Source organism: Pseudorca crassidens, chromosome 13 (assembly GCF_039906515.1).
Source record: "Pseudorca crassidens isolate mPseCra1 chromosome 13, mPseCra1.hap1, whole genome shotgun sequence".
In the NCBI taxonomy this organism is placed as follows: Eukaryota; Metazoa; Chordata; class Mammalia; order Artiodactyla; family Delphinidae; genus Pseudorca; species Pseudorca crassidens.
The window spans coordinates 83,432,596-83,504,684 of record NC_090308.1 but is presented as its reverse complement, the minus strand read 5'-3'; positions in this window follow the sequence as shown (position 1 = coordinate 83,504,684).

The window sequence follows — 72,089 nt, the reverse complement described above, 5'->3', positions numbered from 1 at the left end:
TGCCCATGTTTTATGTTTTAGATATTATATTTTACATCTTTTTATTTTGTGTATCCTTTAACTACTCATTGTAGTTATACTTGATTGTATTACTTTTGTCTTTCAAGTTTCATACTAGCTTTTTGAGTGGCTGATTCACTGCCTTTACTATACTTACCTTTACCAGTTTGATAATGATACTTACCCTTACCAGCTATGACCTTTTCTTTTCCAGTTAAAAAAGACTCTTTAATATTTCTTATATGGCAGGCTTAGTGGTGGAGAAATACTTTAATATTTGCTTGTCTGGGGAAAATTTTATCTCTTCTTCCATTCTGAATGAATACCATGTCAGGTAGTGTATTCTTCGTTGCAAGATTTTTCCTTTGAGCAGTTTAAATATATCATGCCATTCCCTTTTGGCCTGCAAAGTTTCTGTTGAAAGATCAATTGATAGTCTAATAGTAGTTTCCTAGTATGTGACTAGTTGTATTCTCTTGCTCCCTTTAATATTCTCTCTCTATCTTTAGCCTTTGCCATTTTAATTGTGTCTGGCTGTAGATTTTTTTGGGTTCATCTTATTTGGGAATCTGTGCTTCCTGGAACTGGGTATGTTTCCTTCTCCAGACTAGAAAAATTTTCAGCTTTTTCCTCAATAAGTTTTTTGACATTTCCTCTCTCTCTTCCCATCTGGGTTTGCTATAGTAAGAATGTTAATATGTTTGAAGTTTTGCCATAGGTCCCTGAAATAGCCTCATTTAAAAAAATTTTTTTTCACTGTTCTGATTGAGCAGTTTCCACTATTGTATCTTCCAGATTGTTGATCTGTTCTTCTGTGTCATCTAATCTGCTATTGACTCCTTCTAGTTTATTTTTCATTCCAGTTATTGTATTGTACAGCTCTGATTGTTTCTTTCTTATATTTTGTAACTGTTGAAGTTCTCCCTGTGCTCCTCCATTATTCCCCAGTGTTAGGTGGGCATTTTTATGACCATTACTTAGAACTGTTTATCACTGAAACTACTTATATCTGTTTCATTAGAGGTTTTCATTCTCCCCTAGGATTTTATTGTGTTCTTTTATTTTGTACATGTTCATCTGTCTCCACATATTTTTGGCTTTCTGTGTCTATGTCTATAAATCAGGTGAAACATCTACCTCACACAGTCTTGACGTTGTGACCTTATGTAAGAGTGAACCCTGTGTAGATTGGTTGTTTCAGGCAGTTTTGGCAGCCCAGCTGATATTGGAGTACGCATGGCCTGTGGGTATCTGAGGTGTAGCATGCTGTTGTTTCCTTGGTGGGACATCTGGTGCAGGCCAGGGGATTCCTGGGGTTCATTGTGCCAAGGCCACCTTGACAAGACAGCTGGAGCTATGGCCAGTGTCTAGGGAGGCTGGGGAACATCATTCTGGGGTGGGCTTGGGAAGATAACTATAGCTGGTGCTGGCCAAAGACCTGGAACCTGCTAGGATGGCTTTGGCAAGCTAGCTTGAGTGCCTGGACCACACTCCTTTCTGTGCTAAGTGGAAGCAGAAGGCAAAAAATGATGCTCTCAATTGATTCCAAACCCAGAGAGAGTTCCAGCTTTTTCCTGCCCATTTGGTAGACACTCTAGAGATAGCAAAGGCATCCCCTTCACCTATAGTCTAGGTGCCCTTTAAACCACTGTTTTTTCACTCTTCTCCATGGCAGGCAAGTCTGTGTATGGGCCCATCAGTGATAGCTCTCCTATTCAGTTTATCACATCTGGGCAGGGTTCCCATCAATACTGTAGTTCCTCTATCATTTGTTGTGCAGCAGCTAGTGTTCAATCATCCCTCAGTTCTTCTTCAGTAAGAACTGCTCTATATGCAGGTGTTGATTTGATATTCCATGGGAGGAGCTGAGTTCTGGGTCTTTCTAGGCCACCATCTTGGTCTCTATCTCATTAACTTTTCAATTTACCCTTTTTCATTACTCACTCCCCAAAGTAAATCTACTTAATAACTCCACTCCTCTCTCAACACACCTTTTCCTTTCTTACCTGTTTTTATTTTTATTGTATAATTGGTTTAAAATATTATTAGTTTCAGATGTATGACATGGAGAGTCAATAGTTTTATATATTATACTCCATTTAAAATTATTACAAAATAATGGCTATATTCCCTGTGCTATACAATGTATCTTTGTTGATTTTTTATTTTATACATGGTAGTTTGTAACTCTTAGTCTCATACTCCTATCTTGTCCATCCCACCTTTCCCCTCCCCACTGGTAACCAGTAGTTTCTTCTCTATATCCATGAGTTTCTTTCTGTTTTGTTATATACATTAGTCTGTTTTAGTTTTTAGATTCTACATACAAGTAATAACAGAGAATATTTGTCTATCTCTGTCTGGCTTATTTCACTGAACATAATACTCTCTAGGTCCATTCACATTGTTGAAAATGGCAGAATTTCATTCTTTTTTATGGCCAAGTAACATTCCATTATATATAATGGAATATTACACACACACACACACACACACCACATCTTCCTTATCCATTTTTTTTTGATGTTACCTTTCTTTCACATCTTGGCTATTGTACACAGTGCTGCTGTGAATATTGGAGTGCATGTATCTTTTCAAATTAGTGCTTTTTTTTTTTTCAGATGTATACCCAGTAGTGGAATTGCTGGATCATATAATAGTTCTATTTGTAGCTTTTTGTGGCACCTCCATACTGTTTTCCATAGTGGCTGCACCAATTTACATTGCCACTAACAGTGTAGTAGGATTCCAGTTTTTCAACACCCTCACCAATATTTGTAGACATTTTATAGACATTTATTATTTGTAGACATTTTGATGATAGTCATTCTGGCAGTTGTGAAGTGATATCTCAATGTGGTTTGGATATGCACTTCTCTAGAGATTACCAAGGTTGAGCATTTTTCTTTTGGCCATCTGTATATCTTCTTTAAAAAATATCCATTCAGGTATTCTGCCCATGTTTTGTTCAGGTTGTTTTTTTTATACTGAGTTGTATGTGCTGTTTATATATTTTGAATATTAATACATTATTGGTCATATCATTTGCAAATTTTTCTCTCATTTCTTTTCATTTTGTTAGTGGTTTACTTTTATGTGCCAAAGATTTTAAGTTTAATTAGATTCCATTTATTTATTTTTGATTTTACTTATTTTGCCTTAGGAGACTGATCCAAAAAAGATTGCTATGATTTATGTCAAAGAGTGTTCTACAGATGTTCTCTTCTAGAAGTTTCATGTTTTCAGGTCTTATATTTAGGTCTTAAATCCATTTTGAGTTTGTTTTTGTATATGGTGTGAGAAAGTGTTCTGATCTCATTTTTACATGTAACTGTCTACTTTCCAGCACCACCTATTGAAAGGATTTTCTTTTATTCATTGTATATTCTTGCCTCCTTTGTCATAGATTAACTGACCATAGATGCATTGTTTTATTTCTGGTTGCTCTATTTTGTTCCATTGATTTATGTGTCTGCTTTTTTTTTTTTTTTCCAGTACCATGCTGTTTTAGCTACTATAGCTTTGTAATACAGTCTGAAGTCTGGAAGGGTGATACTACCTTCTTTGTTCTTTTTTCTCAAGATTGCTTTGGCAATTTGGGGTCTTTTATGGTTTCATATATACTTTAGGGTTATTTTCTCTAGTTCTGTGAAAAATATCATGGGCATTTTGATAGAGATTGCATTAAACATGTAGATTGCTTTTTGTAGTATGACCATTTTAAAAATATTAATTCTTCCAATCCAAGAGCACTGGATATTTTCCTATTTCCTTGTATCATTTTCAAATTCATTCATAACTGTTTTATAGGTTTAAGAGTATAAGTTTTTCACCTCTTTGGTTAAATTTATTCATAAGTATTATTTTTGATGCAATTTAAATGAGATTGTTTTTTGCTTTCTATTTTTGATAGTTCATTATTAGTGGATAGAAAAGCAATGGATTTCTGTATATTAATCATGTATCCTACAACTTTACTGAGTTCATTTATTAATTCTAATAGTTTTTTGGTGGAGACATTTTGGTTTTCTATATAGAGTATTATGTTACCTGCAAATAGTGAATTTTATTTTTTCCCTTCCAATTGGGATGAATTTTATCTCTTTTTCTTGTCTGATTGTTGTGGCTAGGACTTCCAATACTTTGTTAAATAGAAGTGGCAAGAGTGGGTGTCCTTGTCTTCTTCCTGACTTCAGAGGAAAGCTTTCAGGTTTTCATCATTGTGTATAATGTTACTCTGTGTTTGTCATAAGTGGCCTTTATTATGATGAGATATATTCCCTCTATATCAACTTTGAAGAGAGTTTTTGTGATGGATGGAGGTTGCATTTTCTTAAATGCTTTTTCTGTGTCTATTGAGATGATCATTTCATTTTTATCCTTCCTTTGTTTAATGTGGTGTATCACATTGCTTGAATTTTGAATATTGCAACATCCTTGCATCCCTGTAATAAATTGCACTTGATAATGTTGTGTGATCCTTTTTATATATTGCTGGATTCAGTTTCCAATATTTTCCTTAACATTGTTTCATCTGTATTCATCAGAGGTACTGTCCTATGGTGTCTGTCTGGTTTTGGTATCAGGGTAATGGTAGCTCCATAGAATGAATTTGAAAGTGTTTCCATTTGCTTCATTTTTTTAAAATAGTTTGAGAATGAGAGGTATTAACTCTTCTTTCTTTCTTTGGTAGAATTCCTCTGTGAAGCTGTCCTGTCCTGGGCACTTTTGCTGGAAGTTTTTTTTTTTTTTTAATTACAAGTTCAATTTCACTATTATTGATTGGTCTATTTAGATTATCTATTTCTTCCAGATTCAGTCTTGGAAGGTTGTATGTTTCTACAAATTTGTCCATTTCTTCTAGGGTCCAATTTGTTGACATATAACTGTTCTAGTATTCTCTTGTGATTTTTTTGTATCTCTGTCATATTGTTGTTTCCATTTCATTTCTTATTTTGTTTATTTGAGTCCTTTCTCTTATTTTTTAATGAGACTGGATAAAGGTTTGTTAATTTTGTTTATTTTTTCCAAAATCATTCTTCATTTCATTGATCTTTTTTTATTGTTCTTTTTCAGTCTTAATTTTATTTATTTCCTTTATGATCTCTATTGTTTCCATCCTTCTGCTGAATTTGGGTTTTGTTTTCTGTTTCTTTTCTAATTCCTTTAGATGACAGCTTAGGTTGTTTATTCGAGATTTTTCTCATTTCTTGAAGTAGACCTCTATTGCTATAAGCTTTCCTCTTTCAATAGCTTTTTTGTACCCCATAGGTTTTGGAAAGTTTTGTTTCCATTTTCATGTGACTTAAGATATTTTCTGATTTTCTCTTTGATTTCTTCATTGACCCACTGTTTTTTTAGTACCCTGTCATTTAGCCTCTAAGTGTTGTGCTTTTCGCACTTTCTTTCTTTAATTGGTTTCTCGTTTCATACTGTTATGTTTGGAAATAATGGCTTGATATAATTTCTATACACTTAAATTTGTTGAGACTTATTTGTGGCCTAGCACATGATCTATCCTGGAGAATGTTCCATGTGCACTTGAAAAGAATGTGTATTATGCTGTTTTTGGATGGAATGTCCTGTAAATATCTATGAAGTCCAACTGATCTAATGTGTTATTGAAAACCACTGTTTCCTTACTGATTTTTTTTTGTCTGGTTAATCTGTCCATTGATGTAAGTGGGGTGTTAAAGTCTCCTACTATTATTGTATTTTACTGTCAATTTCTTCCTTTATGTCTGTTAGTATTTGCTTTATATATTTAGGTGCCCCCTTAGTATGTGCATATTTGTTAAGAAGTGTTAAATCATCCTCTTTTATGGATCCCTTTATCAATATATATTGCCCTTTCTTATTTTTTGTTATAGAATTTCTTTTAAAATCTATATTGTCTGATATGACTACTGCTAGCCCCATTTCTTTTTGTTCCATTTGAGTGAAGTTTCTTCTTTCATTCCCATGCTTTCAGTCTGTGTGAGTCCTTAGCTCAGAAATGTGTTTCTTGTAAGCAGCGTATAGATTGGTCTTGATTTTTTATTCAATCAACCACCCTATGTCTTTGATTGAAGCATTTTGTCCATTGACATTTAAAGTGATTATTGATAGGTATATACTTATTGCCAAGTTTTTACTTGTTTTCTAATTGTTTTGTAGTTCTTCTATGTTCTTTTCATCTTCCTTCATTTCTTCCCTGTAATTTGATGATTTTATTAAGTGGTATGCTTGCATTCATTTCTCTCAAATTTTTGTATATCCACTGAGGCTTTTGATTTGTGGTTTTTAGGGGGTTCATATATGTTGTCTTATAACTCTATATATTTGTTTTAAACAGGTAGTCATTTAAGTTCAGTCTCATTCTAAGAGATCAACATTTTAAAATTTCTTCCCCCATAGATCATGTTTTTGATGTCATATTTTAAATCTTCATCCATTTTCTGATTATTGTATTTATAGTTGATTTTATAATATTTTGTCTTTTACTCTTTGTACAAGCTTATGTAAGAGGTTTATTATTTGTGATTTTCATGTGATTCTGGGTCTGAGCCACCTTTGCTCCTCACAGCTGAGCTCTCCCTTCAGCCATGGCAGCCTTTGTCTCTCTGTAGAGCTGTATCTTAAAGCACAAAAGGCCAAAGTGTTTGCTCATCTCAGCCTGGGGCTTGCCAGGTTGGTTGTGGGGAAATAGGCCAGCCTCCCATGCAGTTTCAATCCATCCTCTCTTCCCTGTTTCAGGAGTAAGCAAGCATGTGCACCCTCCTCACAAGCAGAGTCCAGGCTTCCCACAGCCCTCCTATTAGTCCCACCAGGACCTCCAACCAGCCAAGTGGATTCATCCTAGGACTAGGGCACCCAATATGGAGCTTGAATCACTCACTCCACAGGGGGATCTCTGCCCATGTAATCCCCTTCCTCTTCTGAGTCTCCCCCTCCCAGGGACACAGGTCCCAACCTGATCAGTTCTCTTTTCTTCCTACTTGATTCCATGTGGATCTTTCTTACAGCCTTCATTGTACAGGAGTCTTTCTGCCAGTCTCCAGTTAGTTTTCAGTGAGAATTGTTCCAAATATAAATCTATTTTTGATGTGTTCATGGGGAAAAGTGAATTCCACATCCTCCTACTCTGTTATCTTGATCTCCTCCTCTCTTTTTTACTCTTTTCTTTTACTTTTCCAGCTGAATTTTCTCCCTATTTTCTTTATATATTAAAGCTCTAAGTAACCATTTACACCAAGCTCAAAGCTAACCACTTCCATTAAGGAATCTGGGCCATACAGCCATAAGTAACTTCTTCTTTTCATGAATAGGTCTAACTCATTTGAATATACCATGCTCTTGGCACTGATGTTATGCTGAACTGCACTGTTATTATTCATTCTTTTTTGTCTTCATATGCATTTTTCCTCAATCAAATTGCATTCTTTAGGAGAGCCAATTCATTCTCAATTCTTTTTTTTACTCCCCTTCTTTCTACTCCATACCCCAACTCTTATCATCATGCCACATACACCCCCAGTCACATCTATCTTATTATACAGTACCAAAGTGCTTTGTAATAAACTTAATAAATTTTATGCAAACATATAATTTTATGCACAGTCCTTAGTATTGACAAGAATGGGAATCATTCAGCCAGCACCCTTCACTGCCATAAAATATAACTGTTAAATTTTTATTTTTCTTGACATTTTTTATTCCTCCTCTTGGGAAGGACATCAAAATGGATTAATGCATTAAAACTAATTTCTCCTTCCTTTCCTACCTGCTTCAAAGCTCTAGAAATCTAAATACCCTTAGACAGTCCTTAAATATCTTATAACATTCCATTAAATGCCATGTTCTCTACCCCATAAAAGCCCAATAAACTTTCTGCTTTGCAACTCCCGACACACTATTGTTCTATGAACAGTATTTTGTACATTAAATGAACAATATGCCAATGTGAGTAAGGCAATTATTCCTTATTTTACTGGTGTAATATTTAGTTTGCCTCATGGAAATAGGCATAAGAAGTCTGAGTATTTCAGCCTAGTCAATTGGTATGTTAAGACAATTGCCTTGGGTGTATAAAATTTATTTCTTTGGGTGACATTTAATTGCTGGGAAACTACAGTATTCATTTATATCTAGTGGCTTGAGTATCCATAAGAGATTGTTTTCACTGCTGAAAATTCCTTTAATTTATTATTATTTTCATTTGCAGTATTTTATTAAAATAATCATTTTGTTCATAGTATAATATAATTATCCATTCTTCTGTGGATTTTAGATGCACTTTATTTCTCAGAAGTTTGTGTTTTAGACATTTCTTATAGAAATTACAGATAATTATTAAACTATTAAGCTGTTGAGGATGTCTAAATCTTCTTTGTAAGTAGTTTCTCTTTTAACATCTCAAATGCACTACAAAATAAACATAGTTTTCCCTGACTTCACTGATTATTTTCTTAATGGGTTAAAAGCAATTTACATGTCTGTGTTCTTACACTTAACCTATTAATTCCATTTATTGACTGTATATTTTCTAGAAGAGCATTTAGTTTTATGCTTTAGCTTTCTCTTTGCAATATTCCTTTGGCTTCATTGTTCATATGTATGTGCAGAGAAAATGCATACATACAAATTGGAATACATTCAACAAGTTTCTATGTAAATATTTCTTTCCAAATTAAAACTCAAAGGGGAAATCTAAGGAGAATATTAACATATTTGTGTAAAATATAGGACAGTCTTATCTTTTTCATCTTTTTTATCTTTAGATAACCTTTTTATATACAAATCATATAATGATTGGAAAGGAATCTTCATTCTACATATATGTATATATATATATATATATTTTTTTTTTGGTAAGTAGATGCTGACTGTCTCATTACGCTTTTTCAGTGGAAAAAATATTAGTATGTTTAGAATTTACTTCCATTTTTTTCTCTAGGAAAGAAAATTTACATACACAAGGTTAACCAGTAGTTGAATTTTTTTTTTTGAAAAATCTCTTACTGAGATAATATATAACTCTTCCAAAATAGCAGTATTAAAATATTTGAATCTTTGAAATAGAGTGAAAATATCTCCTGAGGTTATTTAGTTTCTCTGACGCTAAAACTTCAGTTTCTTTTCATAGCATTTATTTTATATTGTTTTCATAGATACCATTGTAACCTGATGAACTGTAATTATTAAAGCTGTCCTATTTTTAATATCACAGTATCGGAATTCAGTCAAGAAATAAGTTATAGGGCTTCCCTGGTGGCGCAGTGGTTGAGAGTCCGCCTGCCGATGCAGGGGACACGGGTTCGTGCCCCGGTCCAGGAAGATCCCACATGCCACGGAGCGGCTGGGCCTGTGAGCCACGGCTGCTGGGCCTGCATGTCCGGAGCCTTGCTCCGCAGTGGGAGAGGCCACAACAGTGAGAGGCCCACGTACCACAAAAAAAAAAAAAAAAAAACCAAAAAAAAAAAAGAAATAAGTTATAAAAGAAAAAAAGTTATGTAATAGAAATGTCTCTCTATTCAAGATCAGAAAAAAAGATAAAATAACAATAACAACAAAAATACATACTACAGACTTCCAGACAATAAGATCCTAAATTCTAATGGAATATGTTTCTGTATCTTGCAGATTATTGCAGAAAGATTGCCTTTAAAAATACACAATTCCAAAGGGTAAAATCATATTATAGAAGGGTTAAAGAGGTTCATTTCAAAATCTTCCCCATGGAATTCTAGTTTAATGAGGGTGACCTACACTGGAAAACAATCTGTCAACATACATAATAAACATGACGTTTCTGATAGAAACAAGGTTACACTATCCTGACTTTGAAAAGAATTTTTTAATGAACTTACTCAACAAATTAAAGATTCTTTATTATATTTGTATAAATTACCATTATCAATATATTGTATTATGTAAATATAATTATGAATATGCTTTAGCTGTATATTTTCACTAAGCATAGGAAATATTTATTTCCAAGAAATAATCAGGCATAAAATGATACAGAACTTTTGGGAAAAATGGATAAGCAAGCATTTGCATTTACTAGTTCTTCTTCCCATAATCTCATTAAAATTAAAAATATTCTAGAAAAATAAGAATAATTTCACAGCCATTTTAGAAAGCTCCAGCTAACCACCCCCCCCCAAAAAAAAACATTATCAGACTTAAAATTGTGAAGAATTTTAGAAGATATAAATTATATGGGACCAGAGGGAGTATGAAATGAAACAGAAATAAGGATTCACAACCTCATTTATCAAAGAAGAGAAGTTTTAAAATATGAGTAATACTTGAAAAACTATTTTAAAAGTCTAAGTTCATAAGTGTTAGTTGATGGTAGGAGAAAGTCTAAGGCAGGTGGAAACATAATTAGATTTTATTTAAAGAGTTGCAGAAACTGGTACTTTCTTGCGGGATAAAACAACAGATAAAACTTTTAAGCCACTGTTGCATGAAATTTACCACTATATAGAGCTGAACTCAATGTGAACTGATAAACCTAGGCATTTACACACTTACCTCTCCTTTTCTCTTTCTATCAAATTACTTGATCCAAGGTGTTTGAAATTAGAAATGTCACCAACTGAAGACACTTCAACAGTAGTTGCAGAGAGGTAAAATCACCCTCCACAAGCCAGGCAAACTGAAGAACAAATCAGCATCCACTATCAACATATAGATAAATTATACTGTGGGGGAGACACCCTGAAATATAAAATATGAATTCAAAGAAAATAAACTTACATTGGGCTTTAAAAACAGAACAACAACAACAAATAATTAGAAACCAGAAAGACTGAGTTACATTCCTCTCCATACTCTCCTTAGGAGAAAATGGAGAGGTGTTCTGTAAGGGTATATTGTCTGCTATTGAAAATAAAGACTTTCTTTTTTAATATTTTGCACATTTGTAGTGGACATTGCTGGAACCCCGCCCAAATCTCTTTACCTGACTACTACACAGATCTCCCAGTTTCTCTGTCTGTGTTAGTTTCTGGTGTACAGCAAAATGATTCATATACATATATGAATATATATATATATATATACTTTTTCATATTGTATCCCATTATGGTTTATTACAGGATATTGAATATAGTTCCATGTGCTATACAATAGAACCTTCTTGTTTTTCTATTCTATATATAATAGCTTGTATCTGCTAGTCCCAAACTCCCAATACAACTCTCCCCCCACCTTCCCCCTTGGCAATCACTGGTCTGTTCTCTGTGTCTGTAAGTCTGTTTCTGTTTTATAGATAAGTTCATTTGTTTTATATTTTAGATTCCACATATAAGTGATATCACATGGAATTTTTCTTTCTCTTTCTGACTTCATTTAATATGATAATCTCTAGGTACATCCATGTTGCTGCAAATGGCATTATTAATTGTTTTTTATGGCTGAATATTATTTATATTTATATATATATATACATATATATATATATATATATATATATATATATACATACACACACACTACATCTTTTTTATCCATTCATCTGTTGATGGACATTTAGGTTGTTTCCATGGCTTGGCTATTGTAAATAGTGCTGCTCTGAACATAGGGGTTCATGTATCTTTTGAATTATAGTTTTGTCCAGATATATATCCAGGAGTGGGATTGCTGGATCATATGGCAACTCTATTTTTAGTTTCCTGAGGAACCTTTATATTATTTTCCATAGTTACTGTACCAATTTACATTCTCACAAACAATGTAGCAGGGTTCCCTTTTCTCCATATCCTCTCTAGCATTTTAAACAATATTATTTTTCCCCACACACCCCATAAACCACCATTTTACATTCTTTTTTACAGGCTTAACTGTTTAAACATTCTACCTATAAGTTATATCACAAAGTATTTGTCTTTCTCTGTCTGACTTATCTTACATAGCATACTGTTTTCAAGATCGGTCCATGACACTGCAAATCGAAGGATATCTTCCTTTCTCATGGCTGAATAATATTTCCTCATGTATATGTACCACATCTTTTTTATCCATTCATTCATTGATGGGCATCTGGGTTGTTTCCATATCTTGGCTATTGTAAATAATGCTGCAGTAAACATGCAAGTACATGTGTCTCTTAGAAATCCTGTTTTTATTTTCTTTTGGGTATATACACAGCAGTGGAATTGCTGGATAAAAGTGTAGTCATATTTATACTTTTTTGAGGAAATTCCATACTGTTTTCCATAACAGTTGGACCAATTTGCCTTGCCACTGTAAATGTATGAGGGTTCATTTTTCACCACATCCTCACCAGCACCGTTTGTCTCTTGTCTTCTTGATAACAGCCATTCTAACAGGCATAAGGTGATGTCTCATTGTGGCTTTGATTTTCATTTCCCTGATTATTAGTGATGTTGAAAATCTTTTCATGTGTCTGTTGGCCATTTTGATGTCCTCTTTGAGAAATGATTTTTTAGTTATTCTGCCCATTTTTAAATTAGATTAATTTGTTTTTTATATTTTTTGGATATTAACCACTTATCCAACATATGGTTTGCAAAGGGTTTGTCACTTTCTTTAGGTTGTGTTTTCATTTTGTTAATGTTTCTTTTGCTTTGCAGAAACTTTTGGGTTTAACGTAGTCCTATTTTTTGATTGTTTTATTTTGTTGTGTATGCTTTGGGCTTCATGCCCCCCACATTTTTTCCAAGACAAGTATTGATAAGATTCTTACCTATGTTTCCTTCTAGGAGTTTTATGGTATATGGTTTTATGTTTAAGTAAAACATAAATCAATTTCACTTTAATTTTTGTGAATAGTGTGAAATACGTTTTTGATTTCATGGTTCTGCACGTGTTTCTTCAGTTTTCCCAGAACAATTTGTTGAAGAGAATATTCTTTTCCAATTGGGTATTCTTGGACCCTTTGTCAAATATTAGATGACTGTATATGCCAGGGTTTAATTCTGGGCTCTCTATTCTGTTCCATTAGTTGATGTCTCTATTTTTGTGCCAGTACCATACTGTTTTTATTACTATGGATTTGTAGTATGTTTTGAAATCTGGTCTTGGGGATTGCATTAACTCTATAAATGACTTTGAGTAGTATGGCCATTTTACAATATTAATTCTTCCAATTTATGAACACAGTATGCCTTTTCATTTGTGTCTTCTTTGATTTCTTTCATCAAAGTTTTGTAGTTTTCATTGTATAGATATTTCACTTCCTTGGTTAATATTATTCCTAAATATTTTATGTTTTATGCTATTGTGAATGAGATGGTTTATTTCTTTTTCAGATGCTTCATCATTAGTGTAAAGGAATGCAGCTTATTTCTGAATGTTGATTTTGTATTTTGCCACTTCACAGAAGTCACTGAGTAATTCCAACAGTTTTTTGACTGATTCTTTAGTATATTCTATACATAGGATTATATTATCAGCAAATACTGACAGTTTTGCTCTTCTTTTCTAATCTGGATTCCTTTTATTTCTTTGTCTTGCCTAAATGCTCTAGTATTCATCCCAGTATTGAATAGAAGTGGTGGGCATCCTTGCCTTATTCCTGATCATAGGGAAAATGCTTTCAATTTCTCTCCATTGCATATAATGTTAGCTGTGAGTTTGTCATATATGAACTTTATTATTTTGAATTATGTTTCTTCTATACCCAGTCTATCACAAAAGCTATATGTACTCTGTCAAATGCTTTTTCTACATCTATTATATGATCATGTGATTTTTATATTTCATTACATTGATGTGATTTTATTGATTTACGTATGTTGAACCATCCTTGAATCCCAGGAATAAATCTCTCTTGGTCGTGATGTATAATCTTTTTAATGTGTTCTTGAATTCAGTTTGCTAATACTTTGCTGGGAATTTTTGCATGTATATTCATGAGGGATGTTGGTCTATATATATATATATGTTTTTCTTGTGGTAACCATATCTAGTGTTGGTATCAAAGTAATGCTGGCCTCACAAAATGAGTTTGGGCATGTTCTCTCTTCCTCCTCAATATTTTGGAAGAGTTTGAGAGGAATTGGTATTAATTCTTTAAATATTTGGTAGAATTCTCCAGTGAAGTCATCTGGTCCTGGTGCTTCTATGTTGGGTTTTTTTTCTTTGTTTGGTGGGAGGGTTTGTTTGTTTTATTACTGTTTCAGTCTCTATCCATTATTGGTCTGTTTGGATTTTCTATTTATTCCTGATTTAGTCTTAGTATGTTGTGTGTTTCTAGAAATGCACCCATTTCTTCTAGGTTATATAATTTGTTATCATATATTTGTTCATATAGTCTCTTATCATTCTATATATTTCTGTAGTAGTATCAGTTGTAATGTCTCCTTTTTCATTTCTGGATTTTTTCATTTGAATGTTTTCTCTTTTTTTCTCATTTAGTCTAGCTAAAGGCTTGTCAATTTGTTTATCTTTTTGAAGAACTGGCTCTTTGTTTCATTGATTATTCCTGTTCCTTTTCTGGTTTCTATTTCATTTATTTGTGCTCTGATCCTTATTATTTTCTTCTTTCTGCTAACTTTGGGCTTAATATCTTTTTCTAGTTCCTTGAGGTTTAAAATTAGGTTGTTTATTTAAGATCTTACTAATTTAATAATATATGTGTTTATTGCTATAAAGTTTCTTCTCAGAACTGTTTTTTGCTACGTCCCACAATATTTGATATGTTGTGTTTTCATTTTCATTTTGGGGGGATAATATATTTCCTTTTTGAATTCTTCTCTGACTCAGTGGTTGTTTAGAAGTTTGTTGTTTACCTTCCAAATATTTCTAGATCTTTTCACTTTCCTCTTGTTTTGATTTCCAGTTTCATATCATTGTGGTCAAGAGAAGATAGTTGGTATGATTTCAATCTTCTTATATTTGCTAAGTTATGTTTTGTGACCAATATGATTAGTCCTGGAGAATGTTCCATGTTTGCTTGAGAAGATTATACATTCTGCTGCTGTTGGATAGAATGTTCTGTATATGTCAATTAATTCCAATTGTTTTTAATTGTGGTTCAATTCCAAAACTTCTTACTGATTTTCTCTCTAGACAATCTACCCATTGCTGATAGTGGAGTATTCATGCCTCCTACAATTGTTGTATTGTTGTCTATTACTTCCTTAACATCTGTTATTAATTGTTTAATATATTTCAGTGCTCAAGTGTTGGGAATATGTATATTTATGATTGTTATATCTTCTTGATGTATTGATCCTTTTATCATTATATAATGACTTTTTTGTCTCTTGTTATCTTTAGGCTTGAAGTCTATTTTGTCTAAGTGTGGCTACACCTGCCTTCTTTTTGTTTTCATGTGTTGAATATAATCTTCCAACCTTTCACTTTGGGGCTATGTGTGTTTTTAGAGCTGAAACAGGTATCCTATAGGTAGCACATAGTTGTATCTTGTTTTTTGATCCATCCAGCTAATATGTGTCTTTTGATTGGTGAGTACAATTCATTTATATTTAGGGTAATTATTGATATGTAAGGATTTACTACTACCATTTTATATTTTCTCTTTCCTCTTCTTTTGTCTTCTGGTTATTCTGACTCTCCACTTTATCCCTCTCCTCTCTTTCTGTCTACCTTTGTAATTTGATGATTTGTGCATTCTCCTACCCTCTGTGTGTGTGTTTGTGTGTGCACATGCATGTGTCTTTATGCTTTAAATTTTTGCCTTGTGGCTACTGTGAGGTTTACAAAAAAATCTTATAAATAAAATGTCATTTTTCTTCTGTTAGAAATTTATCTTCATTAGTCTATTAAAGATACCATCATTTTACTCTTCCCCTTTTATAATTTTTGTGTCACAAAGTATCTCTCTTTATGCTGCAATTTTGTTACCAAGTTGTGGTAGCTATGGTTATGTTTCATGCTCTTTTCACTTAAACTTTATGCTAGAGTTTAACATATTATTTTAAAAATTAGTTACAGTATTCTGAGTACACATTAACTTAATCAGATGTTTGTGTACTTTTTTCTTTCCATTTTAGGTAGAAGATATTCTTTTAAATATTTCTTGTTTAAAGGGGCAGGTTTAGTGGTGGTGAACTCCCTCAGTTTTTTGTTTGTCTGGGAAAGCCTTTATTTCTCCCTAATATCTGAGGGAAGGTTTGTCAGCAGAGGAGGGCAGGTGTGTACTTAACACTTGGAGCTTTGTGTATTCCTATGGCTCAGTAGAGGAATCCACAGTGGGGACATCCCAGAGGTCTTTGAGTGGTCTTCATGCCTCATGGGGCAGAGAGCAGGAGAGGCTTTCCTTCAGTTCTCTTCGTCTGTCTACTTCCCTTTTCTTTCACTCCTCCAGTTATTGCAGTCTCTCTTCAAAGTACACAGCTTATCTTTCCAGCTGCAGTGTGAGCAGCTGGGCAGATCCCCATCCACCACCTTCACAATTCACCTCTTCTACCAGAAATGTCTTGCTGGCTTGTTCTCGGAACAGCTGTCACCTTCTCTGCTGCTGCTGACTCTGCCACCACTTCCCTTGCTCTGCTGTCTCCTCGCCTCCTCTGTGGTTCAATCCACCCCCTTTCTGGTCCATGGATGGATGGACTCATGGGTATCCTGGTATGCTGTGCAGAGCCACTTTTTTTCAGTTATGGATGTCCAAGAGTTGTAAATCAAAGAGGAGAGAAAAGAGAAAAGACTCACACCTCCATGATGCTGACATCACTCCTCTTTGGTTATTTTCTTTTTAATTAAATCTTACAATGGGTGTGCAGAGGTGAATATCCATAAGCATTTTTAAATATGGAAACTGTTTAGTAAAAACAAGAGGAAAAATATACTTGCTTGTACAAAGGGGCTTTTGGGGAAAAGCATAAGCCTGAGCAAAGGAAACTGACACAACACATAACAAGGTATTGAAGATAATAAAAGGCAAAGAGATACCTAAGTATCCAGAAGTAGACAATAATCAGATATAGAATACTAGCAAGAGCCAATGGGGAAAAGGGAATGTTTTTGGAAGATCAATGTAACCGTATTTTAAGTGGTATTAGTAATTTTAGACAGAGGAGAGAGCTAAAGTTCCATTTTTAATTATTTTATGCTTTGTTTTCATTTCCTACTTTAAAATATAATCTGTAGTATTCTAGTATACATTTTTCCTAAAACAAGAATCGGTTGGAGGGGACCTTCAAGATGACAGAGGAGTAAGATGTGGAGATCACCTTCCTCCCCACAAATACATAAAAAAAAATCTACATGTGGAACAACTCCTACAGAACACCTACTGAACGCTGGCAGAAGACCTCAGACTTCCCAAAAGGTAAGAAACTCCCCACACACCTGGGTAGGGCAAAAGAAAAAAGAAGAAACAGAGACAAAAGAATAGGGATGGAACTTGTACCAGTGGGAAGGAGCTGTGAAGGAGGAAAAGTTTCCACACATTGGGAGGCCCATCACTGGTGGAGACGGGGGGTGGGGGTCAGGGGGAAGCTTTGGAGCCATGGAGGAGAGCACAGTAACAGGGGTGCAGATGGCAAAGCGGAGAGATTCCTACACAGAGGATCAGTGCCAACTAGCACTCACCAGTCTGAGAGGCTTGTCTGCTCACCCACAAGGGCAGGTGGGGGCTGGGAGCTGAGGCTCAGGTTTCAGAGTTCAGAACCAGGGAGAGGACTGGGGTTGGCTGCATGAACACAGCCTGAAGGGGGCTAGTGCACAACAGTTAGCCGGGAGGGAGTCAGGGAAGAAGTCTGGACCTGCCTAAGAGGCAAGATACCATTGTATCAGGGTACACGAGGAAAGGGAATTCAGAGCACCACCTAAACAAGCTCCAGAGATGGGTGCTTGCCACAGCTGTCAGAGTGGACCACAGAGATGGGCATGAGATGCTAAGCTGCTGCTGCAGCCACCAAGAAGCCTGTGTGCAAGCACAGGTCACTATCCACACCTCCGCTCCTGGGAACCTGTGCAGCCTGCCATTGCCAGGGTCCCGTGATCCAGGGATAGCTTCTCCAGGAGAAAACACAGCACTCTCAGGCTGGTGCAACGTCACACCAGCCTCTGTCGTTGCAGGCGTGCCCCGCATTCTATATCCATCTCACTCTCCAGCCTGAGTGAGCCACAGCTCCCTATTCAGCCTCTCCTTTAACCCCCACATTTCTGGGCAAAGAACATATGCCACAAGGCGACTTACATGCAGAGGCAGGGACAAATCCAAAGCTGAACCCCAGGAGCTGTGCCACCAAAGAAGTGAAAGGGAAATTTCTCTGGTCAGCCACAGGAGCAGCAGATTAAATCTGCACAGTCAACCTGATATACCCTGCATCTGTGGAATACCTGAATAGACAACGAATCATCCCAAAATTTAGGCAGTGGACTTTGGGAGCAACTGTAGGCTTAGGGTTTGCTTTTTGCCTCTATTTTTTTTTCTGGTGTTATGTTTATCTTATTCAGTATTTAGAGCTTATTATCATTGGTAGATTGGTTTATTGATTTGGTTGTTCTCTTCATTTATACATATATTTTTTCTTTCTTTTTTCTCTTTTTGTGAGTGTGTATGTGTATTCTTCTTTGTGTGATTTTGTATCTATAGGTTTGCTTTTACCATTTGTCCTAGGATTCTGACAGTCCATTTTAGTTTTTGGTTTTTTTTAGTATAGTTTTTAGCACTTGTTATCATTGGTGGATTTGTATATTGGTTTGGTTGCTCTCTCTTTTTTTGTATTACTTTTTTATTTCTTTATTTTAATACGTTTTTAATTTTTATTTTCATAATGTTATTTACTTTTCTTTCTTTTTTAATCACTTTCCTTCTGAGTTGTGTGGCAGAAACACAGGGTCTTGGTGCTCCAGCCAGGTGTCAGGCCTGAGCCTCTGAGGTGGGAGAGCTGAGTTCAAGACATTTTCCCACCAGAGACCTCCCAGCCTCATGTAATATCAATTTGTGAGAGCTCCCCTACAGATCTATGTCTCAATGCAAAGACCTAGCTCCACTTAATGACCAGCAAGCTCCATTGCTGGACACCCCATGCCAAACAACTAGCAAGACAGGAACACAACCCCACCCATTAGCTGAGAGGCTGCCTAAAATCATAATAAGTCCACCAATAACCCAAAACAGACCACTGGAAATGACCAACACCATCAGAAAGACAAGATACAGCCTAATCCACCAGAACACAGGCACTAGTCACCTTCAGCAGGAAATATACACAACCCACTGAACAAACCTTACCCTCTGGGGCAGACACCAAAAACAATGGGAACTAGAAACCTGCAGCCTGTGAAAAGGAGACCCAAAACACAGTAAGGTAAGCAAAATGAGAAGACAGAGAAACACACAGCAGATCAAGGAGCAAGGTAAAAACCCACCAGACCAAAAAAGGGAGAGGAAATAGGCAGTCTACCTGAAAAAGAATTCAGAGTAATGGTAGTACAGATGATCCAAATTCTTGGAAATATAATGGAGAAAATACAAGAAATGTTTAACAAGGACCTAGAAGAACTAAAGAGCAAACAAACAATGATGAACAACAAAATGAATGAAATTTAAAATTCTCTAGAAGGAATCAATAGCAGAATAACTGAAGCAGAAGAATAGAGAAGTAACCTGGAAGATAAAATAGTGGAAATAACTACTGCAGAGCAGAATAAATAAAAAGAATGAAAAGAATTGAGGACAGTCTCAGAGAACACTGGGACAACATTAAAAGCATGAACATTCGAATTATAGGGGTCCCAGAAGAAGAGAAAAAGAAAGGGACTGAGAAAATATTTGAAGAGATTATAGTTGAAAACTTCCCTAATATGGGAAAGGAAAGACTCAAGTCCAGGAAGCACAGAGAGTCCCATATAGGATAAATCCAAGGAGAAACAAATGAAGACACATAGTAATCAAACTCTCAAAAATTAAATACAAAGAAAAAATAATAAAAGCAGCAAGGGAAAAGCAACAAATAGCATACAAGGGAATCCCCATAAGGTTAACAGCTGATCTTTCAGCAGAAACTCTACAAGCCAGAAAGGGAGTGGCAGGACATATTTAAAGTGATGATAGGGAAAAACCTACAACCAAGATTACTCTATCCGGCAAGGATCTTATTCAGATTTGACAGAGAAATTAAAAACTTTACAGACAAACAAAAGCTAAGAGAACTCAGCACCACCAAACCAGCTTTACAGCAAATGCTAAAGGAACTTCTCTAGGCAGGAAACACAAGAAAGGGAAAAGACCTACAATAAAAACCCCAAAACAATTAAGAAACTGGTAATAGGAACATATAGATTGATAATTACCTTAAATGTAAATGCTCCAACCAAAAACCATAGACTGGCTGAATGGCAAAAGAAACAAAAACAAGACCCATATATATGCTGTCTACAAAAGACCCACTTCAGACCTAGGGACACATACAGACTGAAAGTGAGGATATGCAAAAAGATATTCCATGCAAATGGAAATCAAAAGAAAGCTGGAGTACCAATTCTCATATCAGGCAAAATAAACTTTAAAATAAAGATTATTATAAGAGACAAAGAAGGACTACATAATTACCAAGGGATCAATCCAAGAAGAAGATAAAACAATTGGAAATATTTATGCACCCAGCATAGGAGAACTTCAGTACATAATGCAAATGCTAACAGCCATAAAAGGGGAAATTGACAGTGAAAAAATAACAGTAGGGGATTTTAAATCCCACTTTCAACAATGGACAGATCATCCAAAATGAAAATAGAAAAGGAAACACAAGCTTTAAATGATACATTAAACAAGATGGACTCAATTGATATTTATAGGGCATTCCATCCAAAAACAACAGAATACACTTTCTTCTCAAGTGCCATGGAACATTCTTCAGGATAGATCATATCTTGAGTCACAAATCAATCCTTGGTAATTTAAGAAAATTGAAATCATATCAATACTTTTCCTGACCACAATGCTATGAGAATAGATATCAATTACAGGAAAAAATCTGTAAAAATTACAAACACATGGAGGCTAAACAATTACTAAATAAGCAAGAGATCACTGAAGAAATCAAAGAGGAAATTTAAAAATACCTAGAAACAAATGACAATGAAAACACAATGACCCAAAACCTATGGGAGGCAACAAAAGCAGTTCTAAGAGGGAAGTTTATAGCAACAAAATCCTACCTCAAGAAACAAGAAACATTTCAAATAAACAACCTAACCTTACATCTAAAGCAGTTAGGGAAAGAAGAACAAAATAATCCCAAAGTTGGCAGAAGGAAAGAAATCATAAAGATCAGATCACAAATAAATGAAAAAGAAATGAAGGAAACAGTAGCAAAGATCAATAAAACTAAAAGCTGGTTCTTTGAGAAGATAACGAAAATTGACACACCATTAGCCAGACTCATCAAGAAAAAAGACAGAAGACTCAAATCAACAAAATTAGAAATGAAAAAGGAGAAGTAACAACTGACCCTGCAGAAATACAAAGGATAATGAGAGATTACTACAAGCAACTATATGCCAATAAAATGGACAAACTGGAAGAAATGGACAAATACTTAGAAAAGCACAATTTTCCTAGACTGAACCAGGAAGAAATAGAAAATATAAACAGACCAATCACAAGCACTGAAATTGAGACTGTGATTAAAAATCTTCCAACAAACAAAAGACCAGGACCAGATGGCTTTAAAGGCGAATTCTTTCAAACATTTAGAGAAGAGCTAATGCCTATTCTTCTTAAACTCTTCCAAAATATAGCAGAGGGAGGAAAACACCCAAACTCATTCTACGAGGCAGCCAACACGCTGATACCGAAACCAGACAAAGATGTCCCAAAGAAAGAAAACTACAGGCCAATATCACTGATGAACATAGATGTAAAATTCCTCACCAAAATACTAGCAAACAGAATCCAACAACACATGAAAAGTGTCATACACCATGATCAAGTGGTGTTTATCCCGGGAATGCAAGGATTCTTCAATATATGCAAATCAATCAATGCAATATGCCATATTAACAAACTGAGGGATAAAAACCATGTGATGATCCCAATAGATGCAGAGAAAGCTTCTGACAAAATTCAACACCCATTGATGATAAAAACCCTACAGAAAGTAGGCATAGAGGGAACTTACCTCAACATAATAAAGGCCATATATGAGAAACCCACAGCCAACATCATTCTCAATGGTGAAAAACTGAAAACTTTTCCAATAAGATCAAGAACAAGACAAGGTTGCCCACTCTCACCACCAGTATTCAACATAGTTTTGAAAGTTTTATCCACAGCAATCAGAGAAGAAAAAGAAATAAAAGGAATCCAAATCAGAAAAGAAGAAAAATTGTCATTGTTTGCAGATGACATGATACTATACATAGAGAATCCTAAAGATGCTACCAGAAAGCTACTAGAACTAATCAATAAATTTGGTAAAGTAGCAGGATACAAAATTAATGCATGAAATCCCTAGCAAGCCTCCACACTAATGATGAAAAATCTGAAAGAAAAATTAAGGAAACACTCCCACTTATCATTGAAACAAAAAGAATAAAATACCTAGGAATAAACCAACTTGAGGAGAAAGGGAGACCTGTATGCAGAAAACTATAAGACACTGATGAAAGAAATTAAAGATGATACAAACAGATGGAGAGATATACCATGTTCTTGGATTGGAAGATTCAATGTTGTGAAAATGACTATACTACCCAAAGCAATCTACATATTCAGTGCAATCCTTATCAAACTACCAATGGCATTTTTCACAGAACTTGGACAAAAATTTTCACAGTTTGTATGGAAACACAAAAGACCTCGAATAGCCAAAGCAACCTTGAGAAAGAAAAATGGAGCTGAACGAATCAGGCTCCTTGAATTCAGACTATACTATAAAGCTACAGTAATCAAGACAGTACAGTACTGACACAAAACCAGAAATACAGATTAATGGAACAGAATAGAAAGCCCAGAGATAAACCCATGCACATATGGTCACCTTATCTTTGATAAAGGAGGCAAGAATATACAATGGAGAAAAGACAGCCTCTTCAATAAGTGGTGCTGGGAAAACGAGACAGCCACATGTAAAAAAATAAAATTAGAACACTTCCTAACACCATACACAAAAATAAACTAAAAATGGATAAAAGACCTAAATGTAAGGGCAGACACTATCAAACTCTTAGAGGAATATATAGGCAGAGCACTCTATGACAAAAATCACAGCAAGATCCTTTTTGACCCATTTCCTAGAGAAATGGAAATGAAAACAAAATAAATAAATGGGATCTAATGAAACTTTAAAGCTTTTGCACAGCAAAGGAAACCATAAACAATACGAAAAGACAGCCCTCAGAAGGAGAGAAGATATTTGCAGACGAAGCAACAGACAGCGAATAATCTCCAAAATATACAAGCAGCTCATGCAGCTCAATATCAAAAAAACAAACAAACTAATCCAAAAATGGGCAGAAGACCTAAACACACATTTCTCCAAAGAAGATATACAGATTGCCAACAAACACATGAAAGGATGCTCAACATCAGTAATCATTAGAGAATTGCAAATCAAAACTAAAATGTGGTATCACCCCACACTGGTCAGAATGGCCATCATCAAAATTTCTAAAAACAATAAATGCTGGAGAGGGTGTGGAGAAAAGGGAACCCTCTTTCACTGTTGGTGGGAATGTAAATTGATACAGCCACTATGGAGAACAGTATGGACATTCCTTAAAAAATTAAAAATAAAACTACCATATAACCCAGCAATCCCACTACTGGGCATATACCCTGAGAAAACCATAATTCAAAAAGAGTCATGTACCACAAGGTTACTTGCAGCTCTATTTACAATAGCCAGGACACGGAAACAACCTAAGTGTCCATCATCATATGAATGGATAAAGAAGATGTGGCACATATATACAATGGAATATTATTCAGCCATAAAAAGAAAGGAAAATGAGTTATTTGTAGTGAGGTGAATGCACCTATAGTGTATCATACAGAGTGAAGTCAGAAAGAGGAAAACAAATACCGTATGCTAACACATATATATGGAATCTAAAATTTAAAAAAAAATGCTTCTTAAGAACCTAGGGACAGGACAGGAATAAAGATGTAGAAAATGGACTTGAGGACATGGAGAGTGGTAAGGGGAAGCTGGGATGAAGTGAGAGAGTGGCATGGACATATATACACTACCAAATGTAAAACACATAGCTAGTGGGAAGTAGCCGCATAGCACAGGGAGATCAGCTTGGTGCTATGTGACCATCTAGAGAAGTGGAATATGGAGGGTGGGATGGAGGCGCAAGAGGAAGGGGATATATGTATATGTATAGCTGATTCACTTTGTTATAAAGCAGAAACTAACACATCATTATAAAGCAATTATATTCCAATAAAGATGTTAAAAACAAAAAAATAATTAGTTCTGCCTTCTGAAACACTGATTTGGTGATAGATCATCTGAATTATTATTTAAAATCAAGAATTTTTAAACAGAAATAATAGCATTAATCCTGGTATTCTAATTCTATATGATCTCAAAATTATATATTTATTTAAATAATATTAAACCTTATTAATGACGTTAATAGTACTTGATAATCTTCTTCCTCTCCTGAGCAGGAACACGAATTTTGTTAAAGAATAGTAATGCTGTGTGTGCACTCTTTAGTTTGATAATCTTAGTCAATAGGTTAGTGAAGTTAGTATTCGTTATGCTCTTTAATCAATGGTTATTTTTGTAAGAGGTAGTATTTTGTTAGAGAAATTACTGAAGATTTTTAAAGTTAAAGAAATAAACAACCATGAAATAAAGGGAGAAATTATGACTGGGTAGGACATTTGAAATGAGAATTGAAATAAATCAGATTGGACCTATAAGTTGTTTGTTATCGATACTAGTCAATGGAAAGATTTCTGAACTAGAAAGGTAGGAGGAATAACACTGAATTGAAGGACAAAATCCTATGCCCTTCCAACTGAAAAAAAAAAATCTGACTCAATTGCTTGTAGTATCTAATCAAAGAAGGATGGAGTAAGTGCAAATACAAACAGACATTGCACCATATCTTTTCAATGACGGGTTCTGTAAAAGGTAAAAAGCCATTGTACTATGTGGCTTAAATAAACAAAAAGATCTTTAAGACCATTATTCTAAGAGAAAATCAATGAACGAAATCATTGTGGTTTAGTGTGGTAAATAAGATGTTAGTGAATATAAGTGCGGTCACAAAATTAGAGTGCTTTTTAAGAACAGTACAGGATAAAAATGATGGCAAGTATCTATATGTTACCCTTACAGTTAAGGTCATCTAGAGTATTTTGGCTAATACTTTTCCTTGATTGGAGCATTGGGAAGAAGAAAGTGTATTTTTCAGTTAAAATTTTCATCAAGAAACGTTTTCTGGGCCAAGCCTCAACGCTGCATATATAGCATAAGAAGAATATCATTTGCTATGACTTTTCTAAAGCTCCACATTTAGATTATTATGATGGATTTGATATATGTTTTGTCTTCTAGGATTATTTTAATCTAATGTCTTCAGTAAAAGAATTTAACAATTCTAATACATAATGAAATTAAATGTCAGAAATGTGTATTTCTCATAACTTTTCTCAAAGCATAGTACTTTTAAGTGAACACAAGTATTCATATGATTACCCACTTCCATCATATTATTAGTTAAATACTGAGTCTTTCATTTGAAAAGCATATGCATATGAATAAGAGAGTAAATATGCAGGCATGTGCATGTGTTAACTCAAAGCAGAATATTTCTTTTAGCATAAGAAGATCTATATATAACTTACAGGTCTCAAAGCAAATCTATCACAAAATTATATTTTGCATAAACTTCATATTTATTGTTTAAATTTTGTTAACATTTTGGAATGGTTCAGAAACATGACTCACAAGGGAACTTCATTAAGAATTAAAAACCTATTGCTGTGCATAAAATACCATATACATGTGAATAACACTGTGCAGTCTGCATGCCTTTGAGGAAAAGTATCACTGAAACATCCTGTGCCACCTGCAAGATTTAGCAGTTACTCTTTTTCTAATTTGAAGGTCCAAAAATATAAAAATGGGCAGTCACTGCACAGATTCTACATATGGAACTGTAGCCATAGCAGTCATATATGGCTTATAAATAATTGATCATTAAAACTTGGATAACAGAGTCTAACTAGAGGGGACAAGGTGAGATAATTATGTGGCTGATATTTAGGCACTTCTGTCCCCACCATAATGGTTTCCCCACTGCATGCTTCTCTCCACATTCTCTTCAGTCTCCTGAGGAAGATGGAAAAGTAGTAGCTAGAGAGGGACAGTGACTCTTTAGGAGAATTTGGAAATTGACTCAGAGTTTGAAATTTGGCAGCCTGCAAATTCCAAGAGAGTCAGGTTGTTCATTACATAGTTTGCATAGTATATGGGTTTTACATAACGACTTTAGTAATTCATTCATTTAACAAGACACTGTTGACTACTTGCTTCAGGCTTTCTTGTCGATGCTTAGGCACCATGGGGACAAAGACAAGATACCTATTGTTACAGAGCTTAATCGTCTAGCAGGAACCGGTATATTTTTAAGAAATGATTCACCATGTAATTTCAGACAGTGATGAGTAATGAAGCAAACTAAACAAGATAGGTTAAATGGAGAGAAGGATATTAGAAGCTAATTTCAACTGGTTGGTGGGTAGTCCTTTTTGAAGAGGTGACCTCTAAGATGAGACCTGGAGAAATGAACCATATTAGGGAGAGTCAAGGGCAAGGCCCAAAGGCATGAACAAAGTCAGTGGGCTCTTGTGACAGAAAGGTCATTGTGCTTGCAGTGTGGTGAGATCATAGCACAGTGCTACCAAACAGAGAAAAGCCAACACTGAAACATATTTTTTTCTGCCTCAAAATCACCTTCAAATGCTTCACTGGTGCACTTGTGGGTCCTGTGTAAGCACTGTTTCATCAGCATATGCTTTATAATCCATATCCCTGTGACTGTCAGAGCAGCTTAAATCTTGGGGCCACTTACTCATTTTCTTTTAATTTTTATTGGAGTAGAGTTGCTTTACAATGTTGTGTTAGTTTCTGAGGTACAGCAAAGAGAATCAGTCATACGTATACATATATCTACTATTTTTTAGATTTCCTTCCCATTTAGGTCACCACAGAGCACTGAGTAGAGTTCCTGTGCTACACAGTAGGTTCTCATTAGTTATTTTATACATAGTAGTGTATATATGTCAGTCCCAATCTCCCCATTCACCCCACCCCCCTTCCTCCCTCCCGCCGCCGTAATCATCAGTTTGTTCTCTACATTTGTGACTCTATTTCTGCTTTGCAGATAAGTTCAACTCTACCATATATTTAAATTCCAAATATAAGCATATACAATATTTGTTTTTCCCTTTCTGACTCACTTCACTCTGTATGACAATCTCTAGGTCCATCCACATCTCTGGAAATGGCACTATTTCATGTGGCTGCGCAATATTCCATTGTATATATATATATATACTGTATCTTCTTTATCCACTCCTCTGTTGATGGACATTTAGGTTGCTGCTGTGTCCTGGCTATTGTAAATAGTGCTGCAATGAACATCGGGGTGCATGCATCCTTTCGAATTATATTTTTTACGAATATACACCTAGGAGTGGGATTCCTAGGTCATATGATAGATCTATTTTTAGTTTTTTCAAGGCACCTCCATACTGTTCTCCATAGTGGCTGCACCAATTTACATTCCCACAACAGTGTAGGAGGGTTCCCTTTTCTCCACACCCTCTCCAGCATTTATTGTTTGTAGATTTTTTTGATGATTTGGGGCCACTCTAACTCATTTTTAAAGAGTCTTTCCTTCCATTCTCCTTTCCAAAAAACAAGAATGTCATGTTCTGTTTAAGGGACTTTCAACAATCTGGAAGCTGCATGTCAGCTAAAGACCTGATAGCACAATGATAAGGCAGGATGAAGAGGAAGCAGCACTGCTGAAAGAACACAGCACATGGATGTAGAAATTATTAAGGTAAATAATATTTACAATCCCTGTCATTTTTTAAAACTGTTTTCAAGATTGTGTGAGTCTGTCTCATTTAGAATATGTGGAATATTCATTTTTCAAAGTAAAGATAGTTTATATAGACAATAGATAAATGTAGCCACAAAAAAATCACAGTAAGTCCCCTACATACAAAAGAGTTCCATTCAGAGAGTGCATTTGTTCAGTCCAATTTGTTCTTAAGTCCAACAAAGTTAGCCTAGGTACCCAAATAACACAGTCAGCTATATAGTACTGCACTGTAATAGGTTCATAATACTTTTCACACAAATAATACATAAAAAACAGACAAAAAAATAAAGAAAACATTTTTAATCTTACAGTACAGTGCCTTGAAAGGTACAGTTGTGCAGTACACAGCTGGCACACAAGGGCTGGCATCGAGTGAACAGGCAAGAAGAGCTACTGACTGGAGGAGGGAGAGGAGGTGGGAGATGGTAGAGCTGAAGGATCGTCAGCAACAGGAGACAGAGGGCAAGCTGCAATGTCACTCACGCCTGACGTTGGTGGCACAGGTTCTGGTTCCTTGCTGGATTCAATTCTACCTACCCTCTCAAAACAATGATCCAGTGATATCTGGGTAGCAGCTCTTTTTTCTCATCATAGACGACATGGTAGCACTGGATTGCATTCTGAACGGCTGCTGCAACCTTCGTGTACCATTCTATGTTTGGGTCCTGTGCCTCAAAAACTAACAGTGCCTCCTCAAATAAAGAAAATACCCTGCCGCTTCCTGCGTTGTGAATCTCTTCAGTTTTTCAGTTACTTATTCTTCCTCTTGTCTCTTCATCCTTTCTCTGGGCCTCCAATTCCTTGTGCTTCTTAGCAGTACCAGCTACATCACCACTGCTTTTACACTTGCTTCCAGACATCCTGGGCTTGAAATAAAGATACTGTACTACAGTACTCTATACAGTACAGTGCAGTACACAAAAGCACAACCACTTGTAGAGGATGCAGGCACGTGAAAATGTACACCAGACACATGAACTAACTTACATGATTGGACATGGGAATGCACGTTCGCATCTTTGAAAGCTTGCAACTTGAAAGTTCGTATGTAGGGGACTTACTGTATAGTGAATATGCACATATATTTTCCACTTGTGTCATAACATGGGTAACATAATCTATCCACTGAGGAGATATATTAAAATCCTTAAACTTAAGCCCAAATTTATGGATCAGTCTATAAATTATGTATGTTTATATGTGCCTTTAATTTTTAAAAATATTTTAAGGTAGTTTAAATTATTGTAAATCCCATGTTTAATGTTTTTAATTTAATTTTTGTTAATGCAAATAAAATACTTTAACAAATAACATAAAGAGTGAATCAATGTACACTAAGTGCTATGTTTTTAAACATATGTGCAGTCCTTGATATTATGGAATTGCTAATAGATTCTTATTAAACCGTTCAGCTGAGAAAAAAATTTAAGAAAAAGAGCAAGTGAAGCTACCACGTCCGTATGATAGGGAAATCTCTGGTGGCTCGTAGGGGAAATCTTAGTGTTTTATAATTTTCTAAGAGAGAAGAAGGAGGAGTAGTTTAAAATCATTGGAAATCCTGCAAAGGGGATTCACTGGAATATATTATTGAGCTAGATAAACCCTGAAAAGGAATTCAAAATGGCAGGTCCATGTCCAAGAGTTCACCACAAAGCAACAAAATATGTCCTATTCGAACACAGCCTGTAGAACCAAATGTGCTTAGAAAGGCTACTGTCACAAGAGAGCATTTGTAGATATATGGACATCTTTCATTTGGAGATGACCTTTTCTTTTTTTTACTTTTTAAATGGATAATTGATATAATTTACAAACTTATATATTTAATATGAATAGGCCTATCAATCAGGAACAGGAAGAATCATTAGGAAACAGCAGTATATAAGCAGATTAGAGTAGATACTGGTCATTACTTCCAGTTTGTAATACACAGACTTCTTTGTTCTATTTCGGAGGGACCATTAAAATGCCAATTGGGGAGCATTAGTGTGAGATGCAAAAATGGAGCTGGAAAACAAAATATTCCAGAAATATATTTTAGAAAATACATTAATGTTGTGCCTATTTAATTTAGAACAAAATCTAGTGGGAACTTGTGCATGTAGGAAAGTCAGTGATTTGTTGCACAAAAATGTTAGGGCAAAGGCTATGTATGTGAGTATAGATGAGGATTCTTCTATGAGGTGCCATATTTCCATAAACTGTCTAAATTTTCATTAATAACTTCCACAGCAATCGTGTCTTGTTTACATTAAGAAATTTTAAAAAATAGTACATACTACCATTCTTTCAAAATGAACAGAAAAGCAAATACTATTTTCTTTTACTATATGAAAGTGGATTGATATTGAGCTCAACTTTAGAAAAATTTGCTTGCTTGCATTTTTCTTTATAGATATATATTTTCATAAAGTCATTCCACCTTTGACTCTATCTTATAAGCTGACCTAGCATGCATATCAAATTGCCAAGGCTATTTTGATCCCAGGATCTTTAATCTATGAAAACTGGATGTTATAATAGAAAAACCAATCCAATTTTTTATTATAGTTCTGGTGGTATAATACTATTATGTTAAGATGAAAATTCTGTGGATCTTAAGCCTTTATGCATAAGGTCCAAGAAGAAGGTAATATAATAAAACATAGTCTTTCAGCAATCTTTTTGCCATTAAGTTCAAAGTCCCAGGTGCTAAAGGCTTTAAAGTTATGTTAAAGTCATTATAATAGTAGCCCTCCCATAGGTAGCATTCTCACACACCTTAGATAAGAATCAGGAAAACGGGAAGCTCTATTCAGACTTGAAAATAATTTTTTTTAATTTAATTAATTAATTTCTTTATTTATGGCTGTGATGGGTCTTCTGTCTCTTTTTTTTTTTAACATCTTTATTGGAGTATAATTGCTTTACAATGGTGTGTTAGTTTCTGCTTTGTAACAAAGTGAATCCGATATGGAGATATATGTGCTGGGTCTTCATTGCTGTGCACAGGTTTTCTGTAGTTGCAGCAAGCAGAGGATACTCTTTGGTGAGGTGTGCGGGCTTCTCCTTGTGGTGGCTTCTTTTGTTGAGGAGCACAGGCTCTAGAGCACAGGCTCTATAGTTGTGGCTCGTGGGCTCTAGAGCACAGGCTCAGTAGTTGTGGCTCGCGGGCTCTGGAGCACAGGCTCAGTAGTTGTGGCTCGCGGGCTTAGTTGCTCCACGGCATGTGAGATCTTCCAGCACCAGAGCTCAAACCCGTGTCCCCTGCATTGGCAGATGGATTCTTAATTACTGGACCACCAGGGAAGTGCAAATAATTCTTTTTGAATAAAAATAAATAGTAATTAGTGCTTAACATCTGGACATATAATTTATTTCCCAACAAACATTGTTTTGTGGGTAACCAGTATAAAAAAGGCAAGTTCTTTTACCTTTAAAAAAAATCAGGAGAATGGCAGGGCATGGCTTTATGTGACATTTTTTATTTCTGGAAGCCCCAGTGGAATATTTTTCCTTCCCATTTATTACTATAATTAATAATACTTGAAGTATTTCTTCAGGGGAATTCAAAACATGTTACTATTTTTCATATCTACTCCTTGAAGCAAGAATATTTTCTTAATAACTTAAAAAATTAATCTTATACAACTTCTCCTTTATTCAAGGTCACTAGGATGAATCAGGGTTAAAAACCAGGAGTATAGCTAAGATTTACCATGAAGTGTCTATTCATAATGCATACAACTGCACCACATTTTCCTCTCATTGATCACTGTAAAGGCATGTAGAGAATCCCTGGAGTGGAAGAACTGGCATTTTAATTTTGTGACCATGAAATTACTATTTTTATCCTATTGGAAAAGGAAAGTAAAATTGAAATCTTGTTACATATAATAGGGTCATTATGAAATACAAAACGTATAATGAATTGAAAGCCCTAAATATATTTATTGAAAGCATTTTAACCCAGTTCATCTATATCTATGCCCATTGACCGGTCAGGCTTTGAATTGGAATCAGAGTCCAGTAGGGGTACTGGAAGCCACACACAGCATCACTTCGCCTCCATGTGCTCTAGTTCCAGTTAAATCTGGCAGTTCTGTAATACCAAAGGGACAAATACAGCTCACTCAGGGACTGTTCTCTGTCACCCTGTTACCTTTATTATTGGAATGAGTGCTGCAACTGAATTCGTGGGAAGGCAAAGGAAATGTTGGTTCTCAAACTTAATCACCCCCAGACAGAAACCAGCTAGAGGCCAGATCCCAGGCTGAGAAGCACAAACAATTGTTCATGGATTACCAGTCATGATCATCAACATAATTCACAAATGATATGTTCAAATAATTTTATGTCTGTTTTTGTCTTTAAAAATTTGTTAATGGCACCGTGTAAATTTTTTACTGAAATTTATCAAGTTACTGGATTGCACAACCTGTAACGTAAAAGAAAAAAAAAAAGTTTCCTTCAGAGAAGTATGGTTAATTTATTAGAGTGGTAACAGCATTAAAGAATTTAAAGCACTAAAGCAAGAAAGTTGAAATGGTTTTATTAGGATGACTTTATATCAACTTACATGGAAACAATATATAAGTAATATAATTAAATAAGTTAAAAATACAGCGTTCTATTGAATCAAAGGAGCTATTCCTATCACAAGTGCTGGTGAAGGTATAGTTCTCAGAAGTAACTTTACAATTAAAATTCAAGGGGATAATTATATTTTTATATTCACCCTAATCTGCAGGAGTTTAGACAGATAAGTGTGTTAAGAAAATGGCTTGTGAAAAATTAAGCACAGTGGAACAGTGAAATACATCACCCAAAACAATTTAGATAATAAGGAAAACAAAAAAGACATTTGAGAGCTCCTCTGTTGATCACAAAGTTTGCATAGCACCATATTTTTACAGTGCTTTTGTCAGCTGAATAATGTGCTTGCTTTTTCATTGTAGATTGAAAAATCCATGCTTCTCCTTTCTCTCCAATCCCATCGTTATATTTTCAGAGATCAGATTCATGTGGATTTCAAACTGTAACATCAGAACGGAATAGGCTTTGCATTTCTAAACTTGTATTCCCAGAATTCAAGCAGCCGTTCACCATTTAATAAAGCATTCAGCATTTCTAATTATTTCACCATACATTTAATGCCAGGCAAACAGATACATAGGCTGCCTTATCACCTAACCAAACATCCTTTTTTAATGACAAAGGTTTGAATACATTGCTATAGCAAATGTTCCGAGTACACAATTTGGCTTCTATATAGGACTTGCCCTAACAGTGGCATTTACAATTTTTTCTATGTACTTAAATCAACAAAAGAGGTAATATTTTAAAAAGCAAGTCCTACTCATGGCATAGAGCTAGGGAAAGAAGAATTGACTTTACAAAATTGAGGTTTCAAGACAATGTCATTATATTTTTGAGACTAAATTATGAATCTTACCTAATATTTAAAGAATACTACCTACTATTATATTTTGAAACAAAAAGCAAAAATATGCTGTATGTGAACTTTTCTTATAGACTGCAAAATAATTAATTGCTGACACAATAATAAATAGAATAAATATATACATAGAAAACAACAGCATTACTGAAATTCTTATGATACTTCAAAGCTCTTTTCAAATTAGATCACCTGTAAATAACACTTTCAGTGCAGTCTTAAAGGGAAAGCACAGGGGCTTCCCTGGTGGCACAGTAGTTAAGAATCTGCCTTCCAATGCAGGAGACAAGGGTTCGAGCCCCGGTCCGGAAAGATCACACATGCCACGGAGCAACTAAGCCCTTGTGCCACAACTACTGAGCCCGTGTGTCACAACTACTGAAGCCCGTGCACCTAGAGCTCATGCTCTGCAACAAGAGAAGCCACTGCAGTGAGAAGCCCATGCACCGCAACAAAGAGTAGCCCCTGCTCACCACAGCTAGAGAAAGCCCGCACGGAGCAAAAAGACCTAAAGCAGCCCAAAATAAATAAATAAGTAAAATTTTTAAAATAAATAAATAAGAAGCCCTTATTAGTTATAGATGCATGTAAGTGCAATGACTGATGTCTGGGGTGTGCTTTAAAACACTCTGGGAAAAAGCTGGGGGTATGTGATATTGTGATAGAAGAAATATATATTTAAAAAAATAAAAAGGGAAGGCACATATGCTACCTTCAGTATATACATATCAAAAAGTGACAAAATTATACTTATTTCTATCTTTTTTGTGTTTTAGTCTCTGTTTTCAACCTCCATCTCTATTTTCCGGTACAACTCCTCAGGTTGATCATTTACTTACTTCTATTTAATGTAGGTAGCTAACATTTATAAATTAAAACATATTCATATACTCATGGTTATAAAAAAGATGATTAAAGTACATGGTTAAAAGAAAGAAGCAAACATATATATATGGAAAAAATTACCAACTTATTTTCTAATATTAATAATAATTTACATACTGAAATATTCAATAATATTAAATCTCTGTATCTCAGAAGATTAAAGGAAATTAGATTGCATTATGGCACATGATATTATAGGAAAATTAGGCAGCCTTGTCACTGTAATGAGGTTAGACACAAATATCACTTAGCTTTTGTGGATCCCTAATGAAATTTAGAATGACATTTTTTCCAAAATGTTAATCTCACTGTTTTATTAGAATGATATAAAAACTAAGTATAATACATAGTTTAAGTTTAATAATAAAAATTGCAATAAACCAAAGATTAACAGGCTTGTAGAAGTACAGTTGGCACATAAAATAAATAACTCCATGTTAAACCCTTCTCATCATTTTATGATGCTGTGAGAAAGATTGGTTGATACAAAAATCATTTGTATGTCCATTGCAAATTAAATTTTATATATACATATGTGGATTATTGAATATACCTCATAATTCCAACAAAGCAGGATAACTGTGTATTATTTGCTCATGATTTATTACTTTCTGTATTTTTTACTTTGTTCATTTATGGCTGAAAAACTTGGGTGACTGACTTTCAAGCATCTTGTATAACAAGCCAAATTGAGGAGTCATAATAGCTTTCAGCAAATGGTTCTGTATAACATACTTATGAAGTTTCACAGTTTCACAGCTTCACAGTTTCACATCAGGAAAAATTCTGTAGTCTATGTCCTCTAAGAAATGCAACATTAATTAGTTAGGATTTTCCATTGTGCAGGATGATTATTTACATCTCTCAGATTTTTAATACTTTAATTTAGAGGTTCAACCTTTTGTAAAGTCTTTATTCTTGTATAGAGAATATACATATATATATATATATTCTGCTTCTTTATTTCATTTTTATTTTACCTGATTTCTTTTTTATTTGTCTTTGCTTCACTTAGTTTATTTTTAATAATTTCAAACAAGAATGGAGGAAGAACACAGTGTACTAATACTCTGATCGTACATGTGGGGCAATTCTCCTCATGACCTCTCCAAACAGGGCTGAAAGCCCTGCACCTAAATGCTTTCTCAGCTTTCTGCGTAATTTCAACTAAAAATATGTTCTATAAATACAATACTCCTACCTCTAAAGATAACTCAGAAGTGCTAAGGGAAAATAACTATTTTCTCATATTCAGAACTACCATTTTAATGTTGAAAAATAAGGAGTTATAGTTTCAATGTACACAATTATTTTATGTCACTTAATCTAACCATTCTGTCACTTACAGTCCTAGGACTTGAGTGGACAATCATATCTAAAGAAATGGAGGTAAAGGCACACATTCCCTATAACTTAAAAGTGTTCTTAAACATGCTTTCTTTTGACTAAACAACTTAATGGGAATGTGGGAGGATGCAAAAGCAAATTCAAACCTATAAATCTTACAAACTCTTTACATGGACTATTTACTATACAAAAGAGACAAATTGCTGTCTTCATTCTTGTGAAACGATAAGTTTTCAATCTTTTAAGTAGGAAAATTTCTATAAAGTGAAATTTTCTCTTATCTATTGAGAATCTTAATGCATGTGACAAATTGCAAAATAAAAGGTGGAGATGATGAAATGCCCTGTGTACTTTAATGTGGGAAACATTTTATTTTTTAGGAGAGAAGAGTAGGGTGTATTTTACTGTTCACTTTGTTTCGTTTGTGGAGGGTCAAGTCATGGATCTCTGCAACACATGTTTTAATTTCCACATGATGAATTCTCTATGTCATCTAAAAAATCCAACTTTTCTTTTCTTTTTTTTTTTTTTGCGGTACGCGGGCCTCTCACTGCTGTGGCCTCTCCCGTTGCGGAGCACAGGCTCCGGACGCGCAGGCTCAGCGGCCATGGCTCACGGGCCCAGCCACTCCGCGGCATGTGGGATCTTCCCGGACCGGGGCACGAACCCATGTCCCCTGCATCGGCAGGCGGACTCTCAACCACTGCGCCACCAGGGAAGCCCTAAGCTCTTTTTAATAGTAAATTAATAGTAAATATTTTCATAGCTCCTCACAAAGTGCCTCTTTGCTGAGGAAAAGAAGGGTTCATACATTATTCTTTCAGTCAATATTTGTTGATTGCCAACTCTTAAGACAATGAACAAAACAGACCCCAAATATCTACCTCATGGAGTTTATATTCTAATAGGAATTCAGAAAATAAATAAGTTATACAATAATGTATGCTAAGAAGAAAAAAGGATAGAAAGAATATAAGAAGTGTTAGAATTGAGAATAATTGCAATTATAAACAGCCATGTTGATGAAGCAATGTCCAATTACTAGTGATTTTATGTCATTTGCCATTCATCCTAAGTTGTTATACACGATTCATAAAGTAAGTCATTTTGAGGGTAACAGCACAATCCTTAAATCAAATCTGGGTGGTAATAGTTGCCAGGTCTGCAAATTATTAAGCATATGATTTGTATGATTACTTAATTTCTCTAGGTTCAGTTTCTCCATCTTCCAAAAGTAGGAAAAAACTACCATATACAGTTTTTGTTACAGTCAAATCAAATAGAAATGGAAAAATTGTTTGTAGACCTCTAAGGGCACATATAACACTCCTTTTTTTTTTTTTTTTTTTTTTGCGGTACTCGGGCCTCTCACTGCTGTGGCCTCTCCCGCTGCAGAGCACAGGCTCCAGACGTGCAGGCTCAGCGGCCGTGGCTCACAGGCCCAGCCGCTCCACGGCATGCGGGATTCTCCCAGACTGGGATACAAACCCATGGCTCCTGCATCGGCAGGCGGACTCTCAACCACTGCGCCACCAAGGAAGACCAATACTCCCTTTTGAAGAACTCCAACAGTTTCCTCTTGAGAAAGCCCATTTGTACCTTGTATTTCATTCACTATATTTAAATAAATTGTTTCCAGCTGCTGTCTGCAGAAACCTCAAAAGTAGAGGTCTACAAAGTGTGTTTTAATTATTCAAATAACAATGGGAAAATTACTATTTTGGTAGTCATAAACCAGGTGTTAGCCTAAGGATTGCTCTAATTCACAGAGGCCTTGAGAAATTTTCTTAGCATTTGTAGACCTCATATTTTCTCATTTATAAAAAGCACAAGTTGAAAATTTCCACCTTCAAGCTAGCTTAAAAATGTTCAATAAAATTATATGTATTTTCATAATTTTTTTTTCATTTAACAAGCCCTTATATTTTAATAACTGTTCAATGGGGACTATTCTAAGCACTTTAAAAATAATGACTCATTCAATCCTCATAACCATCCAATTAGTATTTATTATTCTTCCCATTTTAGAGATGAGAAACTGAGACAGAAAGGTTAACTATTTTGTCCAAGGTGACAAGTAAGTGGTAGGGAAACTATTCCATAGTAAGTTTTCTTAAACTTTACGTTATTCTGCATAGTTAGGAAAGAGAGACACCTCCCTCTGGTCATGGCAGACCAATTAGGAAAAGCACCATATCTTTCCTGCTGATGTAGTCCTGCACCAGCACAGGATCTGCTGAATGGAGCTTGAGTGGGATTTCACTGCCCTGTCAAATTACTCCTGCTTTCTGTATTCTTTTGATTCTTAGTAAGAGTTTACACAGTTCTAAGCCACCCTCCCTCATCACCTGCCATGTAATGATCTTTTCTTCTTGTGAGGGACATGAAGAGTATTACATTTGATCCTAAACAAAATATGCCAAATGTTAGTGCATCCCATAATTTTTGTCATTCCTTATTTGGATCAAGAACTGCGTATATACTTGAGGGAGAATGAATAACAGATGCAAATTCTATGCTTAAAATTCCTAATGTTTAAGCATTTTGCTGGTTTATTCTTTTGAATCTGTGTCCCCTAATTAGGAAGAGGCTTGCTCTTGCATTGAACGTTAATTATCATCAACAGGATGAGAAATAATATGGCTTTGCTTAAACAATATCTACTAGAAATAAGCCCTGGGGAGCCTGAGGTGAGAGTTGAACACCAGCTACTATCTCTGCCTTTTCTGCTGAAGAGAAAGTTATAAAAACAAAAGTAAAAAAGAGAAGAGGTCACATTGCCCTTCCTTCTAAGCCAGTAGCTCTGAACTCTGCCTGCACATTATAGTAGCATGGGATACTTCTTTTACCATGGCAAACACCAGACTAATTAAATAGAAGTTCCAGAAATAGGGCCTGAGCATAAGTGTCTTTAAAACGTTATCCAGGGCTTCCCTGGTGGCGCAGTGGTTGAGAGTCTGCCTGCCAATGCAGGGGACACGGGTTCGTGCCTCAGTCTGGGAAGATCCCACATGCTACGGAGTGGCTGGGCCCGTGAGCCACAGCCGCTGAGCCTGCGCGTCCGGAGCCTGTGCTCCGCAACGGGAGAGGCCACAACAGTGAGAGGCCCGAGTACCGCAAAAACAAAACAAAAAAACAAAACAAAACAAAAAGTTATCCAGGTGATTCTATAGTTCACTCAGAGCTCAGAACCACAGATAATCCAGAATGTAAGGGCTGGAAATTTTGTCACCAGTCTTGAACTGGGACCTCTTAAATTGAAGCCTGTCACCTTCAACCACAGGACCATAATAAGTCCAGAGAAGGACTTCCCTGGTGGTCCAGTAGCTAAGACTCCATGCTCCCCATGCAGGGGGCCCGGGTTCGATCCCTGGTCAAGGAACTAGATCCCACATGCTGAAACTAAGGGTTCGCAGGCCACAACTAAAAGATTCCGCAAGCCACAACTAAAAGATCCCGCATGCCGCAATTAAAAAAAGATCCTGCACGCTGCAGCTAAAAAGATTCTGCATGCCGCAACTAAGACCTGGCACAGCCAAATAAATAAATAAATAAATAAATAAATAAATAAATAAATAAATAAATAAATATAGTCCGGGGAACATCACCATATTACTTAAGAATTGATTATTAGGGTTTAAAATATTTGCTGAAACCCTTTGAACAGTCTCTCCCCTGGTGTCCTGAAATTCCTTTTAATAGTCATTAAAAGGATCAATGTGCCATTAAGTCCAGGTAGGGGTGTCAGCTCTAATTTCTTATAACAAAGTTCTTAGTGAAATGCTTGGCGCATAGTATGCCTATAATTGACAGTAGTAGTTATGGGCAGTTCTACAGAAAATCTCTCTCAAATGTGTATGCTTTCTATTATTAAATAATAATGTCTATGTAAAGCATTTATAATTCCTTTATGTTTAATGTGCCAACTAAGTCAAAGGGAAATTTCGGGGAGCCAGTTACATTTATGCTCTTTCACTGTAGGATGTTCTGGTTTTGTATATGTACATATACATATTTGTTTGCTTATTTATAACGTGGTTGATTTTGAGATCAGATTATATAGCCTGAAATATAGATACATAAATAACACATTAAGGTCATGCTATCAGATATTTATTGAAGTTATCATTGGTTCGATAAGGATGAAATTTACAAAGTAGCTTCCTATTGGTATATTTTTTTGGATGGGGGGTTCATTGCTATAGGGAGAGTTTTGGTATTTTCTACTTTTTATAAACAAAGCATTTATTAATAGGGTTTATTAAGAGGGCTAATTTTTAAAGTGATAATAGTTAATGATCTTACCTGGTAGCTTGGAAGATAGCATTAATATAGTTTACAAAAGCCAAAAAAAATCAAAGCATATCACACTTGACTTCACATTTCATAATATAGCCTAACATAGAAAAATATAAGTTTTATGAATGTTGCTCTTATCATAACATTTTCTTACTGGAATTAAATTTTAAAATATAGAATATTCTCCCAAATCAGAGTGATAACAAAAATAAAACTCTGCATACTAAAAATAGGAAAAAGTAAATAATCATATGTGTATGAGGGTTCTCCAGAGAAACAGAGCCAAGAGGTTCTGTGTACACACACACACACACACACACACACACACATACACTCACACACACATGTCTCAAGACCTACAGGGTGAGGTATCAAACTGGAAACTCAGGAGAACCAATGGTACAGTTCTGGTTTGAGTCTGAAGGCCTGGGAACCAGAAGAGCCAGTGGTGTAGTTCTAGTCCAAAAGCTTTCAGGATGGAGACCCTGGAGGAGCCAATGCTCTAGTTCAAAGGCAGGAAAAAACAGTTTCAGATCAAAGGCAGTCAAGTAGAAGGAATCCCCCGTCACTCAGGAGATGATCAGCCGTTTTTTTCCATTTAATCTTTTTGCTGATTGATTGGGGCCTGCACACATTAGTCAGAGCAAACTCAGTCTACCAGTTTAAATGTTCATCTCATCCAGAAACATCCAGAATAAGATATGACCAAATATCTGGATACCTCATGGCCCAGTCAAGTTCATACATAAAATTAACCATCACAAATATGCTTATATAATAGGCAACTGATGAGAACCTACTGTATAGCACAAGGAACTCTACTCAGTGCTCTGTGGTGACCTAAATGGGAAGGAAATCCAAAAAAGAGGGGATATATGTATACATATAGCTAATTCATTTTCCTGTACATTAGAAACTAACACAACATTGCAAAACAACTATACTCCAATAAAAATTAATTTTAAAAATAAGCTTATATAATATGCTATAAAATATTGAAAATATGAGACTGCGGTTTATATTTGTAGAGAAGAGCATATGGCAGACTGTGGATGTCATTGCTGAACCGGACTGACTTTCTAACCCTGGGCCTCCTCCTGTCCCACTGGTGTCTTCTCTGTATTGATGACACAACTACCTCCAATTTTCCAGGGCTTTTGTTTGGTCAGTATCCAAACCATACACTAATCCATATGTTCTGGCCTGAATAGCTTCATTTGTAGGGAGATAACTGAATGCCACGAACTCTGATATCCTTTGCTCCATAATCTCTAAAAGAAGATGCAGATCTCACCTTTTATTACTATAAGAGATACTATGATAGAGAAAACTCACACCAAAAAGATAATGAATTTCTACACTACTCTTATTAACATTTGTTCATGAGAATGTTGTTTGGCCAGTTCCTTAATATCTATAATCTTCAACTTTCCCCTGTGTAAAATGTGGAATAAAATAACCTACTTTACAAAGTTAGCGTATAGATTAATTAATGTATATAATTTTCCTAGCACAGTGTCTAGTACATAGTAAAGATATTAATTGTGTAAATATATTTTGAATAGGAAACTCTAGGAGGGCTGTCTCTTTAACTCTGGGTTCCTATCTACATAATTTTCCCATTTTAATACAGATCTGAAAATACTAATAGTGATCTCACAGTAACATTTATAATTTCTGCAACTCCTCTCCTTGGGGTTAAGGACTTTTGTTTTAATGAACCAAATAAGGAAAAAAGAATCTTTTTTGTTTTCCCTCTTTTTTAGGTGCAATGGGAACTCTCACATAATCTTCTCATTCACTACCACCAATTATTGTCAAACTCAGAAGATAATGGGTGAAATTTCAAGTTATAATAATATCTCAGATCTTAGGGAATAAGGACAGGCTTTGGACATATTTCAAATCTCTTGGCTTCTTGAGAAGACAGATACTAAATCTGTCACTAGACTAAAAATCAAGTAGTCATCCTTTGGCCCCATTCCAGTATATAATGGAACAAATTCCAGACCTCTCCCTGAGTAATTCTTATTTGTAGTCCAGAGACATAAGGCTGCTGTAGTCAGATGTTAATAAAAGATCTCGGTGCAGCGGAGTAAAGGACAGGAGCAAGTCTTGGGGTGGAAGCCAAATGGGCCAGCTATCTGTCGTCTGGCAGCTGTCAGGAAGAAACAGCAGAGGATAGAAGTATAAAGCATGGCTACTTTTACAGATTAAAAAATTTTGTCATATTTTCAGATAATTTTAAGAAAACCATAGAGTTAGATGCAGTTAAAAAGTATAAATTACATAGAAATGAAAAGAAAAAATAGAATTCAAGAATTTAGTGAAAACTCTGTTATCTCAATCCAACTAATCCAAAAATGTTCTTCTGTAATGAAATTATAACACCCATCATTTATTATTTCCATTAAAAGGGGAGTCTGGTCTGATTAGCTCAACATATAATTTAGAATCTAAGTCTCTAAATTGAATCCTTATATTATATGGTTACTTGGGCCAGGTGTATGTTAAAGTGAGCAATAACATGTAGATGATAATAAGCATCATTGCTTGAACTAATTCCTCCAGGGTAATTTTATTGGTGACCACATGGTTGAGGTAATGGTTGGTTGTAGTCAATTAAATTAACTAAACGCATTTCTTTTCTAATTTGAACAGTTTCATTCAGAATTAAAGTTAAAAAACATTTTTTCTATATTAAGCTCCTGTATCAGGAAATTATGGAAAAATATCAACTTTCATTAAGGTAAAAAATAAATGTTAATGAGAAATCTCCAATTCTATGCACAGTAATTTAGGGGATGTTTATTCATCCTATTCTCATAATCAGTTATATAGAAAGGCATAGTCCAATTTTTATATCTACCAAAGAAGATTTTGTTAAAATTGTAGAAGTAAATATTATATGAGGATCTTCTTGGAGTTGTGCTAATGTTCACAAGATTGTATCAATGCCACTTCCACAATGCTTGAATATTTGTAAGTAATTTAAATTGGTGCTTACCGATTCCAACACTGTAGATCATTGTGGAAGCGACTCATACCTTGGACTCTACACCAAGATATTAAACCTAAATTTCAATGAAGAGGAATAAAACAAGCAATCAGTTATGCAAAGCATGGATAGTATGAAGAGATTTAATGTCAAAAAGGCAAATGATACTTCATAAATGAAAATATAAAAATGTATGTAAAAAAGAAATAGAATCATAATTCAATTTCTATTAAAGTCGAGTTTCATGTATGTTGAGAAACATCAAACATAACATATAAACAATAAAAACATGTATAGACAAGAATATTTTCTATAAGAGTGACGTCATGGAGAATGAAAGAATAGGGCATTCAAAGGACCAGCCCTTCCACTAAAACATTTATAAACTCACAAAGACTGAAAGAATCATTTTTTTTTTTTAATCTGGAAACAAATCCAAAACTTTCATCAACCAGAGGGCTGCTTACTGAAGAAAAGGGCAGCTGACTTTTAGTAAGAGATTGCTGTGGTATTTTCACTCACCTCCCATCTTCCATTCCCCATCATGCTCATGGTAAACATGGGATACTAGCCAGCTTTCCTGGGGCAGGTTGCTGGTTCTAGAGGGCTAACCTTGACCATGTGCATTTTTATATGTTTGTAATTCCCTCAGGAATCAGCACAGAGGCTAGCCTTTGGGTTTTTTGGTTTGTTTGTTTTATTTTGTTTTAATTTTTATTGGAGTATAGTTGATTTACAATGTTGTCTTAGTTTCTGCCGTACAGCAAGGTGAATCAGTTAAAAATATACATATAAACACTCTTTTTTAGATTCTTTGCCCATATAGGTCATTACAGAGTATTGAGTAGAGTTCCATGTGCTATACAGTACGTTCTGATTAGTCATCTATTTTATATATAGTAGTGTGAATATGTCAATCCCAATCTCCCAATTTATCCCTCTGCCCCTTTCCCCCCGGTAACCATAAGATTGTTTTCTATGTCTGTGACTCTATTCCTGTTTTGTAAATAAGTTCATTTGTTCCATTTTTTTAGATTCCACATACAAAGTGAAATCATATGATATTTGTCTTTCTCTGTCTGACTTGCCTCATTCAGTATGACAATCTCTAGGTCCATCCATGTTGCTGCAAATGGCATTATTTCATTCTTTTTTAAGGCCAAGTAAAATTCCATTGAGGCTGGCCTTTTCTTTGTCCCTTCCTCTCCAGACTTCTCAGGCAGGCTTTCCAGGCAGCCACAGCTGTTGAAATATTTAAGTATATATACTGTCTGTGTCCACCTAATTAGTGAGAGCAAGCAGGGAAAGTGGCACAGTGAATTAAAAGTCCAAGAAGGACAAGGTAGATTGGGAAGTCCCTTGAGGGAATAAGAGCTCACAGGGCCTCCACATACACTGGGGTAAGAGGAAACACAATGCACATGCCCAGGTCCAGATATGCTCAGAAAAGACCTGAGAGGACCCACAGCTTTTGCCTTCGGTGGGTCTGTAGTCTCCATGCAAGGGGGAGGTAAAGACAAAACTGAAAAGTCTCACAAAGAGAAAAAGAGTGTAGGTGGACTGGCTTAGCATTGAATGAATGCCCAGCTCATGACCAAACGGCCGAGGCCAAGTAAAGTAGCACTTTTCTCTCTCTCTCTCTTTTAGCTCAAGACATTTAAGTGAATCCCTGTCAGGTCACTGGCTGATCCCCGAGATAACTGAGAATTCAGTGACCACCCATAACAGGGAATGCAAGCTTTGCAAAAAGCTTAAGAAAACCATGGACAAAGAACTAAAGGAAATTAGGAAAAGAATATATGAAGAAAATGAATGTCAATAAAAATATCAATAAAATGAGAGCAATTATAAAAAGGAAGAACATAGAAATCCTGGGGCTGAGAAGTACAATAACTGAAGTAAAAATTCACCAGAAAACTTCAACAGCAGATGTAAGGAGGCAGAAAAGATAAATCAGTGAACTTGAAGTTCAGACCATTGAGCAGAAAGAAGAAAAAAACACAGGATCAATGTCCTGTGGGAAACCATTAAATGCACCAACATATGTATTATGGGACTCTGAGAAGGAACAAATGGCAGACAGACATTGCTCCCTTTAAAATGTATAATTTTATGCTATAAATTTATGACTTCACCTATTTTTTAAAAAAGAATATTTTCCACAGCTGCTATTTTTCAGGATACCTGGCCAATGGAATCTAATTCTGAGAAAAATACATACAAACCTAAATAATTGAGGACATCTCTATAAAATAATCGGCATGTATTTATTTTAAAGTTTTCTTACAGAGACATTTCCAAACTAAAGTGGTAAGAACACTGAAGGGCCACCTGCAGCTCAGATAGCCCCACCAAACACCCTATTTCTCCTGGAAATATTTTAGGTTGTTTCTCTAAAACAACCATTTTTTAGGTGGGAGGGAAACCTTGTTTATTAACAACTAATTGGTCTACTTGTTAGACTGCATGATTTTTTAATAAACATTTTATTTTAGAATAAAAAAATGCCAAGATCATGCAAGTCAAGGGAAAATGGAGGAATTCTTTCAAATTGAAGGACACTAAAGAGACATGACAAATAAGCATATTGTATCATCCTGGACTGGAATCTTTGTTATAAAAGACATTATTGGGGTCTTCCCTGGTGGCACAGTGGTTGAGAGTCCGCCTCTCGATGCAGGGGACACGGGTTCGTGCCCCGGTCCAGGAAGATCCCACATGCCGCGGAGCGGCTGGGCCTGTGAGCCATGGCCGCTGAGCCTGCGTGCCCGGAGCCTGTGCTCCGCAATGGGAGAGGCCACAACAGTGAGAGGCCCGCGTACCGCAAAAAAATAAAATAAAATAAAATAAAAGGAAAAGACATTATTGGAACAATTGGTTATTTCTAAATGGAATCTGCGGACTAGATGATTTTAGTGTATTGATATTAATATATTGACTTTGATTGTGGTTATGTGTCTGTGTTCTTTTAAACGCATGCCAGTTTCCAAGGATGATGGGACATAATGTCAGCAGTTGAGTGAATGAGAGAGAAAGGGGTGGAAGGTGTCACAAACTGCTAACAACAGTGAGGTTTAAACTAAGGCAATGAAGGGTATTATATGTGCTATTCTTTCCCCACCCTGTTAGTGCATGTATTCCTGTGTTTCTCCTGTGTTCCATCAATCTAAATCTGCTGATCTCTGTAAACACATTTGTCTTTGCGATTCTGTTCACTTTCTCGGCTTTAACTACCACTCTGAGTTTACCTCTGCCACTTCCAAATCGATACATTCACTCCAGGACTCATCCCTAGCACCCAACTTATCTAATTCCTTGGAGTCACAATTACTTTAAATTTAACACAATATATTCATTCAATGATTGAACAAATATTAACTGAATTCCTATATGGCAGGTGTAATGCCAGGCACTAGGGAATATATTACAGAACCAGATACTAAAGAGCTGGTGAGCTGAACTTTCACGAAGCTAACAGTTTTGTTATATTACTTTCAAGGCTTCCTTTGCTAAAATCTGTACCCTATAATGTCACCCAGGAATCTGTGAGTTATCCTAGCTTTCATGCTTTATCAACCATCTACATGCATTTTATTACAAAGTTGTGCATATTTTATTTTTTAAAGAGTTTTTTATCTGACTTGCCTTCCTTGTCACTGCTCTTTTCCCTATGACTTCTGCTATAACTTACCACTAACTCTCCAGGTGAACTTATTTATTACTTAGCAACCTATGAATGAATTTTGTTACTTAGAATCTTGCCTAACTTAAATCTGTTTTACATGCTTCAGCCAGGCTGATCCATTTTAGCTAAAAGTTTATTCATATTCATCTGCTAAAATGACACATTAAGCTCAGGTTATATAAAATAAGGTTTATAATATTAGTTCAAAGAATTCTTTATGCTAACCTCTTTCATAGCCTTCCTTAAATATCACTTTTTCACTTTTTAAAACTAAGCCTTTCCTGGTAACCCTTTCTAAATTTCCAAAACTCACACACATTCACTCTCTCCTCTCCATTTTTTAAAATTTATTATTATTATTATTTTTTGCAGTACACAGGCCTCTCACTGCTGTGGCCTCTCCCTTTGCAGAGCACAGGCTACGGACGTGCAGGCTCAGCAGCCATGGCTCACGGGCCCAGCCACTCCGCGGCATGTGGGATCTTCCCGGACCGGGACACGAACCCATGTCCCCTGCATCGGCAGGCGGACTCTCCACCACTGCGCCACCAGGGAAGCCCTCTCCTCTCCATTTTATTGCCCATCTTAGTTCCAATTATCTTATTAAATATTTTCTATGTTACTTATTTATCTTGATTAGTGATAGTCTTCCTCTCCCTGAAGTATAAGCTCCATGAAGACAGATATTTTTGTCTGTTTTGGTCATTGTTTAATCTCCCGTGCTTAGAACAGTGCCAGTTATATGACAGCTACTTAATAAATATTTGTTAATTAAATGAATGAATGCATTTCAAGAAAACTTTGAAGTGTAAAGCATCTAAAAGAGGATTGTTTTGAACAAAGAGTCGGGGAGAAACAGGGCTGTGACTATTCTCTCCCCAACCACTAAATCCTTAATGACTCTGTTTCTGCTAAGGAACTTTAAAGCCATTGTCAGAGCTTGTTAGTATAAGACCCAAATCCCTAGTCTGCATCCCCAAAGTCCTCTTTTTAACTCATAGCTCATACTTCAATGTCTAGGAATATAGGGCTTCTTATAGTTCCCTGAACTTGCCAGGATGCTTCCTGTCCCATGCGTTAGCCCATTCTCAGCCTGTACCCCCTTTCCAAATACAGAATTCTTATTCTTTCATATTTCTGAGTTTCAACCCCAGCATCGTCCCAAACTTCTCTGTGCTCCATACTATACTATACTACACAATCTGCTGCTGCTATGATAATGCCACTCATATCTCTATCTTGATATCATAGCACTTAAAATATAATATTGAAATATTATCTTTGTTTTAATTACATATATAATATTATATTCAAAATGAAGGCCTAATTCTTTACTTGACATCTGATAAGTGTTAAACATTTTTTTAACAGATCTGTCTGAAACAATTGGTTTTTACAATACACAAAGTACTACATTGATTAGAAGTGAAGTATCATATTAGGTTGTAGTTTCTCAAAAGCTCAAAGGTTTGGACTAGAAAAATTATTATTATTTTCAATAATTTTATTTTATTTATTATTTTTGACTGTGTTGGGTCTTTGTTGCTGTGCGCAGGCTTTCTCTAGTTGCAGTGAGTGGGGGCTACTCTTCATTGAGGTGTGTGGGCTTCTCACTGAGGTGGCTTGTCTTGGTGTGGAGCATGGGCTCTAGGTGCAGGGGCTTCAGTAGTTGTGGCTCGCGGGCTCTAGAGTGCAGACTCAATAGTTGTGACACACAGGTTTAGTTGGTCCGTGGCATGTGGGATCTTCCTGGACCAGGGCTTGAACCTGTGTTCCTTGCATTGGCAGGTGGATTCTTAACCACTGCACCACCAGGGAAGACCCAAGGACTAGAATAATTATTAACCATATTTTGATAGAAGGATATATAGTTTTATTTGTTTCTCATTTGAAATCACAGATATTCACTCTGAACCTCAGAAAGATTAACTTAAATTATTGAGAGTGTACTATATGGCAAGCACTGCTAGGCATTTTACATATGTTATTTTAGTCAGTTCTTTTAAAAAGCCAATATTTTTACATATTTCTTAAATACAGATAAAGAAAGTGAAATTCTAAGAGATTAAATATTTTGCCCAATTCATGCAACTAGGAAAGATAAGAGCAAGATTCTGATTCTAGATTTATCACATTTCAAAGAAAAATAATGAGTGATAGCTTAAGATAACTAAATATCCACTTAATATGCACTGTTTCTTTTGCTCCTCATAAAATCTATGATGTGGTGACTAGTCTTGTAACAATGTCATCTCCATTTTAAGGATGAGAAAATTGAAGTAAAGATATTAAATAATTTGCCCTAGAGAACTGGAATTTGACCTGATTTGCTTTGACTCCTATCATGTATTTTTATAAATATAAACATAAACAATGAACTTCAGTCTTTTTGAGAAAACAATTTGTAGGCCCAGAAATAAATGTCAAAAATTTCTTTCAGATAATGACTAAAACCAAATTTCAATAAAGGGGAGATCAAGGCATTTTAATATTATCAATAAAAAATGCTCACAAAAGAAGTAAATTTGCAATATTAGAATAAGAAATTAAAAGGAAATATATTAATAATAATTATTTTCTAACATAATTTATAGTTATATAATTTATAAATGTACTATTTTTATTGAAGAGAGACACCAGGAGGGCAGGGGCTGTTGTCTGTTTTATTCACTGATATTTCTAATTGTAGAGAGTGCTAATGCCTGGCACATAGTAGACACTCAATAAATATTTCCTGATTGTATAATAGTGGGAGTATTTATTACAGTGTAGCTGGAATTGAGTTAAGATGCTACCTGCAAAAGAGCTAGCCTGGAAGGTAAAATTATAACCAGGAAAGGAGTGTTTCATTGAACAAAAGTTAGCACAAGTAAGGAATTTCAAGAAAGGTAAGAGGTGATCTAATAATCAGAAAAGCAAGGGCACTCTTAGTTTTTACCTGATACTCTAAGCTTGAGAAATTGTGAAAATTATTTTGAGTAAAATAAAAAGTTTAAAGACTGCACTTGCCCTGGAATATTATGTATTTTATATGCATTTGAACATCAAGTATTATATGCATATAAAAATCATATCAAATATTATTTACCAGATAATACTCTGTTTATTAATATTAATAAAAATAAAGATATGTCAACCTAGAAAAATTCATGAAATAAATATTTAGTGAATTTCTTTTTTTCTTAATTTATTTAATTTATTTATTTTTGGCTGTGTTGGGTCTTTGTTGTGGTGCAGGGGCTTCTCATTGCAGTGGCTTCTCTTGTTGTGGAGCATGGGCTCTAGGCACACAGGCTTCAGTAGTTGTGGCTCGCAGGCCATAGAGCACAGGCTCAGTAGGTGTGGCACATGGGTTTAGTTGATCCGCAGCATGTGGGATCTTCCTGGACCAGAGCTCAAACCCATGTCCCCTGCATTGGCAGGCAGATTCTTAACCATTGCACCACCAGGGGAGCCGTCACTGAATTTCTTAATAAACATCTACAAATATATTTGGTAAAAGAGTAACTATTATAAATAATTATGGGCCAATGAATAGGCAACTTAGAAGAAATGGTAAATTCCTAGAAACATACAAGCCACAAAGTCTGAATCATGAAGAAATAGAACATCTGAACAGACTGATTAGTAGAAAAGAGATTGAATCATTAAGCAAAAACCTCCCAACAAACAAAAGTCCAGGACCACGGACATACAGACAGAGAAAACCATAATTCAAAAAGACAGATGCACCCCAATGTTCATTGCAGCACTATTTACAATAGCCAGGTCATGGAAGCAACCTAAATATCCATCGACAGATGAATGGATAAGAAGATGTGTTACATATATACAATGGAATATTACTCAACAATAAAAAGGAATGAAATTTGGTCATTTGTAGAAACATGGATGGACCTAGAGACTGTCATACAGAGTGAAGTAAGTCAGAAAGAGAAAAACAAATATCATGTATTAACACATATATGTGGAATCTAGAAAAATGGTACAGATGAACCAGTTTGCAAGGCAGAAATGGAGACACAGATGTAGAGAACAAACGTATGGACACACAGGGGGAAAAGCGGGAGGTTGGGCGTGGTGGTGGTGGTATGAATTGGGAGATTGGGATTGACATATATACACTAATATGTAGAAAATAGATAACTAATAAGAACCTGCTGTATTAAAAATAAAAATTCAAAAAAAAAAAAAAGTCCAGGACCAGATGGCTGCAATGGTGAAGTCTACGAAATGTTCACAGAATACCAATCCTTCTCAAATGCTTCCAAAAATAAGAAATAGAAGAGAAGGAAACACTTCCAAACTAATTTTTGGAAGCCAGTATTACCCAGATACCAAAATAAGGCAAGGACACTACTAGAAAAGAAAATTACAGGCCAGCATCCCTGAAGAACATAGGTGCAAAAATCCTCAACAAGATATTAGCAAATTGAGTTCAGCAATACATTAAAAGGGTCACACACCATGGTCATGTGGAATTTATTTCAGAGTTTCAAGGATGTAAAAATATCTGCAAATCAATCAGTGTGATACACCACATTAACAAAATGAAAGATAAAAATCATATTGTCTCAATAGATGCAGAAAAAGCATTTGACAAAATTCAATATCCATTTGTAATAAAATCTCTCAACAAAGTGGGTATAGAATGAACATATCTTAACATATAAATGCCATATATAACAAGCCCACAGCTAACATCATACTCAGTAGTGAAAAGCTAGAAGCTTTTCCTCTAAGAACAGAAAGAAGACAAGGGTGCCAACTCTGGCCACTTTATTCAACATAGTGTTGGAAGTTCTAGCCAGAGCAACTAGGCAAGAAAAAGAAAGAAGGCATCCGAATTTGAAAGGAAGAAGTAAAACTGTCGCTGTTTGAGGATGATATAATATTATATATTTAAAATATCCTAAAAGCTGTTAGGACTAAATTCAGTAAAGCTGCAGGATACAAAATCAACACGCAAAAATTTGTTGCATTTCTATACTCTACAACAAAGTATTAGAAAGACAAATTAATATAAAACTCCCATTTACAATTGCAGTATAAAGAATAAAATATCTTGAAATAATTTAACCATGGAGGTTAAAGACCTACATATCAAAAATTATAATGATGAAATAAATTAAAGAAGACTCAAACAGATGGAAAGATAATCCACACTCATGAATTAGAAGAATTAATATTGTTGAACTGTCCATACTATGCAATTTACAGATTCAATGAAATCCCTATCAAAAATTCCAATGTCATTTTCACAGAAATAGAAAAGGCAATTCTAAAATTTGTATGGAACTCCAAAACACCCAAATAGTCAAAGCAATCTTTAGAAAGAACAAAACTGGAAGCATCACACACTCTAAATTTAAACTATAGTACAAAACTATAGTTATCAAAACAGTATGGTATTGTCATAAAAGAAAACATAGATTGGTGAAACAGAATAGAGAGCCCAAAAGAAACTCATGCATATATGGTCAATTAACAACAAAGGAGCCAAGAATATGTAATGGGGAAAAGACAGTCTCTTCAATAAATGGCATTCAAAAACTGGACAGCCACATGTAAAAGAATAAAACTGGACTCTTACATAATATATAAGAATTAACTTAAAATGGATTAAAAACTTGAACATAAGACCTGAAACCATAAAATTCCTAGAAGAAAACATACGCAGTAACCCCGACGTTGGTCTTAGTGATGAATTTTTGGATTTGACACCAAAAGCAAGGATAAAAGTGGCAAAAATAAACAAGGGGGATTATATCAAACTAAAAAGCTTCTGCACATCAAAGGAAACCATCAACAAAATGAAAAGGCAACTTACTGAATGGGAGATAATACTTGCAAATCATACATCTAATAAGGGGTTAATATCCAAAATAAACAGAGAGCTCATAGAAGCCAACATCAAAAAACCCCAAATAACCTTATTTAAAAATGAGCAGTTGACTGGAGTAAAAGTTTTTCCAAAGAAGACATACAAATGGCTAACAGCTATATGAAAAGATATTCAACTTCACTAGCCATCAGGGACATAAAAATCAAAGCCCAATGAAATATCACCTCACACCTTTTAGGTGTCTATCATTAAAAAGACAACAAATAACAAGTGATGACAAGGATGTGGAATAAACCTCAAAGGACTGAAAATAGAGCTACCATATAATCCAGCAATTCCACTTCTGTGTGTTTATCCAAAGAAAATGAAAACACTGACTCAAAAAGATATATGCACGCCATGTTCATCGTGCCATTGTTTACAGTAACCAAGATATGGAAACAGTCTTAGTGTCTATTGATGGTTGAATGGTTAAAGAATGAATACTGTTCAGCCATGAAAAAATGTAATCCTGCCATTTGTGACAACATAGACAGAACTTGAAGGCATTATGCTAAATGAAATATCAGAGAAATACAAATAACATAGGTTCTCACTTTTATATGGAAGAGTAAAAAAAAGAAATACTAAGCTCATAGGTACAGAGAACAGATCAGTGGTTTCCAAAGCTGTGGGGAGGGGGACAAAATATAGGAAGGATGTTAAAAGGTACACACTTTCAGTTATAAAATAAGTCATGGGGATATAATATACAGCATAGTGACTATAATTAATAACACTATATTACATATTTGAAAGTTGTAAAAGTTGCTAGGAGAATAAATCCTAAAATTCTCATCACAAGATAAAACAAATTTTGTATCTATGTATGGCATTGAATGTTAACTAGACTTACTGAGGTGATCATTTCACAATATATACAAATATTGAATCACTACATTGTGTACCTGAAAAAATATTTTATATATGAATTATACATCAATTTTTACAAAGCCCCATAACCCAAGGCCAGTTATTTAAAAAACTGTAAGTATTTGTTTCTGGGTAAATTATTAGGAAAGATGTCTAATGCATTGTCAATAAAGAGTTAAAATTTGAAAAAAATAATTTAGTAAGGGCAGATAAGAAGAATTATTGAGAAGTCTACTAAGGGATGTAAATTTTTCTTGATGGAAAAATAAAAATAGAATTTCAAGCAGAGAGAACAGTGGAATTGATGCCAACCAAATGTGACAATGCATAGTAAATTCAAGGAAGAAAAATGTTTTATTACCTATCCAAATTAGCAATATTTAACTCATCCATTCACAGAACATTTGTAGAACATCAAGTACGTGTGACATACCAGACTGTAGTGACACAAAAATTAACTAAGACAGGGCTTCCCCACTGATATCTACTGATGACTGCTGTATATTATTAATACAACTAAAACTCAGGTTGATAATCTGCTTCTATTGTATAAGAAAGTAAAATCAGTAGTTAAATATATTCATACATTCCACTCAGGAAAAACAACAGTCTGCATAGACATTCACTCAACTATTCCATTACACTAAAAACATTAAGCATTTAGATACATAGTATATTATAGATACGATGAGTCTAATTAAAGAAAAGGCAGGGCTCTTGCTGTCATAATAAATTGTTATTTTCCATGTTGATGTGAACTATTTTTCCACCTGTAGAAGGTAAGGGCCATTCATGTTCTACTCCATGTTCTTTCTAGTTCATCAGGAACAAAATGGTGGCATTATATAATGTTTTTATTTTTGTCTGTACTCTTGAAAGTATCTGTCAAAAATAATTGAAAATGTACTCAAAATCCCAAAGGCTGAATTTTTGTGAAAATTTGGATACAGTTAGAGATTATAACTGAATTATTTTCATAACAGGACTGAGGTTCATTGCTCCATTATTAGTTGTGTGAATTTAGGCAAGTTAGTTAGCCTCTCTAAGCTCAATTTACTCATTTTAAACAAGGGGAATAATATCCCCTAACTCACAGGACTGTGGTAAGATTCAGTCTGATGATCTGTGTACAGTCTTTAGATTGAAACATAATAACTAGCACTCAACAAATGTTAAATGTGACAATGTAGTAGTATCTTATTGGTCAATTTTTAATAGAATATATCTTTCCAATAGTAGAGGTGAGACCTCAATAATTGAGATGGTGACTATATGTCATAATTGCAAAACACACTAGCCTTCAAAAAAACTGGCTTTCCAAAACATTATAGAAGGCAAACCAAATCATACATGTACCCCCAACCAAGGAAACATAGAGGTTGAAGGAAAGTAAGAAAATTAATTTAGGGGACAGATGTCACTAAGATAGTGAAGTAGGAGCTCCCAACCTTCAACCCCTCAAAAGATCAACTATGAACAAAAACAGCTCTAGGAGACATCAGGAGTCTACTCAAGAAACTTTAACAATGCAGTGGAACAAAAATTCTGGGAGGAACTGCACAAAAAAGGAAGAAAGAACAGCTTAATTTTGCCTGCGTCGTCCCACTCCCAGGCCAGCACAGCTTAATGCCAAGAGGAAATTCTCCAGATAGAAAGGGTTCCTCTTGCAAAGAAAGGGAAAGTGGGGTGAGTGGCCAGCCTCCCTAGCCTTTTGAGGCAATACCAAAGGAGCCACTTTTGTTTGACCCCACCCAGAGACCAGCAAAGCTAAGATGTAGAGAAACACTAAGGAAAAAGGAAGAACAGAGGCTACCAGTATCAGACACATGGGGGGAGCCACTCTAATTCCAATGACCTGTTGTGCAGAGAACCCCAACTGCTTTCACGATGAAGCAGCCAGTGGGCAGCATAGTTGCTGTGCATCCCACACAAGTTTCACTCCTTCACCCCCAGATATCCATGTTCCAGACATCAGCCACCTGAGTCCCTCCCCACTCTCTCCCCTACCTGGGATCCACACAGGTAGCTAGCCCGAGTCTCTGCGCTGTGCGAGTGCAAGACACCAGCCTATGCCTCCACAGCTAGCACCCAGCACTGGGAGTGTGCACTTGGGACCAGTCCCCCCCCTCCAGCTGGTCACTTGAATGCCACCAGATTGATTTTCATCACCAGCCTCTACTGCTATGCATGCCTATGATATCTCAAGCCATGGATGTGTACACTGACAGCCAAGGCCACCACAGCTGCATGTGGGTCTGGATTCAGCCCTGTCTCCAGCCACTGGCCTGCACCACTGGGCTCATCTACAACTAGCCCCTTCCCCTATGCACCTGCCCAACTGATGCGCAAACCCCAGCACATGACCTCCATTTCTCTGTGCCCAAGCCAAGAGAGGCGGCCACGGTAGTAGATGCCAACAGCCAGAGCCCCCAGAGCTACTTGTGGACCAGGACCCACTCCTGTCTCCTGTCACTGGCCTGACTTACCTGCAGCCAGCCCCTCTAGCAGTGCAGTTGAACATTCCTGGCCTGACTCCCTTTTCTCCTCCACTGTTGTTCATGCACTCATGTGGAGAACTTACAACCACAGGAGAACATGCCAACAACCAGGGCCTCTGCAGCTGCTTATGGGTCTGGCTCTGGCCCTGTCACCTGTCATTGTGAATGTAATGGCAAAGTAAATGGTAAATTTACTTTTAAAAAGTAAATTTAAAAAGTAAATTTTTAGCAATGAAGTAATTTTTAATTAAGGTGTGTGCATTGTCTTTTTTAGACATAATGCTATTGCACACTTAATAGACTATACTGTAGAGTAAACATAAATTTTATATGTGCTGGGAAATGTAAAAATTTGTGTGACTCACTTTGCAATATTCATTTTGTTGCAATGATCTGGAACCAAACCCACAGTATCTCCAAGGTGTGCCTGTATTCAAAGTGCTGAAAGAAAAATACTACCAACAAAAAAAAATACTTTACCAGCAAAGTTTTCCTTCAGATGAAGCCAAGATAAAGACTTTTGAAAGAAACAAAAGTTGAGGGAGTTAAGTGCCACTAGATCTGTCTTACAAGAAATGCTGAGAGGAGTTCTTTAAGCTGAAAAAATATGCTAATTAGTTACATGAAAACATATGAAAATATATAACAAACTGGTAAATCTCAGTATGTAGGCAGATTTAGAATACTCTAATACTGTAATATGGTGTTATGTTAACCACAGGAATCTAGTATAAAGCTTAAAGGACAAAAATATTAAACATAGCTCTAGCTATAATAATTAGTTAATGAATACACAATATAAAAATGTAATTTGTGGTATAAAAACTTAATTTGCGTGCATAGTAAAAGGGTAGAGGTTTTGTATGCAACCAAAGACACGAGCTTAATACAGACTTATATCACAAAGATGTTTCAAGGAAGCTTCAGGTTAACCACAAATCAAAAACCTATAGTAGATACAAACATGATAAAAAGATGGAAGTACAACCACAGAAAATCATCAATTCACAAAGGAAAACAGCAAGTGAGGAAGAAAGGAACAAAGGAACTACAAAATATCCAGAAAATAATTAATAAGATGATATTAGTAAGTCTTACTATCAATAATTACTTTAATGTAAATGAATTAAATTCTCCAATCAAAAGACATAAAGTGGCAAATAAAAAAACAAGAACCACTATATACTGCCTAAATGAGATGCACTTCGCCTTTAAGAACACATAGGCTGAAAATGAGGAGATGGAAGAAGTCTATGCAAATTGTTAACAAAAGAGAGAAGGGATAACTATACTTATATCAGAAAAAAAAAAGACTTGAAGCTAAAATTGGTAAAAAGAGACAAACAAAGTCATTATATAATGTTAAAGGGTCAATTTATCAAAAGGATATAACAATTGTAAATATATACGCACCCAACATCAAAGCACCTAAATATATTATGCAAATAGTAACAGATCTGAAGGGAGTAGTAGACAACAAAATGTAATAGTAGGGGACTTCAATATGCCGCTTTCAAGAATGGATAGATCGTCCAGAGAGAAAATCAATAAGGAAATATTGCACTTGAACTACATTTTAGACCAAACAGACATATACAGCACATGCTATCCAATAGCAGTAGAATACACGTTCTTCTCATGTGCACAAAGAACATTCTTCAGGATAGATCATATGTTAAGTCACAAAACAAGTTTTAGAACATTTTAAAAGGTTGAAATCTTACCAGTTATCTTTTCTGACCACAATGATATAAAAGTAATTATCAGCAACAGGGGAAAGCTGGAAAATTTACAAATATGTGCAAACTAAACACACTCCTGAACAACCAATGGTTCAAAGATGATATCCAAAGAGAAATTAAAAATTATCTTGAAAGAAACAAAAATAGAAAGACAACATACCAAAAGACATGGAATTCAGCAAAAGCAGTGCTAATAGGGAAATTTACAGAGATAAATGCCTCTATTAAGAAAAAAGAAAATAACTAACACGGACACATTAAGGAAATAGGAAGATAAAGCCCAAAGTTAGCAGAAGGAAGGAAATAATAAAGATCAGAGCAGAAATATATGAAGGAGAGAATAGAAAAACATTATACAAGATCAACAAAACTAAGAGCTGGGTTTTTTAAAAGATAAACAAAAGTGACAATTTTTAACTAGACCCACCAAGGAAAAGAGAGGACTTGGATAAACAAAATTGTAAATGAAAGAGAACACATTATATATGATTCCACATGAATGCATGGTAAGAGATTACTATGTAAAATTATACTACCTAGAAACATTATACACTTTTAGATTATTGGATAACCTAGAAGAAATGGATAAATTCCTAGAAATATACAACCTATCAAGACTAAATCATGAAGAAATAGGAAACCTGAGTAGACCAATAACAAGGATATTGAATCAGTAATCAGAAACTTCCCACAATGAAAATCCCAGGACCAGATGGCTTCACTGGTGAATTCTACCAAACATTTAAAGAATAATTAACACAAATCCCTCTAACATTCTTCGCAAAAGTTGAAGAGGAGGGAACACTCCCAAACACATTTTACAAGACTATCATTACCCTGTTACTAAAGCTAAATAAGGATACTACAATAAAAGGAAATACAGATCAATATCCCTGTTGAATGTAAATGAAAAAGTTCTCAACAAAACATTAGTAAAACAAATTAAACAGCACATTAAAAGGATCATACACCATGATCAACTGGAGTTTATCCCTGGAATGAAAAGTTGGCTCGACATAAAGAAATCAATAAATGTAATACACTATTTTAATAGATTGAAAGTTTAAAATCATATGATCATCTCAACAGATGCAGGAAAGCATTTTACGAACTTTACCATCCTGTCATGATAAAAACTCTCACAAATTGGATATAGAAGGAACGTATCTCAACCTAATACAGTCACATGTTACAAACCCAGAGGTAACATCATACTCATCAGTGAAAGGTTGAAAGCTTTCCCTTTAAGATCAGGATGAACACAATGATGCCAATTCTCACCACTTGTATTAAAACATAGTACTGGCAGACCTAGCCAGAGGAAGTAGGCAAGAAAAACATATAAAATGCATCAAATCAGAAAGGAAGAAGTAAAATTGTCTGTTTGCTAATGAAACGATCTTGTATGTAGAACATCATAAAGACAACAAGAAAAAACTGCTAGAACAAATAAACAAATTCAGTAAAGATTCAGAATACAAAATCAATATACAAAAATCAGTTGTATTTCTATACACCAACAATGAACTATCTGAAAAAAAATTAAAACAATCTCATTTACAATAACATCAAAACCAATAAAATATTTAGGAATAAATTTAACCAAGGAAGTGAAACATCCATACACTGAGAAGGATAAGACATTGATGAGGGAAATTGAAGACATGAGTAAATGAAAAGATATCCCATATTCATGAATTGGAAGTGTTAATATTGTTAAAATGTCTATATTGCAATGCCATTTATAGAACTAATGCAATCCCTATCAAATTTTTGGTGGCATTTTTCACTGAAAAATAATCCTAAATTACATAAAGAACCATAAGGATCCTGAGTAGCCAAAGCAATCTCGAGAAACAACAAAGCACATCACAAAGACATCACAGTTTCTGATTTCCAACTATATTACAAAGCTATCTTAATCATGTTACTGGCATAAATACAGACAAATAGATGAAAGGAACATTACTGAGAGCCCAGAAATAAACCCACATACATATGGTCAACTAATATTTGACAAGGACCCAAGAATACTCAGTGGAGAAAGGATAGGCTCTTCCATAAATGGTGTTCGTAAAAAATTCATATGCAAAAAAGAGAAAATAAAAGAAACTGGACCCCATCTTTTATCACTCACAAAAATTAACTAAAAATGAATTAAGGACATAAATTGAAGACCTGAAACTGTAAACCTCCCAGATGAAAACAGACATTGGGAAAAAGATCTTTGACATCAGTCTTGACAAGGATTTTTTGGATATTACACCAAAAGCACAAGCAACAAAAGCAAAAATTAACAGTTGGGACTACATCAAACTAAATTACTCTGCACTGCAAAAAATAAAACAATCAGCAACATAAAGAGGCAACCAATGGAATACAAGAAAATATTTGTGAATCTATATCTGGATAAGGGATTGATATCCAAAATACGTTAGGAACACAAGCAAAAAAAAAAATCTATCTTATTAAAAAGACGGGCAGAGGACCTGAATTTCTCTAGAGAAGACATACAAATGGCAAACAAGTACAAAACAAAGTGTTCATCATCACTAATTTCCAGGAAAATGCAAATCAAAACTGCAATGAGCTATCACCTCACATTTGTTAGAGTGGCCATTATCAAAATGACAAAAACTAACAAATTCTAGTGAGAAATATTCATCAATGGATGAATGGATAAAGAATAAGTAAGATATATGTAGATGTATATACACATACACACACACATACAATGGGATATTTTTCAGTGATACAAAAGAAGGAAATACTGCAATTTATGACAATGTAAATGGACCCTGAGAGCATCATTATGCTAAGTGGAATAAGTCAGATGGAGAAAGACAAATACAGGCATATTTGGGAAATACTGTGGGTTTGGTTCCAAACCACCACAACAAAGCAAATATCACAATAAAATGAGTCACATGAATTTTTTGGTTTCCAGTGCATACAAAAGTTATGTTTACACTATACTATAGTCTATTAAGTGTGCAATAGCATTATGCTTAAAAAGACAATGTGAATACCTTCATTTCAAATATTTTATTAGTAAAAAATGATTACCATCATCTAGGCCTTCAGCAAGTCATATTGTTTTTGCAATAGTAACATCACAGATCATCATAACAAATATAATAATAATATAAATGTTTTAAATATTGTGAGAATTACCAAAATGTGACACATAGACACAAAGTGAGCAAATGCTGTTGGAAAAAGACTGCCAATAAACTTGTTTGACATAGGGTTGCCACCAGCCTTCAACTTTTAAAAAATGCAATATCTGTGAAGTGCAATAAAGCAAAGCACGGTAAAATGAAGTATGCCTGTATTGCATGATCTCATTTATATGTGGAATCTAAATCACTGAACTCATAGAAACAGAGAATAGAGTGGTGGTTGCCAGGGATTAGCAGTGGGGAAGATATGGAATGTTGGTCAAAGGGTAGAAACTTTCAGTTATAAAATTCTGGGGATCTAAGGTACAGCATAATGACTATAGTTAACAAGACTGTATTGTATACTTCAAAGTTGCTACAAGAGCAGAGCTTTAATATTCTCACCATAACAAACAACTAAATGGCAATTACGTGAGGTAAAGGATATTTTAACTAACCTTATTTTGGTAAACAATTCACAATATGTATGTGTAGTAAATCATCACATTGTACATGTTAAGCTTATACAATGTTGTATGTCAATTATATATCAATTTAAAAATTAATTTAGTTAAGATAACTGGATATTTGTATTATTTTATGTTTCTTTTTCTTCAGAAATCTGTTAATCCAACAATCTTATATTGTTTATTTAATCTGTTTTCTTACTTTTTTCTTCTGAAAAAAAAGTGTTTTAGGCTAAATGTGGGAGTGTCATCATTCTCTTCTTCACGCATACTCTTCAACAATCCAAGTTTAGAAGGTAGGATCACATGCCCCATGAATAGTTGGAAAAATGTAACTTCTAATAATTCACATATGGCTTAGTCAGTGAAAGATGAAAATGCATGAGCAGTAAAATGGAAATTTTTACTTTTTCTTCTTTAAAAATATGGCAACAATGTTGTTTACTTGCACATTTATGCCCTGGAATCTTATGGGTGTTACATGATATAATGTTAATGCAGAATACCTCTAATATGTTAACAAAGGCAGAGTGATCAAATGAACTTGGACAGCTTTTTAATAAAGGATGGAGACTTTACAGTCCACTGTTGACATGAATCATCCTTTATTTCCAACAGAAAATATCACTCATAAGAGAGAGGAGCAATAACTCCTTATTTGAAAAATTCTGAATTTTGAATTACACATGGCAAGAATAAATTAAAATATTTAATTTTTATAATTCCTAATCACTTAGCACTCAGAAATACATTATGATTTCAGTAGGTGTCATATACTTATAAATTGCTTTTCATTCAGTCATCCTATACAAATATCTCTAATTTGAATTTAAATAATTCTACAAGATAGTTTCTGATGAAAATTAAAATAAACTTAGCCACACTAAAAGTAAAAATCAAGAACAATCAGCTTAGTTGACCCAGTTCAAAACAACTTTAAAGAATTTTTTAATAATTTAAGCTTGATTCCCCCACCAAAACATATCATGTAATTTTAGAATAAGATATGCAAGATCTGTCAGCACTATTATTTAAAATGTCACTTATAAATCTCATAATATTCTTTCTCTAATATTATGCATGCCTTTATCTTAGGAGATATACTGAAATCTACATTGATAGTGCTCATCTACTCCAAACTATTCCTTTTACAATCCTTGCAATGGAGGGTACAAAATCAATGTGACATGAAAACCTAAGCAGTTGTCTCCTTTTGGGAAGTGGAAGAAAAACCTTTGCCATCTATTTGTATTTATTTTCCTCTCATCCTTTTTTAAGTTCTGGTTTTGTTTTATATAATGAAACTTTTCGTAATATAGTACATTGAAATAATGCATAAATATGCATATTTTTAGAGTGTACACTGAAAGAAGTTAACTGATAGGAATGCATGACATAAAAATGTAGGAGACCCCCAGACTAGATAGTTATACACTCATTTCTAGAAGTTTCATTTTATGAAAGGGTGGGAGGTTATGTTTTGTTCCCTCTTCATCTCAGTTGTATTGCCACTCTTCTCTAGCTCCCAGCTAATGTTAATACTCGAAACCACAGAGGGCTGAGCAGTCTCTTTAGTAGAGAAACAGAGTAGAGAAACAGTAGAGAAACTTTATTGAGCTGTGATCTACACTCCAAACTGACTCATCAAACTTTAAACATCCCAACCTATATTTTTAGTGCATTTTTTGTTTAGAGACTTTGTCCATCCTAGGTTAGTAACTCACCTGCTGTGCTGTGCTTTGGCTCAATGACTTACTCTTTACAGGAGGCAAAGATATCAATATTTTGAGCAAGAGGAAATTCTGGAGAATCTATGCCTTTATCTTACTTTTTCCAAATTTATGAGGAGATATTCAGCAGGTATGGTTGGAGGATGGGAAGGGCATGGCAAGGAAACACCCCTGCTTCCTACTAACATCTTCAACCAAAGCTGATCCATTTTTATCGGTTTCATTTTGGGAACTTCAAGTAAGATTTTGCTTTGAGAAATGATTCCATAGTTACAAGATTTTTATAAAACAGAACTTTACCCAAGTAAGCAGCTCTAATTTGGCTCTATATTCATTTTTTCTTTCTTTCTATTTCATCTAAGTAAAATATTTTCTAAATTTATATCAAATACCATTTTTTCACTTTAACATTAAAAGTATTGTCTTTATTATATATTCTAAAACATATATTTCCTGACTTCAAAAATGTTACCAATATGTGCAAATCTAGCCCACATTTAGTATGGTTTCTATGGATTAAATATAGGCAAACATTGTATTTGTCTCCATTAAACCTAAACTACTTTCTCATATCTCTGGCTGATAAACTTGTAAATAGAATAATGTATATGATCCATTTCTTCATGCCAAAAGGATTTTAGTATATAATGCTAAATGTTTTTTGAGTGGCATAAATTAGCTACTATTTTCAAAGTTCTCTAGAAAATGTTAGTTCTCCTTTTTTTCTTGTAAGCATGATGTACTTTAAGATTCAAGGCCCAAAATATATAGTGTAAATTCTCAAAACAAAAACGTCTTTTTCAGTTTTTTATTTTATCATGAGAATATTACAATAGAGCTAATTATTCTAATTATCTCAGAAGTTACCCATCCTCAGAACCCATGTTTTCAATATTTACATGTATTTTCTCTGCCCCTTCTTGATGATGCTGAACCGTGACCATCCCTTCCAAAAGGGAAAACTACACAGCCTTATGGGATTGGTCTTGTTATCCCCATTTTATAGATTAGCAAAATGAGAAAACAAGAAAGAGGAGTTTGCTAAGAATATAACTACCAGAAACTGTAAAAACTTATATTCAAACCTAGATTGTCCAGTTCAATATTAAATATAATTTTCTATTATAACAAGTGCCTCATAAACATATTACTAGTTTCAATAAAATTTTTGTACTCCTAAATATCTTGTGGGTAGTTTCCTACATACATACAACTAAATGGTGTTTTCAGACAAGAAAAAAATTATTCAATAGAAATACCATCTCTGTATTTCAAAATATTAGTGACAGATATACACAGCTCTGAAGTCTGAGTCACTAGAAAAGTTAACAGTATTTTACACAGTGAAGGTGTCAGCTTTCTGAAAAACTACATTGGCTATTATTGAGGCTTATAGGTATATTCTTCATTGCTCTATTCATTGTCCTCTAAAACTTAATTCTATGAAGTATATCATAACTGCAAAGAGTATATACAAAATAAATGTATAATTAAAAGAATATCAAGTAAGGAACACCCCAGTGTCCTCCGTGGAGATTAAGAAATAGAACACTGTCAATACCTTTGAGAAGCTTATGCTTCTTCCTATGAATCACCATTTCTATCTGCACAGAGTTGACAGTTATTCTAAAGTTTATTGCTTCTTTGCATTTCTTTGTAGATTTACCAACTTATATGCATGCCTAAATAATATTTTGTTTATTTATATATAACTTGGCACTCACAGAAATGGAATAATTCTGTATACTTTCTTTTCGTATTTGTTTTGTTCATTCAACATTACTAAGATTAAGACCTATGACTGTGTATTGTTTTACTTCATATCATATTCTGTTATAACCAATTTATTTAATAATTCTCCTAATATATACTCACATTTTTTTCATTATTTTTGTAATTCAAAAAATACATTACGAATGCTTTTTAATATCTCCTGAGTACATTTGGATAAGGTTCCCAATTATATACCTTGTAACCTAGGCTGTAGGTATGCACATCTCCAACTTTGTTAGGTGATGTCAAATTGTTTCCAAAGTACTTGTGGCAATTTATCCTCCCATTAGTAGTAATTAAGCATTCCTATTGCTCTAATATTCAATTAAAATTGGTGTTATCAGACTTTTAAATTTTTGCTATGTTGTGGTTTTACATTTTATCTTATTGTAAATTTAATTTGCATTTTCCTGACTATTAAAGATGCTTAACAGATTGTCATGTATTCACTGACCATTACTATTTCATCTACTGTGAAATGTCTACTTATGCCTCAGCATTTTCTGCTAGTTTCCTTATCTAATTCTTAATAAATTTTAGGAAATCTTTTAATTTTTTGGATAATAAACTCATCATATATGTGATTTGAGAATATCTTTTCACAATTTTCCTATGGTATCCTTTGATGACAGAAATTCTTATTTTCTATGATCATTTTGTTTTTCTATATTTTTCCTGAACTGAAGACTGTCCAGCTTACATGTTGGGCATAGTTGGGGTGATATATACACCCTCATATTCCTCCCAGTGCTCCAGCTTGCTCTAAAGTTCATTTCATTTCCTTCTGAAGTTAGGAGTCAATAAATATATAAAGAAGATGCTATAGTAATATATTCCTCATGAGCCATTCCTAATAAATATATTCCCTATCCTCTCTCCACTAATCCCTTCCTCCTAAACTACTGAAACCTTTACTCTTTTCCTTCCTTGCTAAGTATCTTTAAAGAATAATTTATTCTCGGTTCTCTAGCCATCAACTTGTTTTTCTTCCTTAAGTCTCTGAAACTTGCTTCAGCTCCCAGACTCTACCAGGCTTGTAAGTCACTAATTTACTACTGCTTGGTAAATGTAGTAGCTTTTTCTTAGAACCCCAGCTTTTCAGGCACTCTTACAACTCTGTATAGCTCCTGATGCTGTGGACAAATCACAGCTTATGGTCTCTGTGGTAGGGAGTCTTTCTTCTTTGTTCCTTCCTGATCTCCCTCTATTTCTCTGGAAATGCCCTGTACCCTTCTATGTCCCTGCTTCCTCTATTCAAATCTGAGATGTAGATATTTTGCAGAGATTAGTTTTTGGTCCTTCTTTCTTCTAATTCAAAATTGCAATCTGGGGGGAAATTTTTCTATACTTATTTGGCTTCATGTGTCAACCTTTATAATTAGAGCATGTAGGGAGTTTCTTGGCACATACTAAGTAATGATATTAGTTTAATAAATCAGTGAATAGATGGATGTTGGATGTCTCTACCTCCGGGCCTGAATACCCTCTTTCATTGAAAAAAACACTTCTATCTTCCTATTTGAAATTCCAGAGATATACTACACAGAAATAGTAAACTAATTGATCAACACAACTCAATATCATCCCCATCTTCTTTTTCTCATATCTTAGCTGTTAAACTGATAAACTGACACTCAGGAGAACTGTATAATAGCTTTCTAATTTGAACCAAAATCAACTCATTTAATTCCCCAAAAGCCTACCTCTTAATTTTCTTAACTTCAAGAAAGAAAAAAGAAAAAACAAGGTAGACAGCTTAAACAGTTCTTATCATTCTTTATCAAGAAATAAATAAAACTGGCTTATATAAATCTGGCATATAAATCATTCCCACAAAATATTTACATGAATTTACAATTTAACCATTACAATATGTTAAAGTTATACACTGTATTGAACAACTTTTCTAGTAAAAGATCAAAACAAGATATAATTGTTTTCAAACTAGAGAGGTTATAATTCTTAATTTACTATATGTTTTACTAAAATAACAAAGATAAAACATTTTCAAGATAACTATCTTAAAGGTTTTTTTATGAATTCTCAATTATTGTAGATGTAGTTTTTAATAGTTCAGAATTTAGAAGAGTCTACTACAAAATAAGCACAAAAAGAGCACTTAATAAATATGAAGAATTAGTAAATATAAATGAATATTTATTGAATTAATTGTTTCCCACAAGAAAACATTCACATTTCCTTTTTTTTTTTTTTTTGGTACGCGGGCCTCTCACTGTTGTGGCCTCTCCCATCGCGGAGCACAGGCTCCAGACGCGCAGGCTCAGCGGCCATGGTTCACGGGCCCCGCCGCTCAGCGGCATGTGGGATCTTCCCGGACCGGGGCACGAACCCACGTCCCCTGCATCGGCAGGCGGACTCTCAACCACTGCGCCACCAGGGAAGCCCCACATTTCCTTTTTACTCAATCATTTACCTACTATCTAAGAGAAAATATATACAAACTATTTTCTTAAAAATATAAAATAACCCTACACATTCAATGAAGGTAACATTTCTCAGGAAAAATATATTCACAGAAATGAATTTTCCAATAAGAGTGTTTTTTGCAGAAGCTGTTATTCATTGGCAACCTCAACAATTTATTTTAGAAGCACACTAATGAGATTTTTTTTTATTTGGCATTGACACCTTCTCAAACATTTTCCTGTGATTAATTCTTATGTATCAATTCCACAGATTATTTACATATCTCTCACACCAAACATGATTCTAAATGGAAAGGAAATGGTTATAGGTACTTCATACAACATTTCCACATCATATGATAGCATACTAAATTTGTACCTATCTCTAGTCTTATCCTTCTTTGATTTCCCAACTTTGAGCATACTGCATAGCACATAGTATATACTCAATAAAATTGCAATAACCTGAATTGAATTCACTAAAGCTGGCTTCATTTTTTCCTATATGTCTATTAAATAAATCTTCTCCTTTAAATTTTATAGGACACCTCTCTCCTGCAATGTCAGATGTGCTTGGTAAAATCAAAGCATGTACTGCTTTTTTTTTTTTTTTTTTTACTTCTTAAACGTGTTTGTATATTGGCTTAATTTCAGAGGTAGAGTACAACCAAAAATAGTACAAGAAATTGTACACTCAGAATCCTCCACTGTTAACACTTTATCACATATACTTTACTATTCTCTCTCTCACTCTCTGTTTTATTTTCTGAATCATTGGAGATTAAGTTGTAAATATGAAGTCTCACTACCCCTAAATATATCATGTTTTTCCTAAAACAGAAATATTCATCCATGACACCAGAGTACAGTGATCAATATCAGAAAATTTAAATTGACACAATAATAATATCTAAACTATAAACATCATTCATTTTCTGCAAGTGTGCAAACAATGTACTTTACAGTAAAATGAAATCCTGAATTATATTTTGCACTCAAATTTCATGTTGCTTTATTTTATTTTGTCTTTCATAACTTCTCTATTTTTGAATGGTATAGCTAAGTTATTTTTACTATGTCCTTTAATTTGCATTTGTCCAATGTTCCTCATGAATAGGTATAGATCATCTCTGGCAGGATATCACAGAAGTTATGTTTTTTCCTTGCATTCTATCAGGGAACACATGGTTACAATTTCTCCCACTGCTGGTGAGGTTAATTTTGATAATTTTATTAATGATCAATTAAATATGTGGCTATGTTTGTTTTTTTAAGGAACCTCCATACTGTTCTCCATAGTGGCTGTATCAATTTACATTCACACCAACAGTGTAGGAGGGTTCCCTTTTCTCCACACCCTCTCCAGTATTTATTGTTTGTGGATTTTTTGATGATGGCCATTCTGATTGCTGTGAAGTGATACCTCACTGTAGTTATGATTCACATTTCTCTAATAATTAGTGATGTTGAGCATTTTTCATGTACCTCTAGGCCATCTGTTTGTCTTCTTTGGAGAATGTTTATTTAGAACTTCCACCCATATTTTGATAAGGTTATTTGGGTTTTTTTTAGTTTTTGTTTTATTTTATTTTATTTTTTGATATTGAGCTGCATGAGCTGTTTGTATAGTTTGGAGATGAATCCCCTGTTTGTTGTTTCATTGGCAATTATTTTCTCCCAATCTATGGGTGTATTTTCATTTTGATTATGATTTCCTTTGCTGTGCAAAAACATTTAATTAGGTTCCATTGTTTATTTTTATTTTTTTATTTCCATTTCTCTAAGAGGTGGATCCAAAAAGATCTTGCTGCAATTTATGTCAAAGAGTATTCTGCCTATGTTTTCCTCTAAGAGTTTTACAGTATGTGGTCTTACATTTAGGACTTTAGTCCATTTTGAGTTTATTTTTATGTATGGTGTTGGGGAGTGTTCTAATTTCATTCTTTTACATGTAGCCCTCCAGCTTTCCCAGCACCACTTACTGAAGACACTGTCTTTTCTCTACTGTATATTCTTACCTCCTTTGTCATAGATTAGGTGACCATAGGTGCATGGGTTTATCTCAGGATGCTCTATCCTGTTCCATTGATCTATATTTCTGTTTTTGTGCCAGTACCATATTGTCTTGATTACTGTAACTTTGTAGTATAGTCTGAAATCAGGGAGCCTGATTCTTCCAGCTCCATTTTTCTTTCTCAAGATTGCTTTGGCTATTTGGGGTCTTTTGTGTTTCCATAAAAACACTAATTTTTTTTTGTTCTAATTCTGTGAAAAGTGCTATTGGTAATTTGATAGGGATTTCCTTGAATCTGTAGATTACTTTGGGTAATATAGTCATTTTGACAATATTGATTCTCATAATCCAAGAACATGGTATATCTCTCCATCTCTTTATGTCACCTTTGATTTCTTTCATCAGTATCTTATAGTTTTCTGAGTACCGGTCTTTTGCCCCCTTAGGTAGGTTTATTCCTAGGTATTTTATTCTTTTTGCTGTAATGGTAAATGAGAGTGTTTCCTTAACTTCTCTTTCTGATCTTTTGTTGTTAGTGTATAGAAATGCAAGAGATTTCTGTGTATTATTTTTGTATCCTGCAACTTTACCAAATTCATTGGAGAGTTCTAGTAGTTTTCTGGCGGCATCTTCAGGATTTTCTATGTATAGTGTCATGTCATCTGCAAACAGTGACAGTTCTACTTCTGCTTTTCCAATTTGGATTCCTTTTATTACTTTTTGTTCTCTGATTGCCATGGCTAGGACTTCCAAAACTATGTTGAATAAAAGTGGTGAGAGTGGACATCCTTGTCTTGTTCCTGATCTTAGAGGAAATGCTTTCAGTTTTTTAACATTGAGAATAATGTTTGCCGTGGGTTTGTCATATATGGCCTTTATTATATTGAGGTATGTTCCCCTTATACCAACTTCTGTAGAGTTTTTATCATGAATGTGTGTTGAATTTTGTTGAAAGCTTTTTCTGCATCTACTGAGATGATCGTATAGATTTTATTCTTCAGTTTGTTAATGTGGTGTATCATATTGATCAATTTATATATGATGAAGAATCCTTACATCTCACTTGATCATGGTGTATGATCTTTTAAATGTGTTGTTGGATTCAGTTTGCTAGTATTTTCTTGAGGATTTTTGTGTCAATATTCATCAGTGATATTGGCCTATAATTTACTTCTTTTGTGATATCTTTGCCTGGTTTTGGTATCAGCGTGTTGGTGACCTTGTAGAATGAGCTTGGGAGTGTTCCTTCCTCTGCAAGTTTTTGGAACAGTTTGAGAAGTATAAGTGTTAATGCTTCTCTAAAAATAGAGCTACCTTATGATCCAGCAATACCACTCCAGGGCATATATCTGGATAAAACCATAATTCAAAAAGATACATGCATCCCAATGTTCATATATGAAGAGGTAATAAGGCTTCAAAACTAAACCTACGAGGCCAGCATCACTCTAATACAAAATTCAGACAAAACACACTGAAAAAAAAAAAAATGACAGGGCTTCCCTGGTGGCGCAGTGGTTGAGAATCCGCCTGCCGATGCAGGAACATGGGTTCGTGCCCCAGTCCAGGAGGATCCCACGTGCCACGGAGCGGCTGGGCCCATGGGCCATGGCCACTGAGCCTGCATGTCTGGAGCCTGTGCTCCGCAACAGGAGAGGCCACAACAGCGAGAGGCCTGCATATCACAAAAAAAAAAAAAAAAAAAAAAATGACAGGCCAATGTCCTTGATGAACATGGATGCAAAAATCCTCAACAGAATGTAGGGAACCAAATTTAACAATGCATTAAAAGGATCATACATGTGATCAAGTGGGATTTTTCCCAAGGATGCAAGGATTGTTCAATATCCACAAATAATTTAATGTGATACACCACATTAACAAACTGAAGAATAAAAACCATATAATCATCTCAATAGATGCAGAAAAAGCTTTTGATAAAATCAACATCTATTTATGACTAAAAACTCTCCACAAAGTGGGTATAGAGGGAACATATCTCAACATAATAAAAGCCATATATTGCAAACCACAGCCAACATTATACTAAATGGTGAAAGGCTGAAAGCATTTCCTCTAAGATCAGGAAAAAGATGTTTATTCCCATTCCCATCACTTTTATTCAACAGAGTACTGAAAGTCTTAGCCACAGCAGTCAGACAAGAAAAAGCTATTTTAAAACATCCAAATTGGAAAGGAAAAGCTAACATCATCACTGTTTGTAGATGACACAATAGTATATACTGAAAATTCTACAGATACCACCAAAATCTATTAGAACTAATAGATGAAATCAGTATTGCAGAATACAAAACTAATATACAGAAATCTCTTGTGTTTCTATACACTAACAACAAACTATCTAAAGAAAAATTAAGAAAACCATCTTATTTACAGTTGCACCAGAAAGAATAAAATACCTAAGAATAGGGCTTCCCTGGTGGCGCAGTTGTTGAGAGTCCGCCTGCCAATGCAGGGGACATGGGTTTGTGCCCCGGTCCGGGAAGATCCCACATGCTGTGTAGCGGCTAGGCCCGTGAGCCATGGCCGCTAAGCCTGTGCATCTGGAGCCTGTGCTCCGCAACGGGAGAGGCCACAGCAGTGAGAGGCCCACATACTGCAAAAACAAAAACAAACAAAAAAAAACCTAGGAATAAAAATATAAGCAAAATGGCAAAATATATATGCTCTGAAAACTGTAGGACATTGATGGAAGAAACTGAAGACAACACAAAAAAACTGTAAAGATATAGCATGCTCATGTAATGGAAGAATTAATATTGTTAAAGTGACCATACTAACCAAGGCAATCTACAGATTCAGTGCAATCCCTAACAAAATACCAAAGGCATTTTTCAC